We start from the raw sequence: 72,089 nt of genomic DNA, 5'->3' as shown, positions 1-72,089 counted from the left end.
AAATCAGTGGATAGCTTTGGTCCGCATATATTCACTAATGAGCAGTCACCTGGTGGTGGGGTGGGGTAGGATGAGGCTGAGTGATATGTAAAGAAGAGGAGTCCATTTAGAAAGTATAGTCCAATATATGGCAGCAGCCCATATTCTATTTAAAAGAACTGATTTTATTCATTACAATGATAGTATGGAATAGAGAACAGAAAGATAGTGCCTGTGAAAGGAATAATATACAGCACAAATATAACTTCTCTGCCAGGAAGGCCTAGCTTACTTAATTCATCACAGCATTTGATGCTGCACCCTGTATGACTTTTGGAGAGCTCTTTAATTTGTATCACACAAGAGACGGTTTTAATAAATAAAACGTTTGCATGGAACATGTTTTGACATCCCTTCCTCTTCAGCTGGCCTACTGGAGGATAGTGTGTTCTGTACCTAACTGGCAGGAAATCACATTTTGGTTAGTTGCTCATCAGTGGGACAGGTTCAGCAGTATGCTCCAGTTGCACTGCCCTCCCTTCAGAAATGGGAGCTTAATCGGCTAAAGGCCCTTCTATAACTGACTGTAAGAGTTTTGGCTTATTGGCCAGGGTATACAAAACTGCCCTTTGAGATAACTGTATTTTTCATAGGAATTTGCCAACAAGAGGTGGTGTCTACTGGAAATAAACTTTGCTCATTTCTCTCCTCCCTATATTCAATATGATTCATATGAAGATGATAATTCATGTAAATCACGAATCGTCACTGTTCATAACACATTTACCAGATATTATTGTTTCTATCCTCATTTTATATCTATAGGACATCTAGGAACTGATTTTCAAAAATGACCTCCAACTTGTGGGCTCACATTAATCATGCCAATATATTTGCATGTGTAAGACACTTTTCATTAAAGCCCCTTGAAGCATTTTACAATGATTTACTAATTAAGCTTCAAAACACCCTTAAGCCTCACAATATAGGAATATGTAGCTATTGTATCACTCACTTCTGAAATGCAGGCATCTTTGGAGCGGAGCGAAGCAGCCATTTACGAGCACACAACATTTAGAAGAAGAATTGTATGTCCTACTGAAATTGTAGGAGGAATCTGAGTAAGTAACTGAGTTGGAGTTTGGCCAGGACTATGTGGTTAACATCTTTGCTCTTACAAAAAAAAGTGCTATGGGAACTTAGATTTTACAGGAATCTGGTTTTACATCTCATCCAGAAGACAATAGCCCTAATTCTGCTCTTAGCTACACCAGTATAAATTAGAAGTGGCTCCACTGAAGTGAAGTTACACCAGTGTCTCCTGTTACATTGGGAAAGGCAGCGCCTAATGAATCACTAATGCTTCCCACAACATACAGTTATTCCCTGCTTAACCTGCGAGATCAACTAAGAACACAGCACAAGAAGGTATGGTTGTAGGCTCATATCTAACTATGTTCACTGGACAAAGTCGGATAACAGAATTGAACAAAAGAAATAGTTAAAATTAGAAAGCTTTATGTTTATGATTCAGGGCCAGATTCTCAAATGGTGTAAAATGAAAATAATTTCTGGAAATATTAGACATGAGCATTGATGGCTATTTGAATTATTTTCGCTTGTTCTTCTACACGTTTTGTACGTTCTCTTTAACTTTAATAATATGACAAACATAACACACTACATGTTTACTCTGTTCAGTTATCAAGATCTGTGTTACTTACCAGTATTTTATTTTAAAGATGACATTAAATTCACAGCTGTTTCAAATGGAACATAAAATCCACCAAAAAGCCAGATTTGCAGAATTTTGTAGAAAATTGCAAACATTCAGCTGTCATCATACACAGGATTATAATGAGTATAAATAACCTCCATTTAATATGTGAGGATTTTTTAAAAGATGTCTGCATTGAAAGAGAACTCCAGGTGCTTTTAGAGTTATTTGGGACATTTTCCAGTTGACAATATGGAAATACTGTCACTTAAGCCAGGGAGCTTGTTGCTATGGGGACACAATAGCAGCAGCATTTGATAACTTGGCAGTTGTTACACTGGCAAAGAGAGAAACTCAGCAACAGGGACTGTTGAATAATTTCAGGTGGATGTGCAGTAGGGATAGATGAAGTGGTTCAGAAAATTAAAAAAGAAAAAGAAAAATATCTTTTCAACTCACAATCTCTCCTTCGCATATTGTCTTTTTGGTACAATATACTGGCTCAGAAGCTTTAACACCTATGAAACTAGTAGGAAAGACAGCCCTATTAACACATATAATAATGGATTCACAAATGCATTTTGGGATGGATATGCATTAGACAGCACAGTATAGCACACATGGCAATGAGATATGGCAGCAGAAAAAGCCAATGTGAGTTTTGGTTGCTCACTTCTTAGCGTATGTGCAATGTACCTCGAGTGGCATGTGACCAGGATTCATCACTGAATTTGGTCCGCTGGTTGGATCATAGCTTCCCTGGCCCCGGCCAGGTACTGATGGGAAGTACGACATGAAAGCTGATCCATGCCCCCCACTAAGACATGTCTTATGAGAGAACAGGGAGATGATAATCTCTTTCTAAATCGCTCTGATGATACTGTAGCTAGACATAGAAAGTTGTGGACAAACTGTAGGGAACTCAAAGAAGCATAACAAATGTGATCAAAAGATGGAGGGATTGGTTTATAATGAAAGATTAAAAAACTAAATTTGTACACGTTGGCTGAATGGTTACTAAAAAGATGTATGATAACTGTGTGGAAATATTTGAAGAGTATGTTTCGGATAGTCAAAGATATCCTTGGGAAGAATTGGGATGAAATGAAAGAAAGAAAAATCTAAGTTAAAAAAATCTCCTATAGTGAAACCTATAAGATTGTAGAATATTCAGTGTCATCTAAGGGGAATGCCTCACTTAATCATTATAAATGGGACTGGACAATGCATAGTAGAAAATATACTTTAGGGAACAATCATGCGCTGTCAGGAGGCAAACTAGATCATGCAATACGTCTTTCTATCTCTAATCTTGGAACCCCAAATCCTGTTGACTTTACTGGAACAAAATTCCAATTAATATCTGTAAGGACAGCAAGCTTTGACCTATGATTTTATGATTAAACACAAAGAACCAGTACACCAATGACAATTCAATAGTGCACTTGTGGTAGTGCTGGGAGCTACGGAACAGTGATCTTGGATTCTGCTCTATCTACCAGTATTACATATTATGTGTAAAGGAATTACATATCAAACCACTAGAAATACTTCAAGTGTGATCACCATAGTCTTGTATCTTTGTTCCAACAAATGAACTTTCTTTGTTCCCTTTTCTAGTTTCTCCTTCCATATGCTCTTAAAATTATCCCATTCGTTTGTAAAGTGCCTGAATTTGTTTTTCTTCTCAATGCCAATACAAAATCAAAGATACAAGACACACGTAGGGCTAGATTTTCAGAGATCTTATGTATTCACAATTCCAGTGGAAGTCAATGAGAGCCGCAGGGCACAATATCTCTGAAAATCAACCTATATGTAGATAAATAAAGAAAAGCATATGGATGTTGTACATGACACACAATAGGAGAAATCTCTTAAGAGACCCTGAACTAATGCAGCTACTGCAGTCCAACTTGCAATCAATAGGCCATCTCACCACAGGGGACAAACGGGTATTGAGAGTTATTGAACATTGCCAATTTTCACCGTGAAGTTATTTAGCACAGATGTTTCCATAATTGTGACACACTGGGAAAATCCACATGCTCAATAGCCCTCAAACTCATGCTTCCATCTGTGCAGTGTGATGGTCTACAGTTACTGCACATGGCTGTAATATAAAACATACAGGAATACTGTCTGGCACAAGTTCTATTGGAAGATTTTTCCTAGTACCATCTGTGCTTTTTTATTTGCTTCTATTCCTGTGTTTCTGTATTTATATTTAACACAATTATAAGCAGGCAATATAGATTTTATATGTGCTGGTGAAAATGAGAGTGTATAAAGAACCATATAAAGTTGGTAGTAAAGTTATAAAGCTCTCACAAGGGATAACAGCTGACAGAGTGAGATTTAATAGTTTTCCTATCTGCATCATTGACTCCATTTTGACCCACTATGGCAGTGTCTGAAAGTTGTTACGATAGCCACGCCAAGGATTATACCTGGACTAAGTTTCAGGGCCAGGATTCAGTTAAGAATTTGATGACACTGAAAACACTGGAAGTGTTCTTGTGTGATTTGGCCCAGTATGGTGGAAATCTTATGAAATCAAATGATCTTGAAAGATTTTTGCCATCAGATATTTGAGATCAGCCATTCTTATTAGCTTCCATCCACATTCAAATTGGTTTAACAGTTAATCTGGAACCACAACAGTGGGGATGGGGTCAAATGCAGGGATTAAATTAGGAGGTTTTTCATTCCCTTTAAATTTATAGTGGCTTGAATTGAAAGTTTTAGCCCTTCTTTTGTTATTACTAGTTGCTGGTGTTCCCTGGCTCACGTGGGATGAGGTGGTAGACTCAGTCCAGTTTACTAATGGCCAGTGGCACACATCACAAAACCTGCCTTAACAGTGATCACTCTCAGCACAGAAGCCAAGATCTGAAAAGGCTGGAGGGTGAACTGTTCTCTCACCCCTACATGTGGACCCTAAAGGTTAGGGCTGAGAGACGTTGGAGGGGAAGTCTGAGGAAGCTGGCCATTCTGTTGACCACTCTCTTTGTTAAAAGATTTCAATTTTTAGTGTTGTCAATTTAGCAATAAACTTTATGAAAATAAATCTTACAGAAAAGATACCAGACCATTACTCTTGGAGTGTCTTACATTTCAACAACCTGCAATGGCATATACATACATCACATGCAGTCAGAGGCTATGAGGTCTCACTCATTTCTATTAATGGTGTTTTTATTCAATTCAGTTGTAAATATCGCATATTTTTGCAAGTGGTTTGCTAGATGAGTAAAGCTATGGAACTGGACTGGAGGGCTAAGCATAGAGGATGACATGCATTTGTAGTTGTTTTGTCAAAAATCAGATTGTAATATAAATATCATTGGTAACAGCTGAATTTTTAATTGTTTTCATTCTCTTTCCTGTTGGTATCCGCAATATTTTCTCTTTCTGAACGCCCCTTCCTTTCTGCAATAATGTTGTATGTTTGGAAGAAGAGAAGAATTATACAAAAAGCACAAAAGAGGGTAAGTCTTCTATTGTGCTTTTTGTATAATTCTTCTCTGCCGCCAAACATATAACTTGTTTTTGTAGCACCCTCTCAGAAACAGCATTGAAAGCCATATCAACACAACTTCATCACATTAAATACAGAGGGAGTCTGCCTTTCTGCTTAGATTTCATTCTGTTCATATTCTTGTTTGCAGCCAAATATTAAGTGTGCCCACTATTTATTTGGGGCTTGATGATTCATTTAGGCAAAGCAAGAGGTGCTGCACAAATTGCACCACTGCAGGAAAGATTGTCCCTCAGAGACAACCCTTTCTGGTACAAGTCCCTCCCTCTTTGCCTTTGTTCTAAGGGAGACGTAGTAATTTGATGCTTTTCTGTACCAGCAGCAAATGATGATACCTCCTATGCTGGCTGGTTCATTAGGTGGTGGAGCTAAAGTTACACCAATCCTATCCCTCCCTATCCACATATTATATGGGGAGGAAGTAGATACACATCACTCTCTGATTCCTTTGTGTTCAGACCCCCAAGTTCTGGGTAGCCTTCATCGATGTGTAAGTGCGTGCATGTGAATTTGTGCGTGTGTTCTTATGCCTCCTTACTGCCTTACAGGAGCATGAAATATGAGTCACAATCTAGCCATTATTTTTAAAACAGCCAAATTCAGGCTACTTATATTTGAATCAAAATACTATCCACAGTCCTATTTACTCCGTAATGAAGTCAGTGAGAATTCCGATATCCAAAGACTGGTATTTGGAGTAGGAAGGAATGTTACATTCACTTGTCAGATAGGATAGTAATTCTGCTGGTATTTCAGACTCAAGGAGGAGAGTGTAAATAATGGCTAAGGCAGCAAATGTGTGGGGGAGAGTTTGATGGAAGGGAGTAGGAAGCGGTGACTGGTGATGAAATCCATTAATTGCTGTCTCTGGTAAAATAAAGTAGGAAAACAGAAAGTGTGCCAAGAAGTACAAAGGGAGTAAGCTACCTTTAAAGTCATCCAAAGAGTCCAGAAAATTGGAATCAGTATTATTTTCAGTCACTCTCCCTAAGCGGCCATTGATTTCAGAAGCACCAAGACAAAGAAATCAGCTGTGTGACAGTTTTACACCCTGAAGCAGTAAATCCTTGTTGAGGCATTTGCAAAAACTGCCCTAAAAATTTCAGTCAAAGGAGAGAAAGGGTGGACACCTAAGGACAACAATGCTGTCATGACATTTAGAAAGGAAAACTTTGGCTCAAGAGGAAAAGGGCCACGAAAACAAGAGCAGAGGTGGCCATGATAATGTATGTATAAACTGGGTGCTACCAGTCAAAAAATAGGTGCACTCCTTGCTTGTAGATAAATATAAACATATGGCTACATCCTGCTCACACAAGGAGTTGCACTGATGGCAATGGGCATTCTGATGTGAAGTAAGGGGTGCTGAGTTTGGCCTATGAATATGACACTACACTACCTGGAGTACCATTCATAGAAAACATAACTCTTAAATAATCTACATATTCCACAACAAGTGAAATATTTCAGAAAGCAAATCATGCGGTGGTAACAGTGAGATGTCGAGCAATCAAAGACAGAATTGGTAGAAAGATACAAGGGCAGTTTTAACCTATTAACAGAGTCCTCTGTTCATTCACTGGCTGCATGTATCTATTGCATGTTACTGCAGTTGCAACTAAAACCATGATTCTTTGGCAGAGCTAAATAGGAGTCTTCCTCTGGTCAGTAGGATCTGTATAAAGTTTCTGTCAGCAGAAAGCTCTCTTTATCTAACATTTTATTACAATCCCGTCTATAGGCAAAATTCTGAAAGCAATGGCCTCTCTATATGCTCTTTAGTTTCCAGAAAAAAAACATATTTCATGAGACTGAAGGTACCATATTGTCTAGAATATCCCAGAGTGCAAAAGGGACTAGTAGACTATTGTGGGTGATGTAATATCTTTAACTGGATCAACTTCTGTTGAAAGAGACAAGCTGTTGAGCTCCACAGAGCAATTCTTGGCTCTTTCACCGACAGAAGTTGATCCATCTTGTCCAGGGGTTCTCAAACTGATGGACATGACCCCTCGGGGGTCACCAGGTTATTATGCAGGGGGTTGTGAGCTTTCATCCTTCACCCCCAAACTCGCTTCACCTCCATCATTTATAATAGTGTTAAATATAAAAAAGTGTTTTTACTGTATAATGGGAAGTCACACTCAGAGGCTTGCTGTGTGAAAGGGGTCACCAGTACAAAAGTTTGAGAACCACTGGTCTTGTCTCTCTCATATCCTGGAACCAACACAACTACATAACACTACACATACTAGAATACTAACAGCTAGCTTATATCAGCAGCAAAACAAAAAGAAAAAAAGTTGTGTTCATTTATCCTTCTCCAATTTCTCCCTGAGTTGTCCACCATGTTGTGCTCTACTCCTTACAATATCTATCATAAGCATAGCTGGAGGCATTATGATATACCAAGCAAGATTTTTAGTCTCAGTAATGAGAATCTAGATCACTTTCTTAAAATATGTACAACTCCCCAAAATTATATATTTACCCTTGTAACTCAAAAGAGGAGGCAGATAAGTTACAGAGTAAAGAGGATTAATAGACTATAGTTATGACTAATCCACTGTGGGTGAAAAAAGTCTCTGTTGTAGCAGACAAATAATACAATTCAAACATCTGTGTGCCAGGTGTATTTTGGCTGCTCACGTGGAGGTATGTCTTACAGCAATGGTCTACTTAGGGTTAAGCAGGAAGAGGGGTCCATAAAAGAAAAATAAATAAATCTACAACTCAGCACATTTGTTTTCTCTGATTTCCTTTAAAGAGTTCTTCCCTAGAGTCACCACCAAACACCTGGTTCTTAGTATGACCGGTTGGGGATGAATTTGAATTTGTCTAATAGCTAATGGGGTGATTACTATGCACAGTGCAGATATCTATGAAGAGTGGATATTTTGACTCTAGCTTGTCTCTAACCTTGCCCTCTGTGTGTCAAGATAATATTCCATAAAGATTTAATAAGACATAATGAGTAAGTGAAATTTATGAAGCATGCTTATGGGATATTTTTCTTACACTGAGATTTTAATTCTTGCAGGTCTAGGACGTTAAATAAATGGAGATTCATTTTACAATGTCAAAGGTAACTAACTGCAAGTCGTTTATTTAAATATCTCTACTTGTTTTGCACATGCACAAAACAATGATGTTTGGTATTTAGTATTTATGAGTCCTTGGGAACATTAACAGTGCTAATTTGGCACATCACCATGCTGTATATCTCAAAAGAGAGGGAAAAAACCCCTATCCCCCTAACAATGCACTGATTACAGTAATAATGTAATGCTCTGAAAATATGAGGCAAATCATTAACCTCTCTGTCTATTTGTAAAATGACTATAATAAGAATATACTACAATAGAGAAATATGTGAGACTAAATTAATTAGGGTCAGATTCTGCCTGCACTTTACTTGAGTATGCAGTAGCATAAAGCACATCTAACCATCTCAAACTCTGCTCCCCTCTACTCCTCCAGGGACACAGGTCACCCCAAAAAGGGATTGGAAGGAGGTGGGGCCATGGCTTTGCCTACTCTGTGTAAGGGCCATCCCTCTGTATTGCTCAGGAATACTGGGATTTCTGCCTCATCATTCTCTCACTAAAGCTTTGTGGATTAAAACCTCTTCTTATTCTCAACAGTGGGTTATGTTTCTATGGCACTTTGAGATCGCCAGATGAATGATGTTGTATAAGGGCAAAACTTCAATTTGATATATACAGTGTTACTTTGAAATTTGCAAGAATGGCCTATCTTTGGGCTTTCACAGACTGCTACACGTGATCATAATTTTCCAATCAAGTTCTTTGTGAAAATCCCAATAAGAAGATGAATGAGACAATCGTCTATTTATCTCCTGTTGAATACATACTTTCTTTTCTGCTCCTAATAACCAAACACTACCACTACCAGACCAAGTAGGAGTTGGCTGAAGTGTTGCAGCCATGTCAGTACCAGAATATTAGAAAGACAAGTGAGGTAGCGTATTTTATTGGACCAACTTCTGTTGGTGAGAGAGACAATAAAAGGAGGGCTGTCAAGCGATTAAAAAAATTAATCATGATTAATTACACTGTTAATAATAGAATACCATTTATTCAAATATTTTTGGATGTTTTCTACATTTTCAAATATATTGATTTCAGTTACAACACAGAATACAAAGTGTACAGTGTTCACTTTATATTTATTTTTGATTACAAGTTTTTGCACTGTAAAAAAACAAAAGAAATAGTATTTTTTAAATTCACCTAATACAAGTACTGTAGTGCAATCTCTTTACTATGAAAGTTGAACTTACAAATGTAGAATTATGTACAAAAAAGCCTGCATTAAAAAATAAAACAATGTAAAATTTTAGAGCCTGCAAGTCCACTCAGTCCTACTTCTTGTTCAGCTAATTGCTCAGACAAACAAGTTTGTTCACATTTGCAGGAGATAATGCTGCCTGCTTCTTGTTCACAATGTCACCTGAAAGTGAGAACAGGCATTCACATGACACTGTTGTAGTCGGCATCTCAAGATATTTACGTGCCAGATGTCTTAAAGATTCATATGTCCCTTCATGCTTAAATCACCATTCCAGAGGACATGCGCCCATGCTGTTGATTGGTTCTACTCAATAATAATCCAAAGCAGTGCGAACCAATGCATGTTCATTTTCATCATCTGAGTCAAATGCTACCAGCAGAAGGTTGATTTTCTTTTTCGGTGGTTTCTTTTTCTCAGATAGTTTTCGCATCTGAGCGTTGCTCTTTCAAGACTTCTGAAAGCATGCGCCACACCTCGTCCCTCTCAGATTTTGGAAGGCACTTCAGATTCTTAAACCTTGGGTGGAGTGCTATAGCTATCTTTAGAAATCTCACATTGGTACCTTCTTTGCGGTTTGTCAAATCTGCAGTGAAAGTGTTCTTAAAATGAACAACATGTGCTGGGTCATCATCCGAGGCTGCTATAACATGAAATATATGGCAGAATACATGTAAAACAAAGCAGGAGACCTACAACGAGTTCAGTTTAGCATATCTGGTATGTAAATACCTTGAAATGCCAGCTACAAAAATGCCATGCAAATGCCTGTTCTCACTTTCTGGTGACATTGTAAAGAAGAGGGCAGCACTGTCTCCTGTAAAAGTAAACAACTTGTTTGTCTTAGCAATTGGCTGAAAAAGAAGTAGGACTGTGTGGTTTTGTAGGCTCTGAAGTTTTATATTGTTTTGTTTTTGAGTGCAGTTATGTAACAAAAAAAAAATCTACATTTGTAAGTTGCACTTTCACGACAAAGAGATTGCACTACCATACTTGTATGAGGGGAATTTTTTTTTTTTAGTTAATTGTGTGAGTTAATTGCGATTAATTAACAACCCTAAACAAAAGATATTGCCTCACCCAGTCTGCCTGAACCTGTCCACCTAATTCAAATGTACCTATTGAAGCCTAAATTCTGCCTTGCAGGTAGCCAAACTATAAACCCAAACACTAAAATATGACAAACCTCGAGAAAGAAGCTTTCTACAGTGATCACCCTGGAGCAAAAATGGGACCTTAATTAATGAGGTTATGAGACTGACCAAAAAAAAAAAAATTATCCCTCCCTTTCTCTTTTTTGTGTGTTTGAAAAAGAGAGAGGATCAAAAGTATATATATATATATATATTTTTACACGTGTGTAAATATGAGCCAGATCCTAATATAATTTTATGGTGAATAGTCATGGAAAGTGAATTCTTAACTTTTAAACTGTAATTTTTTGTCCAAATCATATTTTGAATTGGGAATTGTATTGTACAAGTAGCAACTAATGCTGATCTATTCAATTATATAAATCATCCACTTGGGAGCAGAGACAAAGCCCTGTGGCTTATACAACTAACCAACACTGTGCATGTTGTAAATTAAGGGTATTTGCAATACAATTATTGCGATTCATTTGCAGACCCTGAATTATACATCAAAGAGATTTTAAACTATTTTGGAAAATAAGTGAATTTGAGAATTTTGTAAACTGGTCGTCAACAATTTGCAAACAGAAATAATGATGAAAGCCATTGATTTAATCCGTTATTAGTGGTGATATATTCAGAAAGCTCGAATAATAACAATCACAGGCAGCATATGATAACTGACTTCACATATGTGGTTTATTATTTGACAGATAATCTGTTAATTTTAATTGGCTATCCAAATTGGAATTTTTAAAAGAACGAATGGAAAAATACAATTGTGTAATTTAAATAGAATACAAGGAAAAGATTTTCTGAGAATTCATTTTCCCAAGACCTAAACATATCTTGTCTATGCCTTTTAGAGATTCTGCATTGACTTCCATAAACAGAAAGGCAAAAATGGAATTAAAATGCTTCACATTAAAAAAACAAAATAAAAATCTGGCACATAAAACATGTGTCTTTACAAATCAAGTAAGTTTGCTTCTGTCTTGACTTCTGGACACATGTTGAGGCCACTAGGACCTGACCCTACAAATGCTTATTAATACAAGGTTTCAGAGTAGCAGCCGTGTTAGTCTGTATCCGCAAAAAGAACAGGAGTACTTGTGGCACCTTAGAGACTAACAAATTTATTAGAGCATAAGCTTTCGTGAGCTACAGCTTACTTCAACAGATGGACATCATACCAAAAGGAGTAAAGGTAAAAAATCCATTACAATCTACATATCACACAGACTATGCTGAGAGATTGTCACACACTCTTAAAGAAACTGTGAAACCACCTGATCAACATCCTATACAGCAAACAGGGAAAGATTAAAAATGAGCTCTCAAAACTGGATACTTTCATAAAAAAACAACCTTCCACACAAAATTCCTCATGGATAGATTTACAAAATCTAGACAAGCCATTTACAACACAAACTTTGCTTCTCTACAAATGAAAAAGGACACTAAACTATCTAAACTACTACATGCCATGAGGAGCCACAACAAGGGTTCCCTTAACCCACCCAACAATATTGTTAGTCTTTCCAGCTATAGCTCTTAACCCAGCAGAGGAGTCTGTCCTATCTCGGGGCCTCTCCTTTTGTCCCTCCAGGCCCACAAACATGATACAGTTCTGTGGTGACCTAGAATCCTACTTTTGACGTCTCCGACTCAAAGAATATTTCCAACACACCTCTGAACAACATACTAACCCACAGAATCCTTCCTACCAACACTACAAAAAGAAGGATTCTGCGTGGACTCTTCCTGAAGGTCAAAACAACAGACTGGATTTCTACATAGATTGCTTCCGTTGATGGGCATGGGCTGAAATTGTGGAAAAGCAGCATCACTAGCCCCGTAACCTCAGCCATGTTGAATACAACGCCATCAACAGCCTCAGGAACAACTCTAACATCATAATCGAAAAGGCTGATAAAGGAGGTGCTGTCATCATTATGCATAAATTGGAATATGGACAAGAGGCTTCTAGGCAGCTCTCTAACTCCACATTCCACAGGCCATTATACTCTGATTCCACTGAGGGTTACCAAAAGAAACTACACCATCTGCTCAAGAAACTCCCTAAAAAAGCACAGAAACAGATCTGTGCAGACACATGCCTAGAACCCTGACCAGGGGTATTCTATCTGCTTCCCAAGATCCATAAACCTGGGAATCCTGGGCGCCCCATCATCTCAAGCATTGGCACCCTGACAGCAAGATTGTCTGGCTATGTGGACTCTCTCCTCAGGCCCTATGCTACCAGCACTCCCAGCTATCTTCGAGACACCACTGACTTCCTGAGGAAACTACAATCCATCGGTGATCTTCCAGAAAACACCATCCCGGCCACTATGGATGTAGAAGCCCTCTACACCAACATTCCACACAAAGATGGACTACAAGCCATCAGGAACAGTATCCCCCATAGTGTCACGGTAAACCTGGTGGCTGACCTTTGTGACTTTGTCCTCACCCACAACTATTTCACATTTGGGGACAATATATACCTTCAAGTCAGCGACACTGCTATGGGAACCCACATGGCCCCACATTATGCTAACATTTTTATGGCTGACTTAGAACAACGCTTCCTTAGCTCTCGTCCCCTAACGCCCCTACTCTACTTGCGCTACATTGATGACATCTTCATCATCTGGACCCATGGAAAAGAAGCCCTTGAGGAATTCCCCCATTATTTCAACAATTTCCATCCCACCATCAACCTCAGCGTGGACAAATGGTCCATTTCCTGGACACTATGGTGCTAATAAGCGACGGTCACATAAACACCACCCTATACTGGAAACCTACTCACCGCTATACTTACCTACATGCCTCCAGCTTCCATCCAGGACACACCACATGATCCATTGTCTACAGCCAAGCTCTAAGATACAACCGCATTTGCTCCAACCCCTCAGACAGAGACAAACACCTACAAGATCTCTATCAAGCATTCTTACAACTACAATACCCACCTGCTGAAGTGAAAAAACAGATTGACAGAGCCAGAAGAGTACCCAGAAGTCACCTACTACAGGACAGACCCAACAAAGAAAATAACAGAACACCACGAGCTGTCACCTTCAGCCCCCAGCTAAAACCTCTCCAGCGCATCATCAAAGATTTACAACCTATCCTGAAAAATGATCCCTCACTCTCACAGATCTTGGGAGACAGACCAGTCCTTGCTTACAGACAGCCCCTCAACCTGAAGCAAATACCAGCAACCACACATCACACAACAAAAACACTAATCCAGGAACCTATCCTTGCAACAAAGCCTGTTGCCAACTCTTCCACATATTTATTCAAGTGACACTGTCATAGGACCTAATCACATTAGCCACGTCATCAGGAGCTCGTTCACCTGCACATCTACCGATCTGATATATGCCATCATGTGCCAGCAATGCCCCTCTGCCATGTACATTGGCCAAACTGGACAGTCTCTACGCAAAAGAATAAATGGACACAAATCTGACATCAGGAACCATAACATTCAAAAACCGCTAGAACACTTAAACCTCTCTGGCCACTCAGTAAAAGATTTAAGGGTGGCAATTTTGCAACAGAAAAGCTTCAAAAACAGACTCCAACGAGAAACTGCTGAGCTTGAATTAATATGCAAACTAGATACCATTAACTTGGGTTTGAATAGAGACTGGGAATGGCTGGGTCATTACACATATTGAATCTATTTCCCCATGTTAAGTATCCTCACACCTTCTTGTCAACTGTCTAAATGGGTCATCTTGATTATCACTACAAAAGTTTTTTTTCTCCTGCTGATAATAGCTCATCTTAACTAATTAGCCTCTCACAGTTTGTGTGGTAACTTCCAACTTATCTGTATGTATATATCTATATCTTACTATATGTTCCATTCTATGCATCTGATGAAGCGAGCTGTAGCTCACGAAAGCTTATGCTCTAATAAATTTGTTAGTCTCTAAGGTGCCACAAGTACTCCTGTTCTTTTTATTAATACAAGTAGTCCTGGTGAGCTCACTACAAGGCTAGATGCTTGAGTGAGGATATTCAGGACCAGACAATTTGTCCTGTCACAGGCAAAAATTCTATTGCTGTGAATGGAAGTTTTGACTGAGTAAGGACTCAGTAAAAACTAAGTAAAGATTTCAGGATTTGGGCCTATATTTGTGAAAATGTCCTCAATTGTACAGAATTGCATACACACATTGCACTGGGTAGCTCCTCCTTCTCCTTTTGTTAAAGTATTAGTCCTTTTTCATCTTTTCAAAAATGATTAATTCTTATTGGGCTTCAGTATTAGAGTTCTTCAAATACCCAGAGGCAGGGGAATTTTAATACCTACTATTGTCTGTTTCTATCTTGGAGCAGCCCAGTAATGTCAGCATTTCCACTGACATGCCACATGTTTAGATAGAACTATGTTGGCCAAAGGTTAAATATGTTGCACCCACTCTGCACCATTTAACTGCAGGAAGTAAAAATAATTTCCCCACCAGCTAACCCCTACCAGCTATCTAGGCCACTGGTGCAAAATTCACCAAACAAGAATAATTTAATACAACTGAAACAAATGAAGATGGAAATGGAAACATTTTATGAAAAGCTTTTGTGGATCCCTTATCTCTCTATTGTCTGTGTCTCTTTGGCCACGTCTACACTACCCGCCGGATCCACGGGTAGTGATCGATCTATCGGGGATCGATTTATCGCATCTAGTGTAGACACGAATTAATCGATCCCTGATCGCTCTCCTATCGACTCGGAACTCCACCAGGGTGACAGGCGGAAGCGGAATCGACGGGGGAGCAGCGGTCGTCGATCCCGCACCACGAGGACACGAAGTAAGTGATTCTGAGTTGATCTAAGATACGTCGATTTCAGCTATTCTCGTAGCTGAAGTTGCGTATCTTAGATCGATCCCCCCCTGCCCCCCAGTGTAGGCCAGGCCTTTGTGTACTATTGTTCTGGGATATAGCCCATTCAGTATAGAGAGAAATAAGTGACTGACTACCTTTCCTGACTTCTGCAGGTTATGCTTTCAAGAATGACAGATAAACATTGAGTTATGGTGATAGTCATTGGCAGTGCAGGTGTCAAAGTACCTGCTTTAACAAGAAGTTGCTATATGAAGCTGTAGCTATGTCAGTCCTAGGATATTAGTGAGACAAAGTGGTTGTGATAATGTCTTCCACAGACCCACAAGCTGAGTGTGGCTTGAAAGCTTCTCCCTTTCACCAGCAGAAGTTGGTCCAATAAAAGATATTAACTCACCCACCTTGTCTCTATCTTGCCAGGCAATTCCAACACTCCCATATGGACATCTGATCCAGTCCATTCTGGGCTATATGCCACTAGCCTAGGTGCTCTCCAATTTATCTTTCACACAGATGACAAAATACCGGGCCTAATTCAGTGATATGCTCTGGTTGTTTTGGCCAAATGACAAAATGCATCCATAATAACCGTAGCTTAATCAGCTAATTAAACTTCGACTTTCTGGCTGCTTCAAAATCACTGGAAAGGCACTAAGCAGCCAGAGTGTTTTGGTAAATCTGGCCTGCAATTTCCATGTCAAAACAGTAAGGATTTCCATAACACCTGAAGCACAAGTTTGTAGGTTCTGTATTTAATCTAGCTTTTTTTCCCTGGTTGTTCTTTGTGCAAACTCAGAGGATAACGAGTAGGTAGCTAGATGGTTTCAGTAACTATAGAATACTTGCCTCCTAGGGGTAAAGTAAATTGAGCAATAGTAACTACTGCAGCTAGTTGAAAAATGCTTGCTGGAACAATTTTTTTCAATCAGAATTTGCAGTTTCATCAAAACTGAAACATGTGTGATAACATCAATTTTAGTGAAATTGCTCATAAGAAAAGGTCAAAATAAATATTTTTATTTTTCTCATTTAAATTCAGTAATGTCAAAATATTTTATTTTGATAAAGTAAAAATGTTTCATTTCAACTTTATTGTTGCAATTCATTTTGTTTCAACTGTATTATATTTATTCATGTTTCAACACTATCAAAACAAAACATTTTTACTAAAACTGATAAAAAAAAATATTCTGCCAAAGATTTTCTGATCAGAAAATGCTGTTCTAGCTAAATCAGGCTGCTTTACAAAATTATGTTTATTTCACTGAAATTTCATTTCAGAGAAAGAAGAGACAAAATAAGTTCCTACTGTGTCCAAAGTCCCATTTGAACTTTTTTTAGGGAAAAAAAAGTTTCAATTTTTCCTTTCAAAGGAGTTCTTCTTTTGAAATTTTTTTTATATTATCTTGTGATACAGGGAGCAGTGGGAGAGTGCTAGAGGGGAAATATATTAGCTCAAGGCTAATTAAGGCGTGGTTTCCTGCAGACTAGGGAAGGTGGCTGCAGGTTAATTGGAGCACCTGCAGTCAATTAAGGCCCTGTTAGGAACCTAACAAAACCCCCTGTGTCAGACAGACAGACAGACAGGAGGAAGGACTGGAGTTTGGGGGCATGTTGAGACATTTGGAAGACCTGAGAATTGAAGTAAGGGAGTCTCCCTTCCCCCCAGTGTCTAAGGACTGAGGTTAACCCCACCTAAGGGGGATGAGGGTAAGAAACCTACATGGGTTGAGAGGGGCTGGGGCTGGGGCTCAGAGCAAGGAGCAAACCCAGACCCCTCCCCTACTTCCCTCCTCTACCACCTTCCCAGGCTAGTAGCAGGGCCCTTGGCACCCAAAAGCAAGGGGAAAGGGTGGCATCTTTGCTCCCCACCAAGAAAAGTGCAGGACCCACCAGACTAAAATTGGCCATCTTGTCACAATCTATTATGTTATAATATAACACTTTAAAAAGTCAAACTAAATGATTTTGTCAAAATTAAACATTTTGATTACACTAAAACAATTTTCTTTTGACTTTTCTTACATTGAGAATTTTGAAAACTTTGGATTCCATTCTGAATCAAAATGAAAACAAATTCTGAAATCTCAAATTCTTGCACAACATGAACTCTGCATTTTCCTAGTTTCAACCTTACTGAAATAAAAGAATTTTTCATGATAGAAATGAAATGCACCAATGATTTCAAATAGGGTTGTTTTTTTCTTAATTTTCCTCTATGGGAAATGTCAAAATTTTGACTTTTCATTTTGATTCAGAAATATGAATTTATTGCAGAACAGAAATTCCATTTTCTGACCAGCTCTAGTAAGTACCTACAAAACATGGAGCAGTAACCTCATATATATTGGTTGGCAAAATTAGCAGTCAGAATTAAAAAATCTTCTCCATTACATTGTTTTGTGCCAGGTTACATCTGTTGTGCCACAATAAATTATTTCACTCTTTTTTGCTATTTTAAGAAAGCTCCATTATTTCAGGTAACCAGTGCCATGAAGAACTCATTGACTGTACTCCTCACACACCAATGGATGCTTCTTGTTTGTGGCGACTGAAACTAATTTTGGTTTATTGTTCATTTTCAGTTTTTTTCAATCTGTCTCAAATGGGCATCTTAACAGTCCTATGATCAGTGGTTGCCTCTTACTAGTGCTTTGCAGGTCAAGCAAGACAGGCTGCAGAGAGGGAGCTCTGCAAGCCTCCTCCTGCCAAGAATCCCATAGTAACTGCACAATGCTTATTGAATGAATCAGAACAAGGATTCTTTTCTGGGTAACTTCAAGCATTATTCTCCTGCTTTCATTTATAAGGGGAAGCTCATGTCTTCTAAGATACACTATCCAGCACAGGAAACAAAAATGAACTCTCACTGGCAATTTAGTAACATCAGCTCCTAACAGTAACATTTCAAATCTGAATTAGATTCACACCCACACTCCCCGCAAAAACTTTGTGTTCCATAATCTGGGACGTGTGAATATCCATGGGTTGCTTGACCTTCAGAATGTGTTTGTATAATTGCTTACTCAATTAGGGCAACTCACTCTGACCCAGTCCTGGAATTGTTTTGGACAAAATAATTCATTCAGAGGAAAAGGCTCATCTAGTTATTCCTGGCTTCTGTGAAACCTTTGGTGGTAATTCTTATTGACAGCAGTGAGTTGTGACATTTATCAGTGAGGTGAAGCTGAGCAGGGTTCCTGACTGATTAACTCAGTCAACAAGCTGCTCATAACTCCAGCCAAGTATTGACTTAGTTGTCTGTCCCCCCTGCCCCGCTGCTGTTCTCTTCCCCTTCATCCCCCCACAAGCATGTGCGCACACACACACTCCTTCAGTTAAAGAAAAGAATAGGGAGGAATCCTTTTGCACATATTTTTATTTTGACCAGACTACTTGAGGTTGAAAAATGAAGCATAGACAATATCTTGCTTTTTTAACTTTTTTTCTACTATGGAAGTGTATCAAATATTTATTAATGAAAGAAATCTAAAGCTCAATTTAAATGGATTGAAATACATAAAATAAATGGGCAGGTTTTACCTTGCATTATCAGGATCATTTATTTCAATAGCAATGAGCTTTGGTCTTGTAAACAACCTCTTTGTGCTATCAAATGACTTCGGGAAAGAAAAATAAAACCACATTTAGTTCTCCCCTCCCTCCCCATTCTTCAGACCCTCAAGTGCAAACTGTGCTTCATGGTCTGAGGTGCCTCCACATCCTTGTTTGGTTGGGGTTTTTTTAAGCTAAGAAAATGGTCAAGAACAGCAATTTCTTGAATGTAGCTTTATTTTTTTCTTTGTTAAAATGAGCAATATAGTTTTAGGTCAAGGATTGTAGTGAATACTTTCTAATTCTGAGAAGCGGTACATTCTGAGTCCTCCAAACATAAACTGGTGGTGGTCCTGTGGCACTGGAATAAAACGGTGCTTGAAAAAAGCCCCATTTGGAAATATTTCTCCACTATCCCAACTACGCTTCCAGGTGAAACAAGGAACAATTTAGTATTTAACCAAGATTATTCACACCAAGTTCTCTCCCCCATCCCCATCTCCAGCCTCAAGCAGGAATAAAGAACAATGAAGTATTTCAGACTGGTTATCAAAGTGGGAGATGTGCATTAAGGTCTTTTACGTAAGTTTTGGCCTTGGAATGTTAAATTCACATATCACTGTAACATAAGGTTCACAGTGAATTTTTCTGCAGTGAGACAGTTAAAACCTCACAATTACAATTACATAATGGGCCTGGTTTTCCTCTTACACTAGTATCAATCAGGAATGACTCCAGTGTAAAATTATTAGTCGTCAGAGCAGAATCAGGTCCAGTGTATTCAGTGTCTATCGCAGGTGCTAATTTCATACTACCATGTCAAATTTGGCATGCATGACTAAGAGTACTGCAGTGTCCTGAGGCCTTTCTGCAAAACTATGCATGAGCATGGCCCATCAGTTATACACTATTTCCTGCAGAGTCATTAGGTTAGAGTCCTAGTTAACAAAATTGGGTTTACTGATCAACTCAGACTTTCTTGGCCTGAGACAAGGGAATTTAGATGGGAACACCAGTTTTTTCTATGGGACATGCGGTTAACAAAAGAGTCAGTACTATAGATTTCCCCCTCTTTGATCCCTTCATTTCTGGAGTAACATGAATGACAACTCCCCAAGCTTCAGAAAAAAAAAAATAAGTATTTCTAGAACTGACATTTTCAAGGACCAGTGAATTAGTGAATCACCCGTTATTGGCATTGATGTATTGTTTCCCTAATTGCTATGTTTGAGAAGATATTTCTAGAAATGGCAATTCAGCATGGGAAAGGACATGACATTATTGGGGCATTAAGTCAGAGGTGAGAAAACCAAATAGCAAGTGGGTGGATAATCTGGATACCTTACATTCAACATCACAGAGCTGCAAGATTAGTGGAGCTTTGGTGCTCTCAATGGTAGCAGTAATACTAACTTCTTATTTTTGTGCATTAAGTATCGGCCAGGATTAACACAAAGGCCATAACTGAGGCCTTTAAAACTCCTGGAACAGAGCCCAAGTTAGAGCTGAGAACCGCACAAGAAGCTGGTAGGGGAGTTAGTGGGGGAGAGGCAAAGAGGTTTGGTGTCAGTCAAACAGAAGAGGGCTTCTGAGAGATACAAAAATGAGGTCAACTGGCATCTGGAGGGAGACAGGAAAGGCCTTGTGGAATGATGAGAGTGCTTGCAAGCTGGAGTTTACTGGCTCATAGCTTCTCTCCAATGTGACGACAAACCAAGTAAGTTGCAGAAACTTGAATACATTTGAATTAGGACCTTGTCAAACTATATACTTAAACTGAATACTATATAGCTATTGTCTGGAGGTGTGCATGTATAGACAGAGTTAGTATATATGTATATATTAAATATATGAATGTGTAAAACATATGTATATACATATAACCATCTTTTTCTTGTATAAACATCTTACTGTGTCCATATGCATAATGCATGAATGCTAAAGAACATTTGGACCTCCAGACTCAGGAGCAGAGTGAATTTTCCATCTGTTCTTATAACAGGTCCTTTAAGAAAAATAAATAAATTAAAGCTGCACATTTGAAATGTTGTGGTTTCTTTAAACATAGCTGAGAAAAATGCCATTTTTTAATTTCATTTCTCTCCAGTGCATTATGTTGTGACAAGGCAGTCATGTTACATAGTGTAATAGGATGTGACTGATACCAAATGGTGTGTAAAAGATTTGATCTCCTCTCCTTGTACCATAAAGATGCTACAATATATGCAGCTGGATTTGGGGGTTTTGTCCTTCTTTAAATAGGAGCGAACAAAAGATGCTCAGTTTGATAGTCCTTTAACAGAACTGTGTTTAGAAGCATTGCAAATACCTCATTTAGACCCACTAATTCAAAAAGTAGCTTCACCTTTGAAATATGCACATATTCATATTTCATCCCACAAACTCATTGAGAACCGATTTCTATTAGGGCCTATAAAGTAGGGGTTTAGACACCTAATCATGTAACCCTATACTACCAGCTGCACCACATGGCTGGATATATATGCATGGTCATTGACCCACTAGCTTGACCCAGTTTGTTTCCAGTGTTGAGAAATAAAAGGGGAGGAGGAGAAAGGAGGATGGGGGGGGGGGCTGCTGGATGGAAGGAAATTTGTTTTAGTTCACACTTCATTCCTTAGCAAGGTTAACATTCTGCACATCCTGAATCCTGAGTGTTTGAGACAGACGTATTGTTTCACGATCATGGCAGACGCACCCACATCCACCATAAATGCATTTGCCAAGATTGATTTCATTCTCTGGTGTAAGTATACTGACTTTAATGGAGTTACACCAGAGACACTTTGGCCTATCAATTTTAATTGGACTGGGTAAACTAGGTCTGAGTAGACAGGTTAATTGGAGGTTCAGATCCTTACAAGGCCCTTTGTAAAAAGAAAAGCACTTTTACAATAAAGTAGACTATACTTACTGTAATAAAACAAATAATAAAAACCAAAACAGACTTCAAGAAATTTTATTGGTGGTCTGTACAAGACATCTCTGATGTTCAAAGATCAACACAACCAATTCAAATACATCACAGAGGGCTAAGTGAGAAGAAGGAAGACAGTGTATACACGGAAAAGATAAGGAGTGAGCTCAGGAAAAACCATGGGAGTTGCAGATGCACAAGAAACAAATTAAAACAAACATTACTCATTTGGGTAACAAGAATGTACAATTAAGTCATTAAGTCCACAGTATGCATCCGATGAAGTGAGCTGTAGCTCATGAAAGCTTGTGCTCAAATAAATTGGTTAGTCTCTAAGGTGCCACAAGTACTCCTTTTCTAATTAAGTCATAATATTTGCAGAATACTCCCTCAAATTTAAACAGGCTTAAATCCAAACAGTGGCAATAACTTTGTGTACATTTCAACAGTATCAATGGCATGCACTTCCAGTCACAGCATTAATACACAACTCTCAAAGTGAGCAAATAGTGAATACATGCTTTTTAAGATAGAAAATATCATATTGCTTTTATATAAATCCATGGCACGCCCACATCTTGAATACTGCGGGCAGATGTGATCACCTCATCTCAAAAAAGATATATTAGAATTGGAAAAAGTTCAGAAAAGGGCAACAAAAATAATTAGGGGTATGGAACGGCTGCCATATGAGGGGAGATAAATAGGACTGGAATTTTTCAACTTGGAAAAGAGATGAATAAGGGGGAATATGATTTAGGTCTATAAAATCATGACTGGTGTGGAGAAAGTAGATAAGAAGTGTTATTTACTCCTTCTCATAACACAAGAATGAGGAGTCCCCAAATGAAATTAGTAGACAGCAGGTTTAAAACAAACAAAACACAGTATTTTTTCACACAACGCACAGTCAACCTGTGGAACTCTTTGCCAGAGGATGTTGTGAGGGCCAACACTATAACAGGATTCAAAAAAGAACTAAATAATTTCATGGAGGATAGGTCCATCAGTGATTATTAACCAGGATGGGCAGCGATGGTGTTGCTAGCCTCTGTTTGCCTAAAGCTGGGAATGGGTGACAGAGGATAGATCACCTGATGATTACCTGTTCTGTTCATTCCCTCCGGGGCACCCGGCAGTGGTCACTGTCGGAAGGCAGGATACTGGGTTAGATGGACCTTTGGTCTGATGGAGTATGGCCTTTCTTATGTTTTAAATACAATTCCTTTGAAGAACAGGGAGCATATCTAAAGTGTTCAGGTTAATATATGCAATATGTCAAATTAGTATGTTAATAGATCAGTTCTAGAAGCGAGTACTTCAGATATATGCCATCATGTGCCAGCAATGCCCCTCTGCCATGTACATTGGTCAAACTGGACAGTCTCTACGTAAAAGAATAAATGGACACAAATCAGATGTCAAGAATTATAACATTCATAAACCAGTCGGAGAACACTTCAATCTCTCTGGTCACGCAATCACAGACATGAAGGTCGCTATCTTACAACAAAAAAACTTCAAATCCAGACTCCAGCGAGAAACTGCTGAATTGGAATTCATTTGCAAATTGGATACTATTAATTTAGGCTTAAATAGAGACTGGGAGTGGCTAAGTCATTATGCAAGGTAGCCTATTTCCCCTTGTTTTTTCCTACCTCCCCCCCCAGACGTTCTGGTTAAACTTGGATTTAAACTTGGAGAGTGGTCAGTTTGGATGAGCTATTGCCAGCAGGAGAGTGAGTTTGTGTGTGTATGGGGGTCGGGGGGTGAGAAAACCTGGATTTGTGCTGGAAATGGCCCACCTTGATTATCATGCACATTGTAGGGAGAGTGGTCACTTTGGATGGGCTATTACCAGCAGGAGAGTGAGTTTGTGGGGGGGGGGGGGGGCGGAGGGTGAGAAAACCTGGATTTGTGCTGGAAATGGCCCAACTTGATGATCACTTTAGATAAGCTATTACCAGCAGGAGAGTGAGTTTGTGTGTGTATGGGGGTGGGGGGGGGGTGAGAAAACCTGGATTTGTGCTGGAAATGGCCCACCTTGATTATCATGCACATTGTAGGGAGAGTGATCACTTTGGATAAGCTATTACCAGCAGGACAGTGGGGTAGGAGGAGGTATTGTTTCATGGTCTCTGTGTTGGATCATATTAAAGAAGTTCTGTATTAAAATCACAAATGAGTTTGATTCCCCAGAGTTTAAATTCCAGGGTATTACCAATTAAGAGGTCTCTTGGGTTTTGGTGCTGTTTCTCTCCCTCTATGTGTGAAACTTGCAAGCTGCTAATTGTGTTAGTACATTCTAAGACAGAGTCTGTTCTCAAAGCAATTCACAGAGAGAGAGACTCAAAGCAATACTCTAACAACAGAAACAGCACCCAGAGACTCCCCGCCCTTTTGTTGTATTAACAATTGTGATTAAAATAGAGATAGAGGATGTATGTGGATGGATGCTTGGTGTGGATAATAACTGAATGATCAGGGAGGTGCCAGCCTAAGAATCCAGTGTCCATCGGCTGAAGAAGGCGTCAATTGGAAATAACCAGAGGACCCCCCCCCCCCCCCCCGGAGGGCAGACTGGAATCCACCCAACAGCCTCAAGGATGGGAGAACCAAAGAACAAGATTACATCTTGGAGCCGTCAGGAATGTGCTATCTGCTGATTGATTCAGCAACAGCATGATGAAGCAATTCCCATAGACTGGCATAGGAAGAAATTCCTATAAAAATAGACTCTAAAAAGTGAGAACTTTGGGGTCTGATTCTGCAAACCAACTTCCAGGAGCATCAGATGAGCATCTGACAAGGCCCTGCTCCCTCCTCATGTCCAGGCCACCTGGCCAGTGACTTGGCATGAGCAACTCTAAGGCTGGTAACTATGATAACAACCTTGCAGAACCTGTGTGTGTGTGTGTGTGTGTGTGTTTGTATGAATGAATGTGAGAATAAATATGAGATTGAATGGAATGTTATAGCTATAACTAACTGCTTACTATGATTCTTTCTGTATTCACAATAAATGTGGTATTTTGCCTTTTTCCCTTTAATAAGATCCTGCTGGTTTTTATTTTATTGGTACAACATTTTGGTGGAGAATTGTGAAAGGGGGAATATTGGTAAAAAACCTCAGTTATTGTAAATATTGGTGTGCACACCGCCAGCTCTAGTGAGCTAGGCATTTCTATTAGGTTAACCAGACCTGCTGGCCTCCGAGAAGGTAGCAGGGGACCTGCTGGCCTCCGAGAAGGTAGCAGGAAAAACAGATTAAACCAGACCTGCTGGCCTCCGAGAAGGTAGCAGGGGACCTGCTGGCCTCCGAGAAGGTAGCAGGGAAAACAGATTAAACTAGACCTGCTGGCCTCCGAGAAGGTAGCAGGGAGAAACAGGTTAACCAGACCTGCTGGTCTCCGAGAAGGTAGCAGGGAGAAATAGGTTAACTGGACCTGCTGGCCTCTGGGAAGGTAGCAGGGGACCTGCTGGCCTCCGGGAAGGTAGCAGGGGAAAAACGCATAGATTAAGCTATGATTTCAGAATCTAGGCTGTGTCACTTGCTAAGTAATACCAGCAGTGACAAAGAGATTGAAATATCCATGTTAAGATGTTTAAAAGAAAACAGGGTAAGCCAGTACCAGAGGGAGGAATGGAGTCAGAAGGAACTCCAACCTCACCTTTTGTTAAAGAAATTACACCTTTTAAACAAATCCTTCAAAAATGTGGGCACAGTCCTTGGACTAAACAAGCCCTAGCTGATGTCTGCACTATTTCGGACCTAGAGGATAGATTGGCTCAGTATATCCTCATATACAAACCTTCTAGTGCTGCCAAAAGAGATGCAGCAGCAATTTGGTTGTTGTGGGAGGCATGTAAGGATTCTTCCCTCCGCTTGTCTTCATGTAAAGAGGAAAAGGCACAAACGGAAAAGGGAGCAGACAATTGGAAGGTGCTGGCTACAAATACCCAAAGCCAGATGAAAATAGTGAAAGAGGCACTCCAGGAATACAAAAAGAGTGAAAAAGTTAACTCTGCAGAGGCTGGAGGGAGGCAGGTAAAGGGGGAGAAGGTCCTATGTACGGCACCCCCAGGCATAATTACAAAGAGAAAAGAGAGTAAAAAAAAAAAAAAAGGTTAACTCTGCAGAGGCTGGAGGGAATTAAGCAGTTAAACTTTGTATTTCACCCAAACAACTTTTAACCGAAAATGTTAAAAAGGAAAAGTGTTAGAGCATTCTTGGTTTCTTTGCAGCCATTCTGAAAGAAAAATGGGCCCTTTTCCAAAGGAATGTCCGTAAATTAGCCAGGCAAAAATAAACTATCTGATTAAAATCATTTGACTGGACAATTTAGTCAAATTTGCTAAAAGAACATAAGAGGGTTCTATTGGAACTTAACTGCCTCAAATGTATCAAGGGAATGTAAGATGTAAAAAACAGAGCAGTGTGGAAGGGATGTTAAGGAAAAGAAAATGTGTATGTATCTGTCTGTGTGTGTGTAAATATGTAAAGTTCTAAGGACCAGTTAGTTTTGTTTTTGTTTTAAATAATGCCACTCAAAATCCATTTGACTCTTTAATTCAAAGTTGCAAAACTGACAGACCTTTTTGCTAGACACAGGTAATTAGTGTTGTTTGGCTTTGGGATTTGGCATTTAACCCTTAAAAGGTAACTCAATGCTTTACAAAATTTAAAATGTTTTTAAGTTGTGGCTGCAGCAGGGCAGTCAAAATCAGGAGAATATAAAAAAAAATATTTTGGATTCTTTTTGTTTGTTTTTTGTTTGTTTGTTTTTGTAACAAAATAGCAGATGAGAGTTATAGTAAAAAAAAAAAATTAAAAAAAGACAGTGCCTCTCTGAAGCAACAGCAGGGGTGAGGTGCACAAAACAAAAAGGAGCAATGTTAGAAACACTGAGTAATCAGACTGTCACTTTGATAAAGGTACATGAAAACTCTGTAAGCAAAAAAAGAAATAGTGACACCTTATGTAAAAATGGATCTGGATAATGTTATAGAAGTTAAACTATGGAAGGAATGTGCATTTGCCCCAGAACATGTGCAGGGTATATTGTAGAAGGGGCAAAAGAAATGCAAACATACCATGCTACTTAATTAAAATGCTATTAGGGCTCCAAAGGGAGCCACAATAGGTTGGGTTTTCTTTTTCAGATTGCTGTGTGTTTTGGAAGCAGAAGTTAAAAGTAATCAAAACTCTGGTGAAAGTTGATTGTGTCCCTTTTAAGATAGAGTCTCTGAGCTGCTGATGGCTTTAAATCCAAAAGCAGGAAGTTTCTGTGAAAATGCAAATGACCTAAATGATAAAGGAAGGAAAGAACTAGCAGCACAAAGGAGCTGCAGATAAAGGACATACCTGGTCAGCAAACAAATTGTCTAAATAAAAGGCATGGGATAACAAGATAATTTTAATACATTTAATGATAATAAGTATCCCTGTAACAACGTATAGTGTGTATGATTTTTGGAAAAATCCTTTAGGGTCATATGGTAATGATGCTTCTCAGTTATTACCTGTAAATAAAACTTAAAGCTTAACACAGCAGGAAAAACATTATAAACTTGGTCTGCTGTATAAGAAGGAAAACTCAGGGATTTAATGACTAAACAGTGGGATAATTTCCCCATAACCCTTAAAAGATAAAAGCCATTGAAACCTGGCCTGCCTATAGAACAAAAACAGGAAAATATGGGGGCAATTTCTCTGTTTTGCCTGCAATCAGCAAGGGTATTTGTAAAAGAAATATTTTAAGCAATAATCTGCCACCCCAAAAGGGGTAGAAACATGTTCTTTTTGTCTTTCAGAAAATCAGGAAAAGCTGCCAGCTGAAAAGCAACCCAATACCATGAATCTACTGTCACAATAGAAATTGTGTTCTGTGTTCTATGTTTTGTCTTGTGTTTTGTGTTGTTGCTCGCACTGTTGTGTGTTTAAAAAAAAAATACTGAAGACCTGCAGGAACTTAAAAATAAATTAAGCTTTCTGTCCCAGCTACAGGACAGCCTGATACAAAAACAAGTACATGCCAATGTAGACTTGGTCCAAATTGGTCTGGGTAACCTAAAAGGCCAATGGAATCTTTAGTAATGGCTTAATACTACCACATGGCTTATCCATAAGAAAAAAAAAATATTAGAAATAGGAAACTACACAGCCATAGCTATGGGATGCACTGAAATGCAGATACTTGCACTAGCTACTTTGGAACACAAAATGTTCTGGGTCATATTGGGAAATATTAAGGGTTTGATGCATTTGTTAAAAAAGAAAGAGATCATTGTTTGACGCCTATCAATATGAATGGATGCAATATGTTTCCACTATTGTAAACCAGACTTGTTAATGGGAGAAATTGTTGTCAAAATTGCACACCAACAGTCCCTGGAGGCAAAGGTATTGAAGGTTAACCCACTCCCCATATTACACATGGGATCCTTTTGGCTACCCTGGACCTTGAGCCAGTGGGCTGGGGAGGGAAGGAAGCTATTGGACACTAGAGGTTGTACCGAATGGACTCCTCAAAAGTGGGTGTGCCTCACCTTGCCTGTTGCCCCAGAACCTTGTAGTAAAGATACATCACTAGGATCATGTATGTGGCATGAATTGGAATCACAAACTCAAATTGCCTCACAGTACTTTCTCTTGAATAGGCTACATAGAAAGTGACACTGACGATTATAAATCTTAGTGTCAAAAGGGGGATTATGTTGGATCATATTAAAGAAGTTCTGTATTAAAATCACAAATGAGTTTGATTCCCCATAGTTTAAATTCCAGGGTATTACCAATTAAGAGGTCTCTTGGTTTTTGGTACTGTTTCTCTCGCTCTATGTGTGAAACTTGCAAGCTGCTAATTGTGTTAGTACATTCTAAGACAGAGTCTGTTCTCAAAGCAATTCACAGAGAGAGAGACTCAAAGCAATACTCTAACAACAGAAACAGCACCCAGAGACTCCCCACCCTTTTGTTGTATTAACCATTGTGATTAAAATAGAGATAGAGGATGTATGTGGATGGATGCTTGGTGTGGATAATAACTGAATGATCAGGGAGGTGCCAGCCTAAGAATCCAGTGTCCATCGGCTGAAGAAGGCGTCAATTGGAAATAACCAGAGGACCCCCCCCCCCCGGAGGGCAGACTGGAATCCACCCAACAGCCTCAAGGATGGGAGAACCAAAGAACAAGATTACATCTTGGAGCCGTCAGGAATGTGCTATCTGCTGATTGATTCAGCAACAGCATGATGAAGCAATTCCCATAGACTGGCATAGGAAGAAATTCCTATAAAAATAGACTCTAAAAAGTGAGAACTTTGGGGTCTGATTCTGCAAACCAACTTCCAGGAGCATCAGATGAGCATCTGACAAGGCCCTGCTCCCTCCTCATGTCCAGGCCACCTGGCCAGTGACTTGGCATGAGCAACTCTAAGGCTGGTAACTATGATAACAACCTTGCAGAACCTGTGTGTGTGTGTGTGTGTGTGTGTGTGTTTGTATGAATGAATGTGAGAATAAATATGAGATTGAATGGAATGTTATAGCTATAACTAACTGCTTACTATGATTCTTTCTGTATTCACAATAAATGTGGTATTTTGCCTTTTTCCCTTTAATAAGATCCTGCTGGTTTTTATTTTATTGGTACAACATCTGTGTGTATATAATGTCTTCTGCAGTTTCCACGGTATGCATCCGATGAAGTGAGCTGTAGCTCACGAAAGCTCATGCTCAAATAAATTGGTTAGTCTCTAAGGTGCCACAAGTACTCCTTTTCTTTTTGCGAATACAGACTAACATGGCTGTTACTCTGAAACCTGTACTTCAGATGGACACCTTCACAAGTACTTAGGTTTATCATCATGCTTACAAAATTCTAGAAAAGGTGCTAGAAAATCTGGTCTTTCCATCAGAAAAACATTGGAGTTGGACTCTAAGAAGCCATTCAAAATCCCTCATTCTAGTCCATAGTCAAAACTATGTAGTCTGAATGTGATATATGATAACAGATCTACACAATACATCATGCTGCTTTAGGAGAATGGGAGTTACTAAACTGGAACAAACCAAAGGTCCCACTAATACTGTATCCTATCTCTGATACAGCCTAGAGCTCATGTTTCAGAGGAAGGTAAATTAAACTATAACCCACATTTCAAAATACAAGCAGTTCAGCAGGTGAATAGTTACAAATTCAGCAGAGCTGCAAGGAAGGGGGCTATGTAAGTCATATTAACAATAACAGGCCAAATTTGCAGAGCTGTATGTGCACACACAGTTTAGGGTGTCAGTCTTTTGGACAAAAGCAGCTTTATGCTACTGTTCTGCTCCCATGCTCATCCAGTTACATTAGCTGCAAATGTTCCAGTGTCAGGCGGGGATCATACAGAACACAGTGACACACTGGCATGCCTCTTCCCCCACTTGGTGACCCTGACGCAGGTCAGGTGTCTGGGACCAGAAAATCCAGTTTGTCTCTCACCAGCACTCCTGTGTATCACAAAGGTATTACATCTATCCATGCTATGATGTATTATTATTCATTTGGCGCCCAAGCAGTACAGTGGCCTTTACAGAGTAGTAAAGTGGACAGAGTCCCAGGATGGCAGCCATAACACAACAAGTGTTAGTTACACTGAACAGCTAAGAAAAAAGGAGGAAGTTTATATAAGTTCCCTGGGTTAGGCGTGTACACGCTTTAATACATTTCACAAAGCCCTGGTCTACGCTACCAACTAATGTTGGTATAACTACGTCACTCAGGGCCATGGAAAATCCACACCCCTGAGCAATGTAGTTATATCAATCTAAACTCTGGTGTAGACAGTGTTATGTCGATGGAAGGGCTTCTCCCATCCATATAGCTACTGCCCGTCAGGGAGGTGGCGTACCTGCCCCAGAAGCTCTCCCTTAGGCATAAGTAACGTCTTCACTAAGCGCTACAGCGGTGCAGCTGCACTGCTGCAGTGTTGTAAGTGTGGACAAACCCACACTATCTCTCCCTCTCTGCCTGTGAGTTTGTTCTAGGGTTTCATTTTGGACAGTGACAAATGGAAAGCTGTTGGAAAGCTACTTTTAGCAGGACAAAGCTGTAAACTTTCTTAAAGTGTTTGTAGATTCCAGTGCAGGGCAAGGTCAAACAGGCTTGAGTTTTTCAAATATTTTTGGTTAAAGATTAATTAAAGGGCAATTGTGTACCTATTTGGTAGCTGTGTATTTATTTGGAATGTTAACTGCATCTTAAAACAGGAATAATAGAGGATTTCTTCATTCAAAGCTAATAAAACTTAGCTATTCAATATTCATACCTCGTTATCAGCCAGAATTATATAGTAGGACCTTGACTGATTGTAAAGCATGCAACTTGAACACAAATAGCATTATCAAAATGGGACTCTCGCATCAGACTCCTGAAGAGGACTATCAGGTTAATATGTAGATACTGTAAAGAGAGAAAAGATTACATTGCAGCATTTCCCAGATGTTATAATGCATGAGCTCAATTCAATTAAAATTCTTTCACAGCTTCCTAAGTGCAAAAAAAAGGAATCCAAGGCCACTGAAGCCATGAAAACTGGCTTCATATCTGGCTGGTTGGTTCAGCAAGAAATCAGTAGTCCCACAGAAAAACTTCCAAAAATGACTTGTATGGTGTGCCAAGAATCCAAAAGTTGCAGTGCTCTCTAGGAAGTGAAAAACACAGCCATACAAATTAAGAGTTGGCGAACTGCTTGGGTAAAATTAGAGCCAGTCTGAACCTTCATCTGTTCCTCACACTCTGCTTGAAACAATTTCAGAGTCAGACCTATTTGCACAAGGCCCTGCTACTGCTAGAGCTCCCTTCTTTTCTCTCCCTGAGGGCTCAGCTGCCTCCCCTTTCTTTCCTCTAACATGTAGGTCCCTCCCTCAGGCCCAGGCTGTTTTCTGAATTCTTTGAGTAGGACTTGGCTTCTTTCCTGCCAGGAGATCTGTCTGTAAACAACACAAATTAAAACCAACCAACCAACCCTCCCTCCCCCAAAAACAAACAAAAAACCATCAACCTGTATATTCTCTTATATAATTATTTCCACTCAACTTCCCAAACTGTCTGTCTGTCAATAGTCTCACGCCCTCTGGGGCATTCTTTCCTTTTATTCATGTCTTTGTGTTATTTCCTATGTAAAGTCCTTCCTGCCCCTGTTAACTAACCATTTTTAAATACACAAACTAGAGATTTGCCTGTCTGACTTATAAACTCAAACACAGATGTATAATGTAGAGAACTTCCCATGCCAATGGAGGGAATGGATGTGCCCTTTAGTCACCTGGAAAGAACTTGCCACTGGTCAGGGCAAAAATAGAAGAATGACTACAGAGAACATAAAGAACATGACACCTTTAAGGACAAATGGGAGAATAACCTTCTGGAACAATAGACAAATATCTGTATTACAGTACTTGTGGGGAGATCAGGATGCTTGCAGGTTCAAAGACTACTGTGCCTGAATGTATGTGGGGGAAGAATGGGCTTGAAAAGTTTCCATCAACAGTATTTTTTATGAAAAATTGGATTTTCAACAAAATGAATTTTTGTGTGTGGAAATTGTCCTCTTTCCATGGAAAAAGTCAAAATTAACCCCCAAAATGGCCCCCATTTTCCAAACAGCTCTAGTATGCTAAGCCATCCCATCCAGTCCAAAGAACCATGTTCAAAATAGCAAGGATCTGAGTCTGTGTCACTGGCAGTAATACTGTTATGCTATACAAAGCAGACGGGATCTTTTATAAGAGAGAAGGCAAATACACCATATTTATTGAAAATACAACAGTTAGCATATGCTTTTCAGTCATACACACAGTCCTGCCTGTTGATGTTTTAATAGTTACCAATCTGGAGTCTGGATCAATCTAGTGGCCAGCCAGATTGGTCGCAGAGGGGAGCCGGGCTTCGTTGGTCACGATCCGATGCTCCTAGAGTATTGGCAAGATGAACCCAAAATCCCTTGGCAAAGCACCCTATTCTTATAAAAAGAAAAGGAGTACTTGTGGCACGTTAGAGACTAACAAATTTATTTGAGCATAAGCTTTTGTGAGCTACAGCTCACTTCATCGGATGCATTCACAAAAGCTCACAAAAGCTTATGAGCTCACAAAAAGCTTATGCTCAAATAAATTGGTTAGTCTCTAACGTGCCACAAGTACTCCTTTTCTTTTTGCGAATACAGACTAACAGGGCTGCTACTCTGAAACCTATTCTTATAGTTTCTTTTCTCTGTTGAAGTCTATGGATTTTGCTGTGTCAGTTTGTGACAGGTTACTTCTTAATTGATGTTATCTTCTGATGTAAACATTCCAATACACTTCCGAGAAGGTTATCCTGTCCTGGTTCCAATTTAATCAATTGTCCTGTCTTTAGGGGTGCCAGCCTTCACCTCAGGGTCATCAATTTGCCCTTCCTTCATTATGGATGCGCATTGACGATTTTCTGGCATCCTTAAGACTCTTTACTCCTTTTTCCTTGACGATCTGGCTATAACAATGGCCTTCACACCGTATCTTTTCCTGATGCATACATTCCTCATTCACACAAACATTCTATTTACAGAGACCTTTGAGAATACAAAGTGTCAGTTTATTTTGAATCTCCTTAATATAGACACAATACAAGATCCTGTCTTTTACTTACTAAACCTTAAAAACAAAGACATGTATATTTAACTAGAGTGCCTAATTTGTAATACATAGAGGAAACCCTGGTAGACATTATAACTTAACCTAAAACAAAAGGGTGACCATACACAAACTAGAGATTCATAAGTCATAAGGATTGTTCTGGTCTGTCCCTGCCTTAACATCAGTACAGACACTGGCAGTCTTTCAGATGCATCCCTACCAATGTTCCAGGGGGTCATTCCTTTCTGCTATTCAAAAAGGGTGGCTAGTAAAATGAAATCAAGACATACATTAGTACCTCTATTCTTATAGTACAATTATAAAATCCCACTCCTACAATATAAATTAGGAGTAAACTCTATCAAGACAGTGGAGACAAACTGGTGTTAAGAGAAGAAACAGGTTGTTAGACTCCTTGAATCTATAGGTTCAAATCTCAGCAAGATATGCTCAGCCACTTATTCTTCTGAGTTGGGTAATAAAAGGAGTTCCACACAGCTTGCTGCAGTTTGTTCTTTCAGATGAGAGCTCAATGCCTAGGCCCTGCTGTCGGTTCTGGGTGGATGTTAAAAAATTCCATTGCACTTTTCATAAAGTTAAGGTTTTACCCTGGTGCCTTCCCTCATCCCACTTTGTTGTACTACATCCTCCTGCCCCTAAGGTGTCTGCATTTTAATAGTAAGCATACAGTTTGCAAAGTGCTTTGGGATTCTCTGGGATGGAGGCTGTTATCTAAGAGTAAAATATTATTACAACATGTATCTTAAAAGTCTCCCAAAAATGTAGACTGAAGGAACAGGGACATTTTTATGTGCTTGTATGAGTGAGTGGATGCTTGTTGACATGGCTACAGGAGAGATGTTAAATGTATTTCACCTAGCTGTAGGATGTCACAAGATATGTTACTCAGTTACCCAAGTTTCAGAGTAGCAGCCGTGTTAGTCTGTATCCGCAAAAAGAAAAGGAGGACTTGTGGCACCTTAGAGACTAACAAATTTATTTGAGCATAAGCTTTTGTGAGCTACAGCTCACTTCATCGGCTTCATTCAGTGGAAAATACAGTGGGGAGATTTATATACACAGAGAACATGAAACAATGGGTGTTACCATACACACTCTAACGAGAGTGATCAGGTAAGGTGAGTTATTACCAGCAGGAGAGTGGGGGGGGGGAACCTTTTGTAGTGATAATCAAGGTGGGCCATTTCCAGCAGTTGACAAGAACGTCTGAGGAACAGTGGGGAGTAGAGGGAGGGAATAAACATGGGGAAATAGTTTTACTTTGTGTAATGACCGATCCACTCCCAGTCTTTATTCAAGCCTAAGTTAATTGTATCCAGTTTGCAAATCAATTCCAATTCATCAGTCTCTCGTTGGAGTCTGTTTCTGAAGTTTTTTTGTTGAAGAATTGCCACTTTTAGGTCTGTAATCGTGTGACTAAAGAGATTGAAGTGTTCTCCGACTGGTTTTTGAATGTTGTAATTCTTGATGTCTGATTTGTGTCCATTTATTCTTTTACATAGAGACTGTCCAGTTTGGCCAATGTACATGGCAGAGGGGCATTGCTGGCACATGATGGCATATATCACATTGGTAGATGTGCAGGTGAACGAGCCTCTGATAGTGTGGCTGATGTGATTAGGCCCTATGATGGTGTCTTCTGAATAGATATGTGGACACAGTTGGCAATGGGCTTTGTTGCAAGGATAGGTTCAGGTTGAGGGGCTGTCTGTAAGCAGCACACAGACCATGCTGACAGTTTGTGCCACACATTCTCAAAGAAACTGCGGAACCACTTGATCAACATCCTATACAGCAAACAGGGAAAGATTAAGAATGAGCTCTCAAAACTGGATACTCTCATAAAAAAACAACCTTCCACACATACTTCCTCGTGGCTGGATTTTACAAAAACTAGACAAGCCATTTACAACACACACTTTGCTTCTCTACAAATGAAAAAGGACACTAACCTATCTAAACTACTACATGCCACAGGGGGCCAAAAACAGTGGTTCCCTTCACCCACCCAGCAACATTGTTAATCTATCCAACTATACTCTTAGCCCAGTAGAAGAATCTGTCCTATCTCGGGGCCTCTCCTTCTGTCCCTCCATCCCCACAAACATGATACAGTTCTGTGGTGACCTAGAATCCTATTTTCGACTCCGACTCTAAGAATATTTCCAACACACCTCTGAACAACATACTAATCCACAGAGACCTTCCAACCAAGACTACAAAAAGAAGGATTCAGGTGGACTCCTCTTGAAGGTCGAAACAACAGACTGGACTTCTACATAGAGTGCTTCCGCTGACGTGCACGGGCTGAAATTGTAGAAAAGCAGCATCACTTGCCCCACTTAGGCTTGAATAAAGACTGGGAGTGGATGGGTCATTACACAAAGTAAAACTATTTCCCCATGTTTATTCCCTCCCTCCACCCCCCACTGTTCCTCAGACGTTCTTGTCAACTGCTGGAAATGGCCCACCTTGATTATCACTGCTTAAGGTTCCCCCCGTCCTCCCCTGCTCTCCTGCTGGTAATAACTCATCTTAAGTGATCACTCTCCTTACAGTGTGTATGGTAACACCCATTGTTTCATGTTCTCTGTGTATATAAATCTCCACACTGTATTTTCCACTGAATGCATCTGATGAAGTGGCTGTAGCTCACGAAAGCTTATGCTCAAATAAATTTCTTAGTCTCTAAGGTACCACAAGTCCTCCTTGTCTCAGTTGCCCAAGTTTCTCTCACCGTTGAATCCGGTGTGAGTCAAATTGTCATTTATAATGTTTAGTATGTTTCCTGTAAACATGCAGGAAATATTTGTTTGAAGTTCTGAAGAAAACAACATTGATGTTCACAGAGAGATGACAAACTATTTGATGAAAGAAATAATTTTCAAGCAAAAGTCCAATGGGAGAAAGAGAGCCTGTTTATTCACACAAAGATCAAAGCAATTTTCCTATGAACTGATGCTAAATATTTACTTCTTGACTAACTAGTAAAGGTGACTCTAGACTACTTAAAAAAAAGGAGACAAATCACTAGTAAGGCCACATATTATTATTTTTATTATTTGTATTACCATTGTGTCTAGGGCCTCAATTGCTCAGGGTCCCATAATGGTAGTTGCTGCACAAACTCTTAGTAAGGACAGTTCCTGTCCCAAAGCATTTATAATGTAGACATACAAAAGGTGACAGAGAAAACACCTACAGATTAGATTGGTATGAATTTTCCTTGTAATTTCCAGAAACCTATTGAATTAAATGATCATTAGTAAATCAATCTAGACTAAATTTCAGTGGAATTACATAGTACGGCTACATGCATGGCGGGAGCATTGACTACTCACATCCAGTGAATGTCAAATTAAATGATAATGGTACATTTTAAAAAATGCAAACTTTACCCAATTTCCTGCAGAAATTTTGTGCCACTCTTTACTTGAAATAGACAGTAGTCCTATCCCTCCAACCCAGTGGAATTCAGTCATTCAGCAGGAGACCAGACCCATCTATGGAGCAACCCTGTGCGTCTGCATTGGTTTCCGGATAATGCAGATTGATTGGAGCAACACTGAAATGGCTTTCTCACCTGGCAGTGCTCTCAAGCAACTGTCCGTAAAGTTGAGTTCTCAGGCTTAGACAGGTTTCAGAGTAGCAGCCGTGTTAGTCTGTATTCGCAAAAAGAAAAGGAGGACTTGTGGCACCTTGGACACTGACCAATTTATTTGAGCATAAGCTTTCGTGAGCTACAGCTCACTTCAAGCACTTTGCAAAAGTTAATGGAGTCAACTTTTCACCAGTTTTATGGTAGTAGGGAGGGAGAAGGTGATACAAGAAGGGGAATAGTGTGCATCCCTCTATGCCCACCCTCTCCCACCCATTTCCTAGCCACAGATCCCCATCAGTGAGAGGTCTCTCCATTCCAGGTCAGAGGGACAGTGGCCTTGATGCTGCTGAACCCTCCCCTCCATTTGAGAGGGGGAGATAAACACACAGTGACCCCAGTTATGTTGATAATATTGGGGGAATGATTGGGCTAATGGATTCTCCAAAATTGAGTGTAATCCACACTTTTCAATTCAATTCAATTCTATTCTATATAGATCCCCATACTCAGCACTGTAGTATCTGAGCACATTTCAGTAGTGCATTGAGCAACTGTCCCTGGCTAACATCTGTGACACATGGTTCATTCTTTCTGTCACTTGCATTGCTCTCCTCCAGAGCAAGATACAAAGAGTAAGGTGAGCAGGGAGTGGTTAGAGGAGAGTTAGTAAGTGAAAAATGTATTTTTGCTTAAAATGAGCCACATACGTCTCTGAAAAGGATGTCATTTGCTTTTTACACTGCTACACGCTCACCCATTTTGAAATTCAGTACAATTTCTTGAAGACAGTCACCACACTTGTACTTTTTACACTGTTTTACAAAGAAAATGTGTTTTTTTAACTTCCAATTTCTAATGAAAAAATATAAGAATTATGGTTTTATACTGTAAGGATTAATCTTTCTCAGTATGAGCTGATAATATGTAAGCTACATTAGCAAAGTATGATATCTCAAATTAAACAAATCATCATCAGCTTTTTAGATCCACAATATGCGGAAATAAATGAGAGAAGGGAAAAAAGGCTCATTAGGTTTTGTAGTCATCCCCCTATCAAAGCAAGAATGTTCCCTACTGGATAATCACTAATATTTTGTACAGTTTAGTTTTAAAAGTCCCAAGCAATGGGGATTCCATCTCTTCCCTTGGGAGATAATCCCACAGTCTCATCGATTGTACTATCAGAATGGTCTTTTTCTGATATTCACCCAAGTTTTTCCATTCTTTAATTTTATTTAATGAAGTCTAGATATTATTATACTTTCTGGTTCTAGGCCTGAAGGCTTATCCAAATGAACTTATTAGAGTTGATCACAACATTTTTAGATTAAATGATTTTGTCCATTTTTGTCATGAAAACCAAAATGTTTCATGGAAACATATGGATGTGAACAATATTTTCAACTGAAAGGTTTCTGAAGTCCTCAGTGGACTCTGGTCAATTGTTAAGAGAAAGACTCCAAACCTGACCTTACAGTGCAGCAGTGCACAACAGTGAAATTAGCAATACAGGAGTCTGTACTGGGACCAGTTCTGTTCAACATATTCAATAATGATCTGGAAAAAGGGGTCAACAGTGAGGTGGCAAAATCTGCAGATGATACAAAACAACTCAAGAAAGCTAAATCCAGAGCAGACTGTGAAGGGTTACAAAGGTATCTCACAAAATTGGGTGACTGGGCAACAAAACGACAGATGAAATTCAATGTTGATAAATGCAGAGTAATGCACATTGGAAATCATAATCCCAAGTATACATACAAAGTGATGGGGTCTAAATTAGCTGTTACCACTCAAGAAAGAGATCTTGGAGTCATTGTGGATAGTTCTCTGAAAACATCCACTCAATGTGCAGCGGCAGTCAAAAAAGTGAACTGAATGTTGGGCATCATTAAGAAAGGGATAGATAATAAAACAGAAAATATCATATTGCCTCTATATAACTCCATATTACGCCCACATCTTGAATACTACAGATGTGGTCACCCCAGATCAAAAAAGATACATTAAAATTGAAAAAGGATCAGAAAAGGGCAACAAAAATAATTAGGGGTATGGAATGGCTACCATATGAGGGGAGATGAATAAGACTGGGATTTTTCAACTTGGAAAAGAGATGACTGGGGGGGATCTGATACAGGTCTATAAAATTATGACGGTGTACAGAAAGAAAATAAAGAAGTGTTATTTACTCCTTCTCATAACACAAAAACTAGAGGTCCCCAAATGAAATTAATAGGCAGCAGGTTTAAAACAAACAAAAGGAAGTATTTTTTCACACAACACACAGTCAACCTGTGGAACTCCTTGCCAGAGGATGTTGTGAAGGCTAAGACTATAACAGGGTTCAAAAGAGAACTGGATAGGTCCATCAATGGATATTAGCCAGGGTGGACATGGATTGTGTCCCTAGCCTCTGTTTGCCAGAGGCTGGGAATGGGCAACAGGGGATGGATCACTTGATCATTACCTGTTCTGTTCATTATCTCTGGGGCACCTGGCATTGGCCACTGCTGGAAGACAGGATACTGGGCTAGATGGACCTTTGATCTGACCCAGTGTGGCCGTGCTTATGTTCTTATGCAATTTCTTAATATATAAAGACTATTCATCATGATAGCTAGGAAATTTTTCAGCAAAATGTTGCAAATTCTATTGTATTTGGGGAAATAAACCAATATATAAGAATCTAGTGAATGAAAGTCTTTCTTTAGAGAAACACCCTTGTTTTAGGCTTTGTCTACACTAGCACTTTTGTCAGTAAACTTGTATTGGTCAGAGGTGTGAAAAAACACCACCCGACTGACAAAAGCATCAGCGGAGACAGCAATATGTTGGTGGGAGATGCTTTCCTGCTGACATAGCTACTGCTGCTCGTCAGGGGTGGTTTAATTATGCTAGTGGCAGAGCTCTCTCCTGCCAACATCGAGCGGCTACACTGGAGATATTACAGCAGCATAGCTGCAGTGGTACAGCTGTGCAGCTGTAAGGTCTGTAGTGTAGACATAGCCTTAGCATTTATTCTTACCCTCTTTGGCTAGCAGTGTTAATGAGCACCTCTCTCCAAATAGATGGTTTCTTCTTTGATCCATCAAGCAAATACTCCAAGAGACTTGGAGTTTGAAGGTGAGAAATGAAGTACGATCAGATACAGGCCTGGGTGAATGGTTCAGTGTTGTGACTGGAGTTAGACGAGGGTGTGTGTTATCACCAATCCTCTTTGCATTAGCAACAGATTGAATGATGAAGCGGGCAGCAAAAGGCCTTGTGGACAGTGTAAATTGGGTTAGTGGTGCCAAGTTATATGACCTTGACATTGCTTTACTAAGTATGATGTGGAATGGAATGATTGCCCTTTCATCAGAGATAGAACAGGAAGCAGTAAAAAATAGATTAAAAGTAAAAGCAGAGAAAACCAATATTATGCAGGTAGAAAACTAAATGACAGGTGCAAAGGTGTATATGGATGGTAAAAAGAAAAGGAGTACTTGTGGCATCTTAGAGACTAACAGATTTATTTGAGCATAAGCTTTTGTGAGCTACAGCTCACTTCAGCTGTAGCTCATGAAAGCTTATGCTCAAATACATTTGTTAGTCTCTAAGGTGCCACAAGTTCTCCTTTTCTTTTTGCCAATACAGACTAAGACAGCTGCTACTATGAAACCTGTCATGGATGGTAAAGACATTGGATAGGTAGAAGGGTTCTGCTATCTGGGGAGTGAGATGAGATTTGAAGGTGGCTGCAATAAAAATATTCATACAGGGTTAGGAAAAGCAAACACCACTTTTGGAAGGATGAAAAATATTTGGTCAAACAGAAGTTTCCACATCAAACTAAAGGTCAGCTGATACCATGTGATTATACTGACAATGCTACTGTATGAAGCAGAGACTTGGCTGATGACAGTGGCTAACAAAAAGAGATTGGAGGCATCCCATCACATACGGCTGAGGAAGATACTACATATTTAAATGGCAAGACAAAATAACAAAAGCTGACAGAGCAGGACATGTTAGAAAATATCACCAAAGAAAGAAGTCTAAGGTGACTGGGGCATGTGCGCCATATAGAAGGTGGGAGACATACTAAGCAAACATGAGCGAGGTAAGAGAAAGCGAGGAAGGGCCATGTAAAAACTGGCAGAAGACAGTGACAGAGAATATTGAATGTGCTGGCATCACCTGAAAAGAAGTACCACAACTAGCTAGCAACTGTAATCAGTGGAGGAAATGGACTGCCTGACGTGTCAGCACCATGGGAGGAACTAAGGTCTAAGAAGCGGATCACACTAAGTACTGTGAAAAGTAGTGACAGCAAACAGTGTTATGGATTTTCATAGCATCTTTTGCAAACCTCAGAACTCTACAGAATTACAAACTATGTATGTATAAAGAAACATTTCACTTTGTCCACCACCAAAGTGCAGTTACTTTTAGCCTGGGCTTTGGAAATCATAACTGTGCCATCCACAAGACAGGGCAGTTGTGAGGACAGCAACTGGAGAAGATTTGAAATCCAGGTAAAGTATCAGAGAAAATTAATGACAGGTTTCAGAGTAACAGCCGTGTTAGTCTGTATTCGCAAAAAGAAAAGGAGGACTTGTGGCACCTTAGTTAAATTGGTTAGTCTCTAAGGTGCCACAAGTCCTCCTTTTCTTTTAGAGAAAATTAAGTTAACCAGAATGTAATGCTATAATGTTGGTTGGACCCCAGGTCCATGAGATCGCTAATGGTAATTTGATATTCAATCAAAAAGATATCATAATCTTGATGATTTCCCAGCTGAAATAGCTTGATACGGTATATGAAAGACCCTGAGTAGCCTGCCTGATATGAATTTTACCCTTTGTATAAATATTCATTATTTTAATGCAAAGACATTGAGTTGCAGAAGGGCCTCAACTCAGGCCTGAGAATGTAAATGCTGTATAATGTGCCAGTAAAATTTCAGCCACAATTATTCCAAATCTAAAATCAGAGACAAAGTTGTGAACTTTTTAAAAATCAGGGCCATGGTGTGCTTTAGGTATGTGTTTTAACAGATATATCTTTATAGCCTTCTGACATATCCTTAAGTATTGTTTGATGTTGTTTACAGTTGTTATCCCTGGAAAAGAATGAGTTAATTGACAACTATGTGCAAATTTTCAGAGTCCGTTCAATAAATGGCCAATTAACTCATTCACAAACTGTTACTACAAACAAGTGAATGTGTTAAGAACTGTTGGTGGACATTAAAATGAAGGGAAGGGTAAAAAAGAACCAGCAGTGATCTGAAATTAAAAGTAAAAGGAAATTATCATCTCCGTCCTTGCTGGGGTCGGGGAATGTGGCATCAGTCCTTTGTCTATTAATACATAAAGGGGAAGAGGAGGATGGTTGGGATTTTGATGCATTGGGCTGTGGGTCAAAAACAAAGCACAGTGATTCTTCTGCCATACATGTTCAATGGGTAACATTCTTACTTTACAAACTGATTTTCCACTCAGCAGGATTCTTCATCATAATAGCTTGGTTTATGTATGTGGTTTTAACAAACTTTTACAATATGTCATATTATCTTTTTCTGCATTTCTGCCAAGAATAAATCTTCTTTTATTTAAGATGACCTGAACTGAATCTAGAACCTGTTAAAATGGACAGTCACTGATAAAGGCTTCAGACAAAAGAAACAGTACTGATTCTAAGGGTGGTGGGTTCAGGAATATGCCCACAGAATATCAGGTCTAGAAAACTCTCAGAAAGAGGTTGCCATCTCCCTCCCCAAACAGTACCAGAGAAGAGTATGAGGAGAAAGAAATGGCCTTAATGGTCTTAGCCACAATAACACCAAAAACTCTACCTGACTCATCCTACTTCCCAATGCATTTAAGCTTAGGGCCTATGTTTCTCTCACTATGTGATGGTGTGACAAGAAAAGGGTAACCCTCACTTGTCTATAGTTAACAGGTGCAGGTGAAATAAACTTGAAAATCTGTGAGATTCTCTAAATAGGAAACAATTTCCCCAGCACAGAAAAATGTTAATAGCCACCAGAAACCTTGTGACTTGATAAATAGAACAGCAGACCAGATAACAAGAAAAGAGTTTCCATTTTAAGAAAAAAAAAATCTTATCAACCACCCACCATGTGCTATAATTTAAAAGCTTTTGAGCAGAGAGCATTTCTTTACTGCTAACAGGTTTAATGTGTTGCAGCATATGGACCCAAACCGCTTGATTAGCTGTGGCAGATGAATCAGCAGAGAAACAGTACACAATGCAGTGCAACCCTTACATTGACATTTTTTGTTCAGGGATCCCCAAAGTCATCCTGAAGAGGCAAAATAAAAAAGGGGTTAACTAAGAACTGGAGGGTTGGAAAAAAAGAAAAGGGAAGCTTAATATCATGAGTTTAACCCTGGGAATATCATAGGGAAAGGGATGTAAAAATGAAGAACCTGGTCTTCTTCATCTTCATTGATTTTGTTGAGGCTTTTGATTTGGTATGTCAAATTTAGCCATTTCAGCGGCATGGGATTTCTTAAGACATCTGTGTAGTGGATTCTGCCGATGCACTTCAGTTAGAAAGTGACAGGTACAGCTGGAGAAGAGCTCGTGCCTTAATATTACACATGTATAACATTTTTTCCCCCATTTTTGAAAGGGAGAGAATTTAAGCCCTAACACAAAACAGGGTTGTGTAAGTACGCACAATGCAGATGCCTGCAGTGCTGCCTTCTTGAGATGTGATCATGTTAGATATTATCAGCAAAGCTGGGTTAGTTAGGCTGATCCAGTATTTGGACAGGACAGCCCCCAGACATGTCCAGATTCTTCAGGAAGAAATGTAGGTCCAACTCTTCCCTTTGAATCAGTACTAAACTAAAGATATAGATTCATGTGTTACCCATAAGGTAAGATGTAAAACAGAGATCCTGACTCCTGGCAATCATTAAAGATCCCATGGCAAATGTAGGGACATTCAGCTTAGTATCTTGTCCATATTCTAAATTGGATAATTACTTTCTGGATGGTTTTTTGGTTAGAGCACTAACCTAGAACTTGGGAGATCTGGATTTAAGTCCCTGCTCTTCTGCAGTCTTTCTGTGTAATCTAGAGCAAGTCACGTAATCTCTCTTTGCTTCAATTCCCCATCTGTAAATGGGATAACAATACTTCCCTACCTTCTTGGGCTGTACTGAGGAGAAATACATTCAAGATTGTGAAGTGCTCTGATGCTATATCTAAAATATATAGATTGGCCCTGCAGTTTCAATTGAACATGATATTCTCTTTCAATTCTTACCCCCAAACAGTTGCAGAGGATTGCTGTGTACTTTGAAACAGCTGCCTTGTTTTCCTTATTCTAATAAAGCTTTTTGTTCAGTTTTAGAAGAAAGCAGCACTGTGATTCTTTATCATTGTCACAGAAAAGGGTGTTTCTGAAAATCTGAGGGACTTAAATGATTCCCACACAAATATTTAATGAACCTGCTGGTTCATTACTGGTCAACATGTTGAACCTCCAGTACAACATCCAGCCAGAAGAGGGTTCTGCAACCCTGAACCAGAAAGGGAAGTACAACCAAAGAGATCAGGCCTTCTGGAAGTGGAGTCAGCCTAGGCTGGACAGCAGCCTAAGACCTTGGACTGCAAGGTTGAGGATTGGGCCAAGATTCATTCTGTTGTTGGCAGGAGAACAGCAGTAGCTGCATGTGGGAGACTGGAGGACAGCAGTTTGCAGGCAGCAAGATGATATGGAGGGATAACACCAAGACTCTGTTATCTTTAGACTACTCATAGGCCTGAATTAGGAACTATTCGTTTATCTTTTGTTTGTAACCAGGGGTTGAATTTGGGGGGGAACTCTTGTAAGCTCCTCCCACAAGATAAGCTCCATCTACAAGAGTTGCCAAAATGAGACACCGCTCACAGTGGCTTGTGCAGATATTCAACATATGATTGTGTGCACCATTTGATTCTCCAGGCTTTGTGGCTCACCTTTGGTGAGGCTTCAATATGCCCATAGTCTCTGTTAGATCACATGGGCTTGGCTCCTTCTTGATTGGTGGGTGGGGGGGTGGGAAATAAGCAGTGACATCTCACAAATGCCACCCACCTGTGGTACCAAATGAGACCACTCAGTTATTCATGCAGATCTGGGAACCTCCCTCTCTTTTCTTACATGAAAAATAAAATCCTTCACAGTGTTGCCTTTTCTTGTGATTATCTCATGAAGCTTGGAATATCTGGTGTTTTTCTTAAATCCCCAGCTGCAGGAATCAAGAGATGCAAGAGAACCTCAGCTTTTGTGTTAAAAAGGTAAGTTTCTAAGGATTGTAACCCTCATGGTTATAGAGCATGAAAATATGAAGGGAAGTGAATCTTAAAGCCTCAAAATACACAAGGCAAAGATAAAGAACCACATTTGTCGATGGTGGTTTTAATTTTTAAACCAATGTTATGATGGGGGAGGAGGGCTGACTCATGATTTTTGAAGGCTTTAAGTTGGCAATACTGATGCTGATTTTTAAATCGTCACTGGACATCTGAGTTAACACCTTATTGAGATGAATGGGACAATTCACACCTCTTAGAGCTACTGTTCCGGGCTCTCTGCATGCTCAAATAGACATCTCTGCATCAATTACATTCAATTCATATTTTCAAGATTTTCTTTACATCCATACCAACTAGAAATATACTGTCTCTTTTTTTAATGCAAGCTGAGATTCTAAAGAACAAGACAGTTATTTCAGATATATTGCTTGTCTTTTGTATGGGCATGTACAAATTATTTCTGAGTCCTTTAAAGCCATTGTGCTTAGGATATTTGCATTTTTAATTTCAGAAGCCCCAGCAAAGGAATTCTGAGTTACTTGAGGTATGTAAGCATTTTGGTGAATCCACAGAGTGTTTAAATCTGAAGAGCCTAGTGCTTGTTACACATAGAGTTTTCCCAAGCTCAAGATACACCCCATATGGTACCAGACATCAGATAGGATGGATGTCCCACACCCTCATAGTGACTGACATCTGGCAGCAGGGTCAATTACAATAGTATACATATATTTTAAATCCCTTGGGATCCTTTGAAATGATATATAGTATATAAATGCAAAATATAATGATTACATATTATATCAGGAGCACTTTGAGGCATTCTGTTGAATGCCCAGTACTTTCCACCATCCAGGAAAAATAGCTTGGCAGTGTGGCCATGAGACTGTTACTGCCTATGGAGTGGGGTAAATTAGGCAGCTCCTCTGCTACAACCATTCTATGCTGAAGAATTTATTTCATGCCAAAAAATGTGTAAAAAGTCATAGGAAAAAAACAGTCCTCAAAACTCATCCAAAAATGTATATCATACTCTCTACTTGGGGTGGGGAACAATCTTTAGACAAACACTAATATTACCACCAGGAAGCCCCGCTCTCACCCCAAATTCCTTTTACCCCTGTTTCAAATCTCCCGAAGGGAGACTTTTATAAATGTGGGTTCAAACAGCCCACAGGTGAACTAAGCCATCCAATTACTCCACTCCAATTAGGCCCAACAAGATCTCCTATAAAACTAAACTGAGTGGTTCTCTTAGCGTCTCTGCTTCATTAATAGTTGCTGAACCAGACTGCATTTATGGAAAGGCTATTTTGGGTCTGTATTAAAACATGCTGGGATTTTATATTTTGAGTTCCTCATTTTCTCTATCTCTGTCTGTCAGTTCTCTTGATTTGACTGTTCATCTTTAGAATTTTAAAGAGAAGAGATGTGGTATCAGTAGTTAGAGAGAGCAATTGCAGTGACTGTGTTAGATACTATTTGATTTGGAAGCTTGTGTGTCATCTTTTGTTCAAATACATTAGAAACCATAGTCAACAGCTTAAATAGGGCTAAATGCTATGCTGAGGAGCAGGCAGTACATCTTAGGAGAGTGCAGTGCAGACAATTCACCCATCTGCTTCCAGGACTGTGGCCAGCTGTGTACGAGACTAGTCCCCGGCATAATTTAGGGTAGCTTTGAAGTTCCTCTAAGTTACACCTACCCCCGATGGGCTCTACGTTCTATAAAGCAGAAAGAAAGTGTTGTAGTATAGAAACCCCAGGACAACCCTCTCTCTACCTGGCCATGCACTCTACACTAGCAGTTGGAAGTGTATGTGGGGGTGCACTAGGTCCCCGTGCTGGGTATAGTTACACATGTGGTGCAGCACGAAGGCATCACACTGCAGCACAGAATCTGCGCCATGGCTCTCTTCAACTTTCTGACTGGCTGGCAAAACCACAACATGTTGCCATTGATACACTGTGTTTACATCACCATATTCTAAGTGGTCAATCAAACAAAACACAGATCAAGATTCTCCTGCTATAGTGATGCAGTAGAATCATAGAATCATAGAATATCAGGGTTGGAAGGGACCCCAGAAGGTCATCTAGTCCAACCCCCTGCTCAAAGCAGGACCAATTCCCAGTTAAATCATCCCAGCCAGGGCTTTGTAAACTTAGGCTTACTTAGCCTAAGTAAACTTAGGCTCAATTCTAAGTAACACTAAGCCCTTTTGATACTTCTTTGCCAACCTGAAGGGAGGGGAATAGAACCCTGAGAATACCCCTTGCATAGTGGGCCACCCCTGCTAGCATTGGGCTGCTGGAGCAGGCCCATCCCAGTTCTGCTCCCAGCCTCCACTGGAGGCTGTTAGGGCAGAAGAAGTGGCTGGAGGCCAGAGCCAAAAGCAGGGTGGGGCACAGCCAAATCACACTGTTCTCTATCTATTCTCTGCTTCCCAGGGCTCACAGGGAACCACAGAAATCAGAATGTAAATTAGAGCTGTCCTGAGGCTTCACTAATTGATGCTGGTGGCTTGGTTAGGACACTGATACCCCCGAATACAGAGAGTACAAAGAGGGCTGTATGTCACGTGCAAGAATAAATGATATGACAGGGCCCTTGTCTCTGATATTTGGCTTTCCCTACATGTGCAGAAGTCCTTGATCCATGTGACTTATTTGTATGTAGGGAGAACAGAATTTCAGAATCAAGTTCAAAATAATTTTGCCCATGGGCAGGAAAATATGCATGTTTAAATTTAGTGTGAAGAATGTTTACATGCTTTACTGACCAAACATTTTGAAACTACTAAAATTCCCTTTTAATTTCTGTAATTTAAGGAAGAATTTTTCTCGGAAGGCCTGAGTGGAAATGCAATAAAGGAAAAGGTGCTGCTGTACACGCTGTTTCAGATCTGACTAGCTGGGGAGATTAATGTACGCGCCTGCGGCTCATGTATTACGTTCCCCAGCTAGCCAGAAATGACACGTCATGTGCAGCGACTTATGTTTTATTGCTTTTAATTTGTAGCCTCTCTTTGGAGAGGACAGAGAATCAATGTCATTCTATTAGGCTCTACCTTTTGTTTTATGAGTGTGATCCCTGACCGCTCTAGTCTTTGATGAAACACTTCATGTTAATAGTTAGTCAACAGATGAGTACAATTCCGTCTCCAGAGTCTAGGGGATTAATGCCATAGAGAGAGTAATTAAAAGTTATAGATAGATTTTTTAAAGCCATACAGAGAAGAAAATGTTGAAGTGCTAGAATGTTCAATAAAGAATAAAACATAAAAACTGATAAAACAGAGCCACCTCCTCCAATAAATCTGCAATTAGTGGTTGGCCAGAGATCTGAACTGTGATGAACCAACCCCCTCCAAACTCATGGCTTTATGGTTGTTTTGCCAGTAGGTTCATGAAGGATGGAAAAACTACATAGAGCAAGCTGCTGGAGAGAGAGAAATCAAACTCTTCCAAGCATGAGAGCTGGCAGAGCTGCTGAGATCACAGGGCAGTAATCTGCATATGATTGTCACGTTGTGATTAGAGCTGGAACATGATTATTTTTTAAGGGTGGGGGGCATAGTTTACAAGAAGAGTTAGGGCACCATTGACTGTGGCAGGAATATTAGAAAAGAATTGGGATGGAACCCTAAGAGGACACTTATGAATGTTTTTATTCCCCAGAAGCAGCCGAGATGCCAAGGGAAAGAAAAATGAAAGTGAGGGCATGGAGGGGAATGAAGTGAAAAAATAAATGCAGGGTGTGCCAAAGCAGAACTTTTAGGGGCTTTTTCTTTTTTTCCTTGGGCATCAGAGAGAATGAAATGATATTCTCCCTATGCTCATGAGCTTGGCAAACTTTATTAATTTTTTGTAAGAGCAGGCTTGCTTGCCAGACAGATTTTACCAAGCTTTCACAGCTCTCTTCTAAACTACTCTGGGCAATGGAAAATCATACATTAAGCCAAAGTAATAATGATACCAATCACAAATTAGACTCAGGATGAAGACTCTTTGCTGGAAGAATTGTGATGCAGATAAGTAATAGAGTTTCTGTTTTCATGTGTGCATCATTAATTTGCAATAAACCATGAATTAGGAATAGTTTTCTAAGTATGCCTTCCCCTCTCTTTGCAGTATGAGACTTATTAGGAAATGTAATCTGTCAAATGCTTTTAAGAGCTGCTGTTCCTGGCTTGCATCTGAAATAAGGATAATTTGTGGGGAACAGATGTGTGTTGTTTTTATGTATACTGAACTTCTTCCTATTGGTCTCGTCTATTAGTGATTTAATAAGATCCTAGTGGACTGTATTTTTAATTTATACAATAAGGGAGTGATGAGACCAGATGTACAAGAATGTACAAGAAAAGACCATTGTTAGGTGAACAAAGGTCAATAACGTAAGAGATGAGACCATGTTGTTTTGATTACAAGACAGAGGAAGGTGTTCCGCTGGTGACGTGGGCAGTAGAGCAAAAACCAGAACTCCCAGTTGCATTACCCAACATAAATAACTTAAAACCGGTGGCTCAGACTGTCACCATGCAGAGACTGGAACCTCAGGCTTGTGAGGTCAGAAGGTATTTGTCAGAACTCATGCAATCATACCACTGTACGAATGTTTTGATAATCTTTTTGAAAACGACATTCATATTGTTCAAGGTGAACCTACCAGTGCCATCATTACATATGATTTCCCCCTTCCTTGCTATGTTACTACATCATTAACCTTTTCCCCATGCCTTCCTAAAGAGAAGCAAATGGCATCATACACTGTGCTGCTTCTGTAAAGAACTCACCGCTGTAAAGAACCTCACCAGGATCAACTTTCTATTAAAAAATTCCCAGAAAAAGCACCCATTCTGACCCTCCAAAAATAATCAGAAAGATTTGTCCCCTAGGAGTAGAACCACACTGAGGGAACTAGCAGCAATAGATGAAAAGCATGAGTGTTAAACAAACAAACAAACAAAACCAGAAAAGAGCAGGTTTCATTAATATCTTGCTGTAAAAAAGAATGGTCCCTGCAACAATTGTTAATACTGAAAAAGGAATGGAATGATGCTGCATAACAAATTGTATTACTTGTAGCTACTTAGCCCTGGTCTACACTAGGACTTTAGGTCAAATTTAGCAGCGTTAAATCGATTTAAACCTGCACCCGTCCACACAATGAAGCCCTTTATTTCGACTTAAAGGGCTCTTAAAATCGATTTCCTTACTCCACCCCTGACAAGTGGATTAGCGCTTAAATCGACGTTGCCGGCTCGAATTTGGGGTACTGTGGACACAATTCGATGGTATTGGCCTCCGGGAGCTATCCCAGAGTGCTCCATTCTGACCGCTCTGGACAGCACTCTCAACTCAGATGCACTGGCCAGGTAGACAGGAAAAGAACCACGAACTTTTGAATCTCATTTCCTGTTTGGCCAGCGTGGCAAGCTGCAGGTGACCATGCAGAGCTCATCAGCACAGGTGACCATGATGGAGTCCCAGAATCGCAAAAGAGCTCCAGCATGGACCGAACGGGAGGTACAGGATCTGATCGCTGTTTGGGGAGAGGAATCTGTGCTATCAGAACTCCGTTCCAGTTTTCGAAATGCCAAAACCTTTGTCAAAATCTCCCAGGGCATGAAGGACAGAGGCCATAACAGGGACCCGAAGCAGTGCCGCGTGAAACTGAAGGAGCTGAGGCAAGCCTACCAGAAAACCAGAGAGGCGAACAGCTGCTCTGGGTCAGAGCCCCAAACATGCCGCTTCTATGATGAGCTGCATGCCATTTTAGGGGGTTCAGCCACCACTACCCCAGCCGTGTTGTTTGACTCCTTCAATGGAGATGGAGGCAATACAGAAGTAGGTTTTGGGGACGAAGAAGATGATGATGAGGAGGAGGTTGTAGATAGCTCACAGCAAGCAAGCGGAGAAACCGGTTTTCCCGACAGCCAGGAACTGTTTCTCACCCTAGACCTGGAGCCAGTACCCCCCGAACCCACCCAAGGCTGCCTCCTGGACCCAGCAGGTGGAGAAGGGACCTCTGGTGACTGTACCTTTTAAAATGCTATACATGGTTTAAAAGCAAGCATGTGAAAGGATTACTTTGCCCTGGCATTTGCGGTTCTCCTAGATGTAGTCCTAAAGCCTTTGCAAAAAGTTTCTGGGGAGGGCAGCCTTATTTCGTCCTTCATGGTAGGACACTTTACCACTCCAGGCCAGTAACACGTACTCGGGAATCACTGTAGAACAAAGCATTGCAGTGTATGTTTGCTGGCATTCAACCAAAATCCATTCTTTATCTCTCTGTGTTATCCTCAGGAGAGTGAGATATAATTCATGGTCACCTGGTTGAAATAGAGTGCTTTTCTTCAGGGGACACTCGGAGGAGCCCATTCCTGCTGGGCTGTTTGCCTGTGGCTAAACAGAAATGTTCCCCGCTGTTAGCCACAGGGAGGGGGGAAGGTTGAGGGGGTAGTCACGCGGTGGGAGGAGGCAAAATGCGACCTTGTAACGAAAGCACATGTGCTATGTATGTAATGTTAACAGCAAGGTTTACCCTGAAAGAGTGTAGCCACTGTTTTATAAAATGTGTCTTTTTAAATACCGCTGTCCCTTTTTTTTTCTCCACCAGCTGCATGTGTTTCAATGATCACAGGATCTTCTCCTTCCCAGAGGCTAGTGAAGTTTAGAAAGAAAAAAAAACGCACTCGCGATGAAATGTTCTCCGAGCTCATGCTGTCCTTCCACACTGACAGAGCACAGATGAATGCGTGGAGGCAAATAATGTCAGAGTGCAGGAAAGCACAAAATGACCGGGAGGAGAGGTGGAGGGCTGAAGAGAGTAAGTGGCGGGCTGAAGAGAGTAAGTGGCGGGCTGAAGACAGGGCTGAAGCTCAAATGTGGCGGCAGCGTGATGAGAGGAGGCAGGATTCAATGCTGAGGCTGCTGCAGGACCAAACCAGAATGCTCCAGTGTATGGTTGAGCTGCAGCAAAGGCAGCTGGAGCACAGACTGCCACTGCTGCCCCTCTGTAACCAACCGCCCTCCTCCCCAAGTTCCATAGCCTCCACACCCAGACGCCCAAGAACGCCGTGGGGGGGCCTCCGGCCAACCAGCCACTCCACCACAGAGGATTGCCCAAAAAAAAGAAGGCTGTCATTCAATAAATTTTAAAGTTGTAAACTTTTAAAGTGCTGTGCTTAAAGTGCTGTGTGGCATTTTCCTTCCCTCCTCCACCACCCCTCCTGGGATACCTTGGTAGTCATCTCCCTATTTGTGTGATGAATGAATAACGAATGCATGACTGTGAAGCAGCAATGACTTTATTGCCTCTGCAAGCAATGATTAAAGGGAGGAGGGGAGGGTGGTTAGCTTACAGGGAAGTAGAGTGAACCAAGGGGCGGGGGGTTTCATCAAGGAGAAACAAACAGAACTTTCACACTGTAGCCTGGCCAGTCATGAAACTGGTTTTCAAAGCTTCTCTGATGCGTACCGCGCCCTCCTGTGCTCTTCTAACCGCCCTGGTGTCTGGCTGCGCGTAACCAGCAGCTAGGCGATTTGCCTCAGCCTCCCACCCCGCCATAAACGTCTCCCCCTTACTCTCACAGATATTGTGGAGCACAGAGCAAGCAGTAATAACAGTGGGAATATTGGTTTCGCTGAGGTCTAAGCGAGTCAGTCAACTGCGCCAGCGCGCCTTTAAACGTCCAAATGCACATTCTACCACCATTCTGCACTTGCTCAGCCTGTAGTTGAACAGCTCCTGACTACTGTCCAGGCTGCCTGTGTATGGCTTCATGAGCCATGGCATTAAGGGGTAGGCTGGGTCCCCAAGGATACATATAGGCATTTCAACATCCCCAACAGTTATTTTCTGGTCTGGGAATAAAGTCCCTTCCTGCAGCTTTTGAAACAGACCAGAGTTCCTGAAGATGCGAGCATCATGCACCTTTCCCGGCCATCCCACGTTGATGTTGGTGAAACGTCCCTTGTGATCCACCAGAGCTTGCAGCACTATCGAAAAGTACCCCTTGCGGTTTATGTACTTGGCGGCTTGGTGCTCCGGTGCCAAGATAGGGATATGGGTTCCGTCTATAGCCCCACCACAGTGAGGGAATCCCATTGCAGCAAAGCCATCCACTATGACCTGCACATTTCCCAGGGTCACTACCCTTGATATCAGCAGATCTTTGATTGCGTGGGCTACTTGCATCACAGCAGCCCCCACAGTAGATTTGCCCACTCCAAATTGATTCCCAACTGACCAGTAGCTGTCTGGCTTTGCAAGCTTCCACAGGGCTATTGCCACTCGCTTCTCAACTGTGAGGGCTGCTCTCATCTTGGTATTCATGCGCTTCAGGGCAGGGGAAAGCAAGTCACAAAGTTCCATGAAAGTGCCCCTACGCATGCGAAAGTTTCGCAGCCACTGGGAATCGTCCCAGACCTGCAACACTATGCGGTCCCACCAGTCTGTGCTTGTTTCCCGAGCCCAGAATCGGCGTTCCACAGCATGAACCTGCCCCATTAGCACCATGATGCATGCATTGGCAGGGCCCATGCTTTCAGAGAAATCTGTGTCCATGTCCTGATCACTCACGGGACCGCGCTGACGTCGCCTCCTCGCCCGGTATCGTGTTGCCATGTTCTGGTGCTGCATATACTGCTGGATAATGTGTGTGGTGGTTAATGTGCTCCTAATTGCCAAAATGAGCTCAGCGGCCTCCATGCTTGCCTTGGTATGGCGTCCACACAGAAAAAAGGCGCGGAACGATTGTCTGCCGTTGCTCTGACGGAGGGAGGGGCGACTGACGACACGGCTTACAGGGTTGGCTTCAGGGAGCTAAAATCAACAAAGGGTGTGCCTGTACATCAAGGAGTATTTCAGGCAGGACTGCACGGAGGGTTCCAATAAGAAATGGTGCACCTAAGTTATCGTTGTTATTGGAACAAGGAGGTTAGCCTGGCCTCTGATTGATACATGGCTAGATTTACCTTGCTGCACCTTCTCTGTGAGTGACTGCAGTGTGATCTAGACAGGGGAGGAGGCAAATGAGTACAAAACAAATCTGGTCTATTTCTTGTTCTGACCCACTCCATCTATCTTTTACATCTTTGGCTGGCAGCAGACGGTGCAGAAGGACTGCATGCCATCCACATCTCATGGCTGCTCGGCAGAAGATGGTACAGTACGACTGCTAGCCATCTTCGTCTCTTGCCTGCCTGGCATAAGATGGTACAATACGACTGCTAGCAATCCTCATCTCTTACCTGCCTGGCAGAAGATGGTACAGTACGACTGCTAGCAGTCCGTATCGCCTGCCCGCTCACCATAAGACGGTTCAATAGGACTGCAGGACTAAAGAGAATGACCTGGTCAAGTCACTCCAAATTTAGTCCCTGCGCCCATGTCTGCCCAGGCGCTCCCAGCCGACGTGGCCAGGAGCACCTCGGACACGACGAGGACGACTACCAATCGTATTGCACCGTCTGCTGCCAGAAGGCAATGGGTTGCTGCTACTGTGCAGCAAAGCCGTACCGCGTCTGCCAGCACCCAGGAGACATAGGGTGACGGTTACCTGAGCTGGCTCCATGCTTGCCGTGGTATGGCGTCTGCACAGGTAACTCATGAAAAAAGGCGCAAAATGATTGTCTGCCCTTGCTTTCACGGAGGGAGGGAGGGAACGGGGGCCTGACGATATGTACCCAGAACCACCCGTGACAATGTTTTAGCCCCATCAGAGTGCTCCATTGTGAGTGCTCTGGACAGCACTCTCAGATGCCCGATTGTTTGCCATTGCTCTGATGCTGGGAGGGGCGCTTACAGGGTTGGCTTCAGGGAGCTAAAATCAACAAAGGGGGTGGCTTTACATCAAGGAGTATTTCAGGCAGGACTTCACGGAGGGTTCCAATAAGAAATGGTGCACCTAAGTTATTGTCCTTATTGGAACAAGAAGGTTAGCCTGGCCTCTGATTGCTACATGGCTAGATTTACCTCGCTGCACCTTCTCTGTAAGTGACTGCAGTGTGATCTAGAAGAATGAGTCCCCTAGACAGGGGAGGGGGGGAAGCAAATGAGTACAAAACAAATCTGGTCTATTTCTTGTTTTGATCCACTCCATCTATCTTTTACATCTTTGGCTGGCAGCAGACGGTGCAGAAGGACTGCATGCCATCCACATCTCATGGCTGCTCGGCAGAAGATGGTACAGTACGACTGCTAGCAGTCCATATCGCCTGCCCGCTCACCATAAGACGGTTCAATAGGACTGACTGCAGGACTAAAGAGAATGACCTGCTCAAATCACTCCAAATTTAGTCCCTGCGCCCATGTCTGCCCAGGCGCTCCTGATCGACCTCACAGAGGTGACCAGGAGCACCTCAGACATGACGATGATGGCTACTAGTCGTACTGTACCGTCTGCTGCCACAAGGCAAGGGGTTGCTGCTACTGTGTAGCAATGCCGTACCGCGTCTGCCAGCACCCAGGAGACATAGGGTGACGGTTACCTGAGCGGGCTCCATGCTTGCAGTGGTATGGCGTCTGCACAGGTAACTCAGGAAAGAAGGCGCGAAATGATTGTCTGCCCTTGCTTTCACGGGGGGAGGGAGGGAACGGGGGCCTGACGATATGTACCCAGAACCACCTGCGACAATATTTTAGCCCCATCAGGCATTGGGATCTCAACCCAGAATTCCAATGGGCAGTGGAGACTGCGGGAACTGTGGGATAGCTACCCACAGTGCAACGCTCCGGAAGTCGACGCTTGCCTCGGTACTGTGGAAGCGCTCCGCCGAGTTAATGCACTTAATGCACTTAGAGCATTTTCTGTGGGGACACACACACTCGAATATATAAAACCAATTTCTAAAAAACCGACTTCTATAAATTCGACCTAATTTCGTAGTGTAGACATAACCTAAGGGACAATACTACTAATAACATACACCTGAATTAAAGCTCTTTCTGGGTTTGTCAGTTAAAAAAGGACTGATTAACTGAAGAGTTAAAAAAAGAGGAAGACAGAGAGAGTAAAAGCCTTTTAAAGGAATGGGATTGAGAAAGATGCCTTGCTTGTGTTGAGAAGAAGACAGAGCGATGACTTGAGACTGAATGTGCTTCATCTGGAACAGCATTTATTCAGAAAAGTAAAGCTTTTTAATTGCAATGCAGGCTCTAAGCAAAAGCAGGCATGTTCACATTAGCAGGCAAACTAGAGAAGGAACATTTGAAGACAAGGATTTCAAGAGAAGAAAAAAATCAATTGTATATTCAGGTGACTCTATCCTATACAAAACTTGGGATCTATAATTCATCTTTTGCCCTTTCTGTTCACAACACTGAGTGCTTAGTTTGCCTTAGCTTCTGAGGCTTAGCACAACTCGGGGATGAGTGTGTTTGCTTAATGGAAATGGTAGGGCTCATTCTGCATTCACTTGCAGAGGTTTTACGCTGGTGCAATCCCAGTTACTTCACTGGACTTACAATGGTGCAAATCAGTCATAACTGAAAGAGAATCCAGCTTGCGATCTGTTTTTAGAGAGGCTGTTCTACTCTGTCAGCACAGAAAGAGTTATTTTTTTACAGAGAAAAACAGTGAAAGTATTAAAATAGTTTCTTATAGAAATTATTCACAAAAATGAGATCTATTGTAAAATGTAAGGATTAATTTATTAATCAGAGCTTTCTGAAGTCTCACATTAAGCTGCTTTGTTATGCTAATTCCCTTATAAATGAATAATGGACTTATTCTCCCACTATTGCCTAGCATTTTAAAAGGCCCCATTTAGAAAATGAAGATGTCCTTTTCGCTTTCAAATTATGATGTGTTTTAGGGGGAAAGTTTGTTTTAAACTGAATCCTTGGTTCCCTCCCCCCACTACCCATATGCATCATTCATTGTTTCAATCAGATTCTTACAGCCCCAACCATTTACAATAGAAATAGAAAACTCTGGGAAGAAAACACAACTGAGTCAAAGAGGTAGACTTTGAGAACTTAATTTGGATGAATAATTTAGGACAAAATCTGCCTTGAAATATGACATGAAGGGAGAAGAAATTGAAAGGATGCATTTGTGGAAAGGGAGACTGAGTTTCACAGACAAAGTCATGACTTGGTCTTATACTAATATGGTCAAATAGAGATGTTTGTCTCTGAACTGGGAATCAGGAGATTCTTGGTTCTGTCACAAACTTCTTGTGTGACCATGTGAACATCATTTAAGTTGTTTGTGCCTCAGTTCTGTAAAATGGGGATAATAATAGTAAAATGGGGATAATAATAGTTCCTTTCTCCCACTTATCTGTCTTTTCTATTTGGATTGTAAGCTCTTCAAAGCAGGGATGTTGCCAACTATGTGTGTGCAAAGCACCTAGCACAATCGAGCCCAGTTATAATAAAAAACTCAGAAAAGAGTTTGTGTAAGGAACACTCCCAGTGAGAACAGGCTGATATTTTAGTTCCAACTCTGGCTGCATATGCTAGGAAAGGGTTTCTTAAGAGTTCTTTCCTCAAGAGAGGTCAGATTCTTAAAGGTACACGTACTGTAAAAGCATGCCGATTTCTTAGAATCACTAATATGACATTGCCATTTTTGGCAATATCTTCCTATTCACATTGTTTTTCAGCCCCTTGACTAACAATCATTATAGCTCTCCTCTGCCACCCCACAGGATTTCTAGCACCCATAGAATCCCATCATCCTTCTCTCTGATCTCTGCTATTACCCCATCCTTCCTTGGTTTGGTAGATTTTTATAGCTGCTGAAAGGATTGTTGCCATGCTCTTGGATTAGCCTAATTTCTGTACCTCTCAGCTGGTTGTCTGAGAGTCAGCCAATGCGTTGTGGCAAACAGCTGTCTGGTGGCAACCAAAGGTCTCACAACACAACATGGCCATTCTTGACACAGGTGGGAGCCAGGAGGCATTGCAAGGTGATCTGGAGTTTTATTGAAACTGGGACAAACCCCTAACTGGTCAAGACACCAAGGCTCTCCTTCCAAACTGGGACAATCATAGTAAACGGGGTAATTTGAGCACATTTCCCAGCTCCCTCCCACCTTTCTCTCTGTCTCTCTCTCACATACAAACAGTTAACTATTACACAGAGGGGAAGGGGAAATGAGTAAAAGAGCTATTACCAAAATCCTTCAATGATAACAAGACATGAAATGAACTACTTCAGTTTCACACACTTAACAGAGCTCAAAAATATAATCCCTAAAGTGATCAATTACACACATTACCAAAATAATGTAGAGCTCTCATTATTAATAACTGCTCATTGTGTCTTGCCCCATGTGTTCTTACTGGGAATTAAATGGAGCCAATAAGGAATTTTAAAGCTAATTCTAAAACTGTGTCCCTTAAAAAAACGAGATGCCACAATGCAGCAATGTCATGAAAAAAGAAAAGACTGTCTATTTACTGACTAATTTAGAGCCAAGTTGTCTATCTACTCATCTCTGTGGCATCTGGCACATGTGGAAAATCTCCCAGTACGGGGCTAGGAAGAAAACTCTTTGAAGGCATTTTCATCAGTCAAAGAAGAGGGATCCAATATTCCCCACCCTGTAGAATTAGTAGGGAATTTAGCTCTTAAACCTGAATGCCTCCGAACCTGCTGCAGACCAAGACCACTATACATAGGTCCTGTGCCTTTGCACCAGGTCCAAGACTCCCTGCCTTCTATGCTGGGATGCTCCCACTCACCACTGCCATTGCAACATCCCTGTAAAAGATGCTGCAGGAAGGACAGTGTATGCTGTTCCCAATTCACAAACCTCTTCCCTTCCCTTACCATGTTCACAGAGCTCTGACTCCTTGAAGCCCTCTGTGGACTCCATGGTCAGGGATGATGATGACGTCTTTTGTGTGGAACCAGGGAGATCTGTACGCACATGGTACATTTAACACCAAACATATTATAGAATTGTAAATGTTTTAAATATTTTTTTAGGAATGATAAGGTACTGTGATAAAAACAGACTTGCTTTTCCTAATTAGTAAAGAAATACGTTTCCAAAGTCAAAATGAGCTTTATTTTTATTTCCCATCTCAGCTGTTCATTTAATTTATTTATTTTGTATCTCTGAACTTCCAGGCTCCATAGGTCAATGGCTTAGTAAACTCAGTGCTGCATTGGCTTGACTGCTGCATAACTGTGAGCAGTTTGTCCTCTGCTATATGCTACTAGGGAAGGTAAAAGTACAGGCAAGATAGGGATGAGATCTGTGTGCGGTACACATGGTACCTACTTCTGGCTGACTGCCCTACTTCTGGCACTCTGAAATAATGTCTCTGTCTGCTGTGTAGACTAGTGAAGGGGTTCTCGGGACAAATTATTTGGTCCTCAGAGTGCTGCTGGTGGCTGCTCTCACACTTTTTCCTAAAATATTTAATTAGCTTTAGGAAGAACAACTATGCCCACATACACATCCCCTTTTTTATTGCTAGCTAGTAAGTGTCGTGAAAAGTGACATTAACAAACATACAAGCATCACTTTTCACAGCAGACTTACTCAACTCCGGCAAACCTGGGGACAAATTAAGCCCCCTTAATGGGACCTTGGGGAGCCAGTAGGGGGCTGAAGCCTGATGCCCTATGGCTGGGGGACAGGGCCCGGGGATGGAGCCTGAAGCCGTGCGGCTGGAGCCTAGGGTCCTTTGCTGCCCATTGCTAGAGCGGAGCTCAGTGCTGGATCCCGAAGCTCCGCAGCCAGAGCCTGCCTCACTGCCAAAGACCAAAGCCTGAGCCCCACTGCACCTGGAAAGGTGGGGAACTCGCCAGCTGCCTGCTCCTCCAGTGTTGTGTTCCAGGTGACTCCAGAGGGGGACAGGGCCCAATCCTTGCTGGTGGCCCCAGCAACCAAATTCAAAGTGGTGCATCCAGGAGCAACAGGAAGGGGCCGCTGCTTTGCCCCTCCCCGCAGTCTCAGCCCAGGAGGCTGTGGCTACACGCATTGACAACATCCCAGCTGAACTGATGAAATTCAGAGGAGAAATAGTAATAGATGTACTCACCAAGATCTGCAACAAGATCTGGCAGACCAGTGAGTGGCCCTCCACATGGACACAGTCACTAATCATCACTCCACCAAAGAAAGGTAACCTGCAATTGTGTCAAAATTACCGGACCATAAGCTTAATTAGCCATCCCAGCAAAGTGATGTTGAAAGTCATATTGAACAGATTGAAGCCACAAGCAGAAACTATCATCGCTGAAGAATGGGATGGCTTTTGTGCTGGAAGAAGTACCACAGAACAGATTTTCAATCTTCATGTTCTATGCGAGATGTACTTACAACACCAGCAGGATATCTACCACGTCTTTGTTGACTTCAAGAAAGGCATTTGACAGAGTATGGAAAGAAACTCTCTGGGCAACCATGAAGTACAATGTTGGCTGTAAGCTTATTCTTACCATTAAACAATTGTATGCCAAGGCCAGCAGTGCACTTCTTGTCAACGGCACAATAGAAGAGTGGTTTCGCACCATTGTTAGAGTCCGGCAAGGCTGCCTTCTTTCGCCCATACTGTTCAACATCTATTTGGAGCACATAATGACTGATGCCCTAGAAGATCACATATGTACAGTCAGCACTGGGGGGGCAAACAATCTCAAATCTTTGGTTCGCTGATGACATTGACGGCCTGACAGGTAGCAAAGATGAACTTGCCAACCTTGTGAAATGACTGGATGAAACCTCATCACTGATGAAGGATCAAAGGCAGAAATTCTGGCAAGAACTGTGCAAACAACAGCAACAGTAGCAAAGCTAAAGACAATTTGGAGGAACAAGAACATCTCCCTGGAATCCAAACTGAAACTGTTGCATGCACTGGTCATCTCCATTTTTCTGTATGCGTGTGAGACATGGACCCTTATGGCAGAATTTGAATGGAAAATTGAGGTAGTAGATATGAGATACTTCCATAAAATCCTGGGCATCTCCTACTTCGACCATGTCACTAATGAAGAGGTCCGCAACATCATCACCCAATGCGCTGGGTCATATGAAGACCTCCTGATGACCATGAAGAAGCACAAACTGAAATGGTATGGCCAAATAACAAGATCATCTGGCCTACCCAAGATCATCCTGTAAGGGACAGTACAGGGGAAGAGAAGAAGAGGTAGATAGAAGAAGAGATGGATTGACAACAAAAAAGAGTGGACAGAAATGGACTTTGCGGAGACTCAAGTTCTGACACAATTGTCAGGGGTGGAGACAATTGGTTGATTGCTCATCAGTGATGGTGCCCCAATGACCAATGCAGTTATGGGAGTGGTGATGATGATGATGATATATATAGTGGAGTACTGATATGAGCGAGGACCAAAAAGACCTTTCATTTTTATTCCTGTCAGTTATCACCTAAAAGTCTAAACAGAACACAATGATCTATACCCTATGTAGTGCATCCATGAGTGGTGTTGGGGACAGCGGGACAAAGATGACCTCCAAAATAAGCTGTAGCAGCCTCCTGGGCTACTCTAACTTAAAGGAGCTTCCCCACAGCTGCTAGTGGTCTGCTCTATAGCCCAGAACTTGGAATCACAGAGAACTTTGGGTATTTCCTCTCTTGCTCCCACAGGCATGCCCCTATGCCAGGACTTCCGGGGGTAGGGTATCAGTGCTGTATGCCCTGGCCCTGTACTGATTCCTCCGGACTGCTCTGCCCAAGGCCTCAAAGACTGTGAAAGAGGCAGGGTTGGCGATTTACATTCTTTACAGTTTATGTATTATGCATTATGACATTGTGGAACAAATTGATCTCTAGTGTAAGTGGGCACAATTCCCACTGGAGCTGTGTACCTTTATGCCCTAGCTGAAATTAGCCCTAAATATGCTAGAGACTTTCCCCCCTAAGCCAAGGCATTCCCAGTGCTGGATCCCACCCTATGGAATATCCTGCAGGAAGAGAGTAGAATGAACCACAATCTGCCCATATTCTGTCTTTTGAAACTCACATTTTATCTGAAGCCTACCTGAAAATATACCTTCACCTGTGATGCTGGTGCATGTGCTGAACTCCTGCTGCCTCTCTGCCAGTACAATGCCACACATCTCCTATCCATTTCAGTTTGCTGTTGCTGCTACAGTGCACCGCACACCTACTGAAGGGTACAAATAAGAAAACATTCTTAGTCCTCTTTTATCTGCCTCCTATTGTCATGCTGCCTGAACCCTCATGCGCCTGCCTATCATCATTCATACTTTTCCTCTATTACTGTACATTTTCCTGAATGCAAATGAAATATTCTCAATTAGTTTCCAAATACAAGTACCTCTGAATTACAAGATTCACAAGTATTTCTGATATTATAGGTGTTTGCTTACAGATATCTTCCAAATATGAATATTAGCCTCTTTGTGTTCTTTTTTCATACACAATGATAAAAATAATGTAAAGAGAAGAAGAAAAACTATGTGGAAAGAGAAGAGAGGTGTGAAGATAGGAGAAAGGGAAGTTTTAGTTGCTTGGGTCCATATTCTGTGAGGTTCAGAGCATCATGTAAGATTGGCCCTGTGATACAGCATGGCCAGAGGGCAGCAGGAGAGTGTTAGAGGGAAGAAAGTTTGCTATAAAGTAATTAAAGCACCTGAAGCCAATGAAAGCACCTGAAGCCAGTCACATGATAAACGTCCCCTGCTTCAATCAGACAAGAGGAGGAGTTGAAGCAGAGTGGATTGGCATTGGAGCAAAAAGCATTTTGGAGGAGTTGAAACAGAGTGGATTGGTGTTGGAGCAGAGAGCAGTCTGGAGGGAAGCAGAGAAGAGTTTGGAGAAGTGCTGTGGTGGGCTAAGAAGACCAAGACCCCAGGTAAAGGGACACCTGGTTTGTGTAGAGGGAGGGCAGGAAGCCCCACAAGCTGAAGGGCAGGAGAGGGAAGTAGCCCAGGGGAAGGAATCTCTAGTTCTAGTGGTTTACTGCTATCCCTAGGGCCCTGGGCTGGGACCCGGAGTAGAGGGCGGGCCCGGGTCCCTCCCTCTCCACTCCCCTCCTCTAGGACATTAGTGGGGCAGTTAATACCCCAGTTCAGGGGCAAGAAATGGAGCCCTGAAACCCCCCCCCCCAAGAAGAGAAAGTGCGAGACCCATCATAGTAGTGCCGGCAATTTGCCACAGCCCTTTTTGTAGGGCAAAATGGTCCCTATATGTTATCAAGTAATCCATTATTATTTGGTGATAGTTATATTACACTCACCACTTCAGTTACATATGTAGTCCAGTCCTTCTATATTTTCTTTTAAGCATTATACTTCAATGATCATGTCATGCTTCCTTGGGGGTACTCAGGATTGTGAGGCACCTTACTACCCTCCCCCAGTGTGAGGAAGCCTCATGAGTGCCTCCCATTGGTCAGCTCCTCAACTCCACCAGCCACAGGCCCCACTTTCCCTCCATAGGTTAGCAGTATGTACACTTCAAACCTCAAGCACTCTGAGCATCTTCCTGGAGTGTCCAAACGTTATTACACTGGACACTTACAATATTCAGTTTTGCTGCTCCCAGAGGAGCTATACACCCCAGCTTACCAATTCCACCTCAGATCACCTCTCCACTTGATGCACAGCACTTAGATATGTTTATAGTGAAATCAAATAAAGTTTTATTTAGTGAAACATAGAGATTCAAGTGATAGGAAGTAGAAGTATTGGAAGCAAATAATTACACACAAAATAAAATTATCAAACAAAAGATTCTACTTACTTACTTACTCAGCTAAATACTTTCATGTCTTATAGACCAAAGCTCACTCAAAGTCCATCCAGAATTTTACAGCCAGGATTGGCTGTGATCTTCCGTTCATGAGACACGTCAGCTTGCCTCCTCCATAAAAAATCCAGGGTATCTGTTTGCACACCCAGATATATCAGAACAATCCATTGTCCTTTTTCATAAGTAGAATGCCCCCTGCTAGTTGTTTTTCCCAATATACTACTTGTGTGTAGCTTTTGAAATCTTTCAGCAGGCATTTGGCTCAGTATGCAAATAGGCATACATTGTGAGGCGCGCAATGACCAGACAAGGTGATAAGCATCTGTTATCCCCTGTCTGAAAGGAACCTGTCTGGGACATGTCACTTCCTGTTTACCAGATGTAAGAGCATAATGTTCAGAAAAGACACATAACTTCTTAAATATTACCTGTACATAGATTTTGCAATGATTATAATGACTATTGGCTCTCAGCAGAGACCTCACATGCCACCCTTTAGTGAATTATTATGCATTTTTCTGATTCAGAGGATCCCTGTAAACTTTTTGCACACCCTGTACTCTCTGCAGTATTTTTCCATAGGGTACTTTCTTTGGCTATTTTCCAAACTCTAGATGTAACATGTAATAGGCATAGTTCTGGCAGCAGTGATCTTTCTTCTGCTTTGGCCTATTTTTTCCTGGTATTTAGTCTTTATTTTTTTCCTCTCCTTAATGTGAATATATTTAAAGATTGCTCAGCAGACAGCAAGAAACATAGCAACTATATGCGGCGGTTGATTTCACACCATTACATTTTTTCAGCAAAAAGTGTGTGTGTCTCCCATCTGTGTTTTTCCAATTCATTGTGCAGTATTTTCACCTGCAGGACACAGAGCATTGCCAGCATTTCAGAATCTGACCTTCCTGATGCAGCAGGAAGGTTGTTTAAGCTGGCAAAGCAAAAAATACAAAAACAAAACAAAATTACATTTCAGGATCTATATTGGAAGACACAGATTTAACTGATATTTTACAATCAGGCTGGAAAGGTAGGTTCTAACAAATGCATCTGTAACAACTACCTTGTTTAAGACTCCCTAACACATGAAGCAAAAACATTTTTTTAAAGTACTGGTGTTATCACTAATTATTAATGATGGTTCATTTTCTTTTACTTCAATTTTTCTTTACATAGTTCATCTCCTTTTGATTCTTCTTTCTGCAATGAAATCAAATTATTTATTTTACTGGTAACACAGCAGTATAATCATCTTGAAATCACTTTATAAAGACACAGAGGAAAAATCAGATGGAAAAGGGTGAGAAAGAATTGCTGTTCAAATTAGTGCTGTCAGCAATTAACTTCTAGTCCTCATGAATGGGTTTATAATTGCATCACAATATTATTAATATGCACATTGTGATGTTGTCAAAGGTTTCCCCAGAGTTGGAAAGGTGCTCTTTAAATAAATGTATTCGTTTTAACTTCTTTTGAGGTTGTAAATTGGATACGCTATTAAATTTTATTTACTGCCTGTTGAGAAGCATCAAATAAAAATAAATTCTCACTACTATTCTATATTGTTTTTGTCACAGTGTATATTTTTATTATAAACAAATGAGACTGTACAATCTCTTCTGTGGGTTTTAGACTGAGGATTCATCATCCCAACAGGGGTACTCAAATACATGTAGTATTGCAGAAGTCGACAGAGACTGAAAATATTCCAACCTGAGTATCCTGAAAAGGGGCACCACAAAATGAATTTAGTCCATTAATTCAATGTTTCCTGATGCTTTCTATAGTAGAACCATATGGGTTTTTTTTAATTTACATTAGGTAACACTGTAGTAAGAATCTGCTCCAATATTTGAAAAATGGCCTGGGAAATCACAACAGTAACAGCTCCATGCTTAAAATCTGAATTTGCATGCATCCAGATAATTGTGTGTCTAGCTACTTATTTGTGTGAGCTAGATTGAACTTCAATCACCAATCTCTCATCCATGCCCCAATTTCTCCCAAGCATAAGACTAGACTTTCAGCACCACCAGTCGGATCTGTGAGATAGAGAAATAGATTTGGGTGTCATCAGCAAACTGAAACACTGCAGCTTGTGCCTCCTCACTAACCCTCCTAGTGGCCCTATACATTCACAGAATAGGAGAGGAGAAAAGATGGAACCCTATGGAACACAGCATGACAGCACCCCACTTAGGGTGGAGAAACTAAGGAATACCCCATGAGGAATTTGCATGAAATGAATGGAGCTGTCCATGAAAAGCATCCACTCTTGTTGGGTTTTATGGGTGAAGTAAGGGCTCGTCTACACAGGGAAGTTAGTGCATAGCAAGTTAAGGTGGGAACTTACAATGTACTAACTTCTACAGTGTACTAACTTGTGTGGACTCTCTTGCTGCATGCTAAAAGTGCCCCTGAGAAGTTTAGCTTAGTACACTTCAAAGAACATATTAACTTCCCATGTAGGCAAACCCAGACAAACAGCACCTCATGACTAATACTGTCAAAGGCAAATACTATATCCAACAGTCCAGCCTGGACATCTGGGGAAAAATCCTGACACTCATTCTATGGCAAAATTCCTTTTGATTTCAATGAAGCCAGGATTGTACCCCTATGTACATCCATTGCCAGGAGGAAATCATCTACCAGTGCACTCTATGGGCCATGTCCAGGTCTGTAGCCAAGATGACAAAGGCCCAGGAGATACTTAGTTTCCTTACTTCATAAGAGAAATTTCATTATCTAGTCAACATGAATAAGAGAGCTTGCCATTTACTTCAATGGATTCAGAATCAGGCCCACAACCCATAGAGGATCAGGTATAATTTGAGACTTGGGCACTTTCATTTCATTCACTTTCCTCCATGTGAACTCTTCATGTTCATCCTCCAGCTGTTGTTTCTTTTTGTTTTAAACATTTCCTTCTAAATGATCATTGTAAATTACATAACACAATATAAATCATAGGCAAACCACATGGTATATTTTTAAAATTGTTGCAAACAGGTAATTATAGGTCACGCAATTGCTGATTGTTGTTTTTAACTGAATGGACTAGTCAAAGCATTGGCCATAATGGGCAATGAAATAAATAATAATGATACTTTGCACATGTATAGTGCTTTACACCTGCAAAATGCTATTCCAACTAGTTAATTAATGGAACAGTGCCTTTAATTCCAGTTCTGTGCTAAAGGCCAGAGTGATACAGGTTACACTCACCATACTTATAGTTACCAGGTTATAGTTTTTTTTATCAGTTCTTGTATCAGAAAATGATACCAAGAAAATTAGGAGAAAACTGGCATAACCATAAATCCTGTTTTCAGACAATAAACATGTCTGAGGAAACTAATATTCATGAAGCTAGAGCACTGAGCTACAGTCACACTGGAGCTTGCAATTTTGATGGACGACATGAGGAAAATATCCAGAGCATAAATCACCACCTTGTTAACCATTTAAAAGGCTCCTAGTCAATTTGTAAACATCCTTCCCACAAGCCTCACCAGTTTTAGTCGGGGCCCAAACCTTACCCCCATTTAAATTAAAGGATCAAGATTGTGCTTGTTATTTTTGCCTCAGAAACTTTTGTAAACTTATCCCCCTTTATGATCTTTAATATAGATATATATTTTCTTCCCTAAAGCTAATCAAAGCTATAGTTATTAAGGAGATAATGCCACAGTAGTAAAGGGACTGCTGTGTCATCACTAAATTATAATTAATAAAATAATGTGAGTTATTCAATAACTATGGGCTATATACAACAATTGTTCCTCACACAGAACTCCTGTTGAAGTCAATGGGAGTCTGGGGTACAGACTGACTGCCATATGTGAAGTTTGTGTAATTAACTCATGATCATTATACTAATAAAGACAATAATAGCAAAACTAAGGGTCTGACTTACCAGTACCGTCCAGCTGCTTTGCACTGCACTGGAGACACAAAGCAACCATTAAACTTGGCTTAACTAGAAGTGAAGGTAATGCATAGATTTATAGATTCTAAGATCAGAAAAGATCACTATGATCATCTAGTCTGACCTCTTGCACATACAGGCCATATAATTTCACCAAGTGATTCCTGCATCATTCCCATTTTGGTTATTTTGCATCTGAGTGCCATACAGAAGCCCTGTTGTCGAAATGTGAATCAACATCACACACCCCTTCCACTCATATTTTATTTACTCATATTGTATACAGATGTACTTTGCTAGCAATTGCAAATTCTTGTAATGTAGGAGAGCCCATTCAAGTTCAAGACTAGCTTAAAATACCGATGCCCAAATTAGAAGCTGTTTTATATAATAGATAACATTTTATCATTCCACAGCACCCAATGATTGGAAAACACTATACAAACGGTATAAAAGTATCATTATCCCTGTAATACAAATGTGAAAACTGAGGCATATCACTGTGGCAGGACTTGCTTAACAACACACAGGTTGTCAGAGTTAGACACAGGAATGGAATCTACAGTGCTTGGTTCTCGGGCCCATCTTCAATCCACTAGAACACAGACTCATATGCTTTGCCAGCTTAAAACCAGGCAGTGGTTGTATTCAGTATCTCCCACTTGGCAGAGCTTGGGGGTTCAATGAGGAAAAAAATTTTGGCTTTTCCCTAGTTCTAGGGGTTTTTTTAAAAAAATGCTATTGAAAATTAATTAAAACATGCTGGGGCCTGATTAGATAAAAATCAGCAGGATTTATTAAAAAAACAAAACAAAACCACAAATGTCTAGCAAGTTTTTTTATGGGTTTCAGAGTAGCAGCCGTGTTAGTCTGTATTCGCAAAAAGGAAAGGAGTACTTGTGGCACCTTAGAGACTAACCAATTTATTTGAGCATGAGCTTTCGTGAGCTACAGCTCACTTCATCGGATGGACATGAGCTTTCGTGAGCTACAGCTCACTTCATCGGATGCTGTCCATCCGATGAAGTGAGCTGTAGCTCACGAAAGCTCATGCTCAAATAAATTGGTTAGTCTCTAAGGTGCCACAAGTACTCCTTTTCTTTTTGCGAAGTTTTTTTATGGTATAACTGAATATTCAAAAATTGAAAGTAAAAGTATAAGATTTAGGACCATTGAAAATTGACTGGTCATAATTACCAAAACTCTTCTACTCAATATTTTTCAGCTGACCAAATTCTGCACAAATCTTGAGAGCAATAATCTTCAATGTTTTTAATGTATGCTGTGGTTGTCTAGTGGTTACCTATTGGGCCTCCAAATTTACCCAGGAAAGTCTCAGCTAAAATTTAACATCAGTTTTGACATCTGCTCATTTTACCCAATTGTCCAGCTAAACTAAAGATGTGAAGGAGTGAGGTAATTAATCCATGCTTAGAATGTGAATAAGTATTTGTAGCGATAAGGTATTTAGGGCTGCATTCTTTTCTCAGTTACATAGCCGTAAATTTTGGCAAACTCCTTTGATATCAGTAGTCTTATTCAAAATTTCCAATAGTATAAGTGAGGGCAGCATTTGGTCCTTAATGCTTAGATTCTTTGGAAATGTGTACACTTGAAGCAACTAAAATTAAATGATAGATTTAAAACTAGGACCCTGTTAGTCCTTAGTATTTTATTCTATTACTTCTAAATCTAAAGTTCATTGAAGCCAATGAGAAAACTTCATTGACTTCCATGGACTTTGGATCATGCCCTTAGAACCCACAGTAAAGATATTAGCTCAATGGACTGTTTTGATACCAACTATAGAAGACACTTTGCTCAATGTCTTTATGCCTTTAATTGTATTTATCACATTTTAAAGATGGCATAACAGGCCCTTCTAGTTACAGGACTTCATTTGAAAAATGTTGCTATCATCACATAGAACATCCACTGATGGAGGATTTATTTCTAAACAGTAGAATGTGGTTTGCTTGCTTTGAGAAATATTGAATGCATAGTTATTCTGATGTTAACATTGTTACAAGGTAAATCTCTTGTAGCAAATATTCATGTATATAAGGGGATAAAACAGGTATCCAAAAATGATTTTGTTATAAAAACACTCACTAAAGGGAACGAAGACATAAGTAAACCAAGGAGTCTCTCTAGCTGTAACCACATGCCTTGTTAGAAAGCCATAAGAATTAACCACATGTGCAGAGAAAAAAATGTCATTTTTGAGAGTTTGTTCTATATCTTTAATAAATTTAATGCACGGGGATTGTGTGCATCTTTTATGTACTGAAGTATTTTACTAGCAACATTAAAGTATTTTAAAAAGTTAAAGGAGAAGAGTTAAAGAGGGGCTATGAGGTGACATGGTAGGTGTGAGGGACATTCACTTCCACTTAATGTGGAGAGCAGTAACTGAGCTATTGAAATAGAGTAGGAACATTCTGGAAGATTGAGGAGACAGCCTATGTCAACTCTGAAGTCTACAATCCCACACATCTACCATTCAACTTTTTTGATGTGACTTGATTCCACAAAATGGAGACCTTGTATAGAGGCCAGATTTAAACAGGGACCAAGGCCTAGACAGCAGGTGAGCAGAATCTGAGGATTTATCACTGAGGCTTCAATATGAGGAAGTACCTTTTCTCCCTAAAGCTTTTCCCTCCCACCCCCCATGAACATAACTTTTGGCTTTCAAGGCTCAACACTATCCTCATCATCATTGCTTGAAAAGACAACTCTGAGAAACAACAATGCCAAATTAAGGACAGGAACCAGGCCGGTAGAATATGATCTTCTTACACACATTGGCTAATAATAAAAGTAATGTTAGGCCGTAAAGACTGAGCCACACATGATTAGATTAAAATTATATGTATTATTTTCACAGATTTAAGCCTTCATTCAAAGCCCACTGAAGTTGATGGGAGTCTTTTTGTGGACTTCAATGGACTTTGAATCAGGTCCAGAGAAGCAAAATGGACTTTCATTCCAATGTTTAATGTGCTACTCTATCTGGCCTTCCTACTATCTGACTCAAAAGAGAAGAGAATAATTTTTGTTTCAGGTCAAGAATCACTCCTACAGCCCTGCAGTCTCTGAAAATACAGATCTTTTTTCTTTAATGCACAAACATTTTAAATCTAAACACACAATCCCAATCCATCTAGTATAAATCTACATAAAAGACATCTAGAGCCTCAATGATTGTTTTCCAGATGGTTTAAACAAAAGAGAGTAGCACAACAAACATTTCTTTGACCTGTACTATGAACATACACATCTGAAGTCTGCAAGGTATGCTAATAGAATATTCCTTGTAGCATTCAAGTAGAAAGAGCTCTTTTCTGACCTCAAGATTTTTACGTTTTCCCATTATGTAGATTGACTGTTCTGATAGGCTAAGGTGACTGATGATAACTGGGTCTCGAGGTGGGAATAAATCAGATTGTCTGTGAATTGGTAGAGAAATGAATACTCAAAGCAATTGTCAGTTGCAGTATTGGCATTGCATTAACTGCAAATCAAATAAAGCTTTGAAGGAGCTAATAATTTTCAGAATGGTCATTGAATGACAACATTGGCAAAACTGAAAAGATAAAGAGACCAAAAAAAAAAAAAAAGTGAGTGAGATAGAACAATAAAAAAGGCCTGGATATTGTCTTTCTGATGAGTATCATTTTTATTGTCTAGTTCTAAGAAAAGATTAAATGAAATGATCTCTGTGGCAGTTAAAACATTGACACACAGCTGCAAACTGAAATGGAGAGGGTCCATTTTCCTAAG

General features: G+C 40.6%; 1 long non-coding RNA gene across 2 annotated transcripts; it reads left to right on the top strand.

Moving 5' to 3' along the window:
* The first annotated feature begins 20,571 nt into the window (after nucleotides 1–20,571).
* On the top strand, nucleotides 20,572–52,865 carry LOC311516241. Of its 2 annotated transcripts, XR_014710366.1 has the most exons (4): nucleotides 20,572–20,824; nucleotides 45,585–45,633; nucleotides 46,163–46,195; nucleotides 52,277–52,865. It is a non-coding gene; the product is annotated as an uncharacterized lncRNA (long non-coding RNA). The 2 variants fall into 2 exon arrangements; XR_014710365.1 differs by lacking the exon at nucleotides 46,163–46,195.
* The last annotated feature ends 19,224 nt before the right edge of the window (nucleotides 52,866–72,089 follow it).

This window comes from Lepidochelys olivacea, assembly GCF_965140295.1.
Source record: "Lepidochelys olivacea isolate rLepOli2 genome assembly, chromosome: 2".
In the NCBI taxonomy this organism is placed as follows: Eukaryota; Metazoa; Chordata; order Testudines; family Cheloniidae; genus Lepidochelys; species Lepidochelys olivacea.
This window is presented reverse-complemented; position numbering and strand designations above follow the sequence as displayed.